This window comes from Rhineura floridana, chromosome 7 (assembly GCF_030035675.1).
Source record: "Rhineura floridana isolate rRhiFlo1 chromosome 7, rRhiFlo1.hap2, whole genome shotgun sequence".
NCBI classification, from domain to species: Eukaryota; Metazoa; Chordata; class Lepidosauria; order Squamata; family Rhineuridae; genus Rhineura; species Rhineura floridana.
In genome coordinates this window covers 146,650,955-146,704,194 of record NC_084486.1, presented here as the reverse complement: position 1 = coordinate 146,704,194, position 53,240 = coordinate 146,650,955, and the positions used below count along the sequence as shown (strand labels likewise).

Below are 53,240 nucleotides of genomic sequence, written 5' to 3'. Positions count from 1 at the left end.
TAATATGAGGTTTTAACTGTATGTTAGATGTTTTTACCTGTTGTAAACCGCCCAGAGAGCTTCAGCTATGGGGTGGTATATAAATTTAATTAATAAATAAAATAAATAAATAAATAAATTTTAATTGGGTCCTCTGATCAGGCCTCAAATTTACTCATGTGATGTTCCATACTTTTGTATTATATTTTTTCATGTTTTTAATATTCTTATATATATGGTAAGAGGTTAAAATTACTGTGATTAAGGTAAGTGGTGAGTGTTGGGAGAAGAGAATGAATGAGTATAATATTAGAGTGTGGTGGATGGTGATTGGCTGAGTGACTGAAAGTGAGAGGTTTGTATATGAGTGCATGACAGTTGTGTAGCTGGTGTGATTTGGACTGAGATTGTTGGGGTTGTGTCAAGAGTGGTAGACGGTGTAGGTTCAACATTGGTTTATTATTTTGGATTTAGATGATGTGAAAGGTAGAAATAGTGTAGGAACATTAGAGTGGGCAGGAGAGGTAGGATTTACAGTGTTGAAAGAACATATAGTAACTTGTGAAAGATCTAGAGATAATTAAGGAAAGAACATGCTTATGAACCCCCCAAAGTGAACTTGTGCTTTTAAATACATCTGTTCTTAAATACACATTGCTTTGTTTCACACACACACATGCCTCATAATTTGGCTACACCAAAGTTGGAATCAGATCAGAGCTTGGAAGTAACTCGTTATTTTTAACGAGTTACTTTTAATTCGTTACAATTTTAAATAATGAGTGGGTAATTCCATTACATTTGGCAAGTAACGGAACGAATAGTAATTTCCCTACTTTTCAGCTTCAACTTTAACGTTTCCACGTTAGGTTGGACGTTACTTGTGGGCGGGAACAAGGGGAAGTCAGCTCCTGGCTGTGATTGGTTAACACAAGACATGTGCCTCACACTGATTGGACCTCTGCGCAGACTGTCTCTTCCCTCGTGATCTATGTTAGGAGGCACGAGGGAAGAGATGAATAGGCAGGGGGAGCCTGCTAGCATCTGACTCTGAGAGGAAAAAATGGACGCCGGAGGAAAAAGCCAGGGCAAGGACAACAACGGAGGAGAAGGCTGCAGCAGAATGGCAAAGAGCTGTGGAGGTGAGTGACGATGATTTGTGTGTGTGTATGCCCTGGTGTGTGTGTTTTCGGCTGGAGTCTCTGGTTTTGGGGGGGGGCTCCGGCTCTCTGGCTACCACCCCTTACTTTCTGGACTCTCCGCTTCAATTTAAAAAAGATTAAGTTTCTAGGTGGTCTAATTCCCGAGATATACACCAAAACGTAAACCCCCCATGCACAACTTTTTTTTTAAACAGATCATGCTCTAGCTACAACTCCCATCAGCCCAATCCAGTGGCCATGCTGGCTGGGGCTGATGGGAGTTGTAGTTTAAAGTAACTTTTCAAAGCTCTGGCTGCAACCCCACCCTTTCATGATTGTGAGTAAAGTGCAGACTTGTGTTTGTGTTGTAAATCTCTCTCCCTCCAACCCTATTTTTAAAGAAATTAGGCAGGGTTTATCACAGTTTTTATTATGTAGGAAACTAATACTCATTTTTTGAAAAAATGAATGAAGTTTATTTATTTATTTTTATTATTTTATTTATATCCCACCCTTCCTCCCAGTAGGAGCCCAGGGCAGCAAACAAAAGCACTAAAAACACTTTAAAAATCATAAAAACAGACTTTAAAATATATTAAAACAAAACATCTTTAAAAACATTTTTAAAAGCTTTAAAAACATTTTTTTAAGGAAAAGTTTAAAAACATATTAAAAAGCAATTTCAACACAGACGCAGACTGGGATAAGCTCTCAACTTAAAGGACTTGTTAAAAGAACAAGTTCCTTATCACTTGAGGCTTCAGTTTTCCCTGGTTGAGTAAGCCCCATTGAATACATTGGGACTTGCTTCTGAGTAAACAAACATAGGATTGCACTATAAATATCTTTACAGGTTATATAAATAAACATATTTGATAGTCATGCTTATATAAATATTTTCATAGAATCATAGAATAGTAGAGTTGGAAGGGGCCTATAAGGCCATCAAGTCCAACCCCCTGCTCAATGCAGGAATCCAAATTAAAGCATTTCCGACAGATGGCTGTCCAGCTGCCTCTTGAATGCCTCCAGTGTCGGAGATCCCACTACCTCTCTAGTAATTATTTCCATTGTTGTATGGCTCTAACAGTTAGGAAGCTTTTCCTGATGTCCAGTCGAAATCTGGCTTCTTGCAACTTGAGCCCATTATTCTGTGTCCTGCACTCTGGGATCATCGAGAAGAGATCCCGGCCCTCCTCTGTGTGGCAACCTTTCAAATACTTGAAGAGTGCTATCATATCTCCCCTCAGTCTTCTCTTCTCCAGGTTAAATATGCCCAGTTCCTTCAGTCTCTCCTCACAGGGCGTTGTTTCCAGTCCCCTGATCATCCTTGTTGCCCTCTTTTGAACCTGTTCCAGTTTGTCTGCATCCTTCTTGAAGTGCAGAGACCAGAACTGGACACAGCACTCAAGATGAGGCCTAACCAGTGCTGAATAGAGGGGAACTAATACTTCACATGATTTGGAAACTATACTTCTGTTAATGCAGCCTGATATAGCATTTGCCTTTTTTGCAGCCACATCACACTGTTGGCTCATATTCAGCTTGTGATCAACAACAATTCCAATATCCTTCTTGCATGTTGTACTGCTGAGCCAAGTATCCCCCATCTTATAACTGTGCATTTGGTTTCTTTTTCCTAAGTGTAGAACTTTTACTTCCACACAGTTTTGTCATGCTGTGTCCCTATAAGTATCCAATTGCATACTATGGTTGTACAATACTTCCTTTACATTTTAAGTATGCCTTGGGGTAGTCATGGTTCTCCATTGTTTTCATCCTGAGGGGCAGATAGGCTGAGAAATGGTGAGTAGCCCATGGTCACCCACTACACTTTATAGCTTATTTTCATTTTGAAAAATTAATTAAAACAATTTACATGCAGGCAAAATTTATTAAGCAGATTCACACAATATGTGTAAAGCACATCCAACTCGCATTTAAAGCGCATGACTTCCCCTAAAGAATTCTGGGAAGTGTCATTTCCCCCTCACAGTTATAGTTCTCACCACTCTTAACAAACTGCAGTTCCCATGATTCTGTGGTGGGATTCATGTGCTTCAAATGGGTGTTGAATGTGCTTTAAAGGAATGGTGTGGATCTGCCCTAGGTATGATGTTCATTCAAGAGTGAATTGAAAAGAACAATTTTAAAAGATACTTCTTACTCTTACTCATTTTTCAGACCTCTTTCTGAAGTAAAGGGTCAAATCTGTAAAAACATTTGGAGCAGCCACATTAAAAGATAAGGGCAGGGTATTCCAGGCAGGGGGTTGCCAACCCTGCTTGGATATGGATGTCTTTGCAGAAGAACCCTAGTCAAGGTTTACCAACAGCACAGTCCAAACTATATCTACTTAGAAGTCAGTCCTGTTGAGTTCTATGGGGCTTAATCCCTTAGTAAGTGTGTTTAGAATTGCAGCCTTCAGGAGCCTCCATCTTTACTCCCCAAAGCTCCCATCTAACATCTCCACAACACTAGGCTCCTTTGTCTCTGCTGTGGCCTTCTGGTGACTGCCCTAGCCTGAAGGCACTTAACCCTTCTTGCTGAAAGCAAGTAGGCTAGATTAAATGTTTCCTACCCAGGCTCACATATATAAAATATAAATGGCATTTTGTCAGAAGTATTTTTGTCTACATTTTATACCTCATCCTTGGTTTTCCAAGCTTGGCATGGAATGCTTCTCATACAGAATTAATTTGAAATGCTGCATATTTATTATCATAATCATCATATTCAAAATAAAAAATATATGTACCACCTTCAAGTTGATTCCAACTTATGGTGACCCTATGAATAGGGTTTTCATGAGGCTGAGAGGCAGTGACTGGCCCAAGGTCACTCAGTGAGCTTCATGGCTATGTGGGGATTTGAACCCTAGTCTCATTTTGTTCTCACAACAACCCTGTGAGATAGTAGGTTAGACTGGCCCAGGCAGGGTTATTTAGTGAGCAAAAATGATGCAAATAGGATCTCTTTTAATTGTGCTATCGACCTGCTTACTTCCACTCTGACTGGGGCATCTTGCAGCATGGGGAAGAGATGGGGGCACATCACAGCTGAAGTTCACCCACATAGGAGCATTATCTCTTGTTTATTACAGAGATGCCTGTTGCAGGTTTTGCTGCTGAGAGCAGCAGTCAGTTAGTGCGGCCACTTGCGTCACAGCTTGTTGATCCTGAGGCAAAACTAGAAAGTGAGGTTCAGAAAGGAGGCCCTGTGCACGAGGAGGAGGAGGGCATGAAGCAGTGCCAGTTGCCCACAGCCACATCTGCAGAACAGCAAGTACCATGGTTTGGCTTTGAGAAAGCTTGTACATTTGTGAGCCAGAGTGGGAAAAATGTTGTTGTACGATGCAATTACTGCCTTCCAAGGATCAAAAATCTGAGATCAGCTGTTTCCTCCTCATCCAATGTGAAGAAACATTTTGAGGTAAGCCTTTGTCATGCTGGTCCTCAAAGAGTGTCCATTGTCTATTTATGTTTAAATTGTGAAGTTCCTCTTCCATTTTTTCTTGGATTCATGCTTTGTTCTTCTTCCTCAGAGGGCACACCCTGAGAAGCTGAGAGCAATTGAAGAAGCAATAAAGGCAAGGAGACGTGGCCTTCCTGAACCAATGCATGACACCCCTCCTCCCAAAATGCTGAAGCAGCAGCAGACAACCCTTGAGAGGTGGGGATCTGGCAGGGATCTGCTTCTTCTGGCAGCCTGCGTACACCCTCGCTTCAAACTAGATCGGCTGGAATCGTGTCAGGCCACCACCCATACCAACAAGTAAGAACATTAGGGAAGCCCTTTGGGTGGATTACTCCAAGGGAAATGTTGTCTCAAGGGAGGCATCAGAGGGCTTAAGGTGGTAGGCAGGGGCTGGGCCTTTTCTTCCTGGGGCTCCTCATCACAACCTTGGGTTGCTGCAGGTAATCCTTAAGGGTCTGCTGTGCTGCCCCATGAGTGTGGTGACTTGGTCACCTTCCTACCTTCCATGTCATCATCCACAGGCTCAGGCTGGACCCTGAACCAGGGGACATGACAAGCATCAGGAAAAGAAGAGCAGATGATGGTTTCCTAACATATATGTGTTAACATATCCTCTCTCTTTCTTAGATACACAATGGAAGCCTTGTTGAAAGCTGAAATAAAGATGGGTGTACTTAATGAGGACAGTGATCAGTCTTCAGATAAAGACCAGGAAGGAGATGACTTAGACGATGACTTCTTTAACTTTCTGCCCCAGGGCAAGAAGTCAGCAGCAGACACTGCTGAGGAGGAACTGGTGAGGTACCTGAGGTCTCCCAGCAGGGAAGTGTCATCACTCCATGGCTTTCCACGTGTGCTGCGGTGTTTTTTGCAGCACAACACAGGCATGCCTTCAAGCGCCGCAGTAGAACGCCTGTTCAGTACTGGTGGCAACGTAATGACTGTAAAAAGACATTCCTTGTCTGACATGCTCTTTGAGCATCTTGTTCTTTTGAGACATAACAGAAACATATTATAAAAGCATTTCAAGTGTAAAATTTGATTTCAAGAGTTGGGGTATCTTCATTGCTTGGGGGGATGTGAGATCCTGTTATGCCATTATGTTAATCTTAAAGATAATTTTTTTTTATTCTACTACCCCCTGTGTGTGTGTGTTTATTTTTAATATTGTTTTAGGCTTCTTAGATGTGCAGCAGCCAAGGCCAGCACCTTGTAGGAGTTTTTTTAAAAAAGTAACTGAAATGTAATTGTAGTGATTACTTTTGAGAAAAAGTAAAGTAATCAGTTACTTTCAGAGCAATTGTAATTGTAACGGCAATTACTACTTTTTGGGCCAAGTAATTGTAACTGTAATTTATTACTTTTTAAAAGTAATCTTCCAAGCTCTGAATCAGATACATGTTATCTGTGGTGGCAGCAGGTTACAGGGGCTGAATTCATAGCTGTGAGCTTTAAAGAGAGGAAGTGTCACAGGGGAGTTGAAGCTTGCCTGGATATTTGAGCCTTTATAGCAACAGGGCTGGAGGGTGGGGAAATATCTGAAGAAATCCTTATCACAGCATGGCTATAATTGGTGGTGTGTAAAAGCAGTAAACTTGTGTCTCCCTCTGCTAGCTAATAAAGTGGGTTAGCAAAGTGTGGGGCAAGCACAGTGGGATACGGAGCTAAAATGTGTGAGCTACGAAGCTTAAGTGAGTGAAGTACATAAATAAAGTGTGTGTGAGGGAAAATGGTGGAGTTTATGGCCATGAGAAAAGAGGCACTGATTGAGAAGTGTAAAATGTTGAACTTTGGGTTTGAGGGGAAAAGTGTAGAAGAGTTAAAAGTGATGTTAATTCAACATCCAAGTATAGTCCCTAGTGAGGTAGGGATACAGAAAAGTCCTGAATTAAAAACCACTGAGCCTTAATATTTAACAATTCTGAGAGAACAGAATAGGATTAGGGCTTTGGGATTTTTATTTATTTATTAGATTTATATCCCGCCCTTCCTCCCAGTAGGAGCCCAGGGCAGAACTGGAGGAGAAAGGGAAAAAATTGTAAAATGGAGGTCAAGGAGAAAGAGAAACAGCATCAGATAAGAACAGCTAGATGGAGGATGGAAATGGAGGACAGCGAAAGGAGAAGAGAGAAAGGCAATGTGAGATTAAAGCAGAAAAATTAAGATTACAGCATGATCTTGAAACAGAAAAATTGAGACTGGAAATGGACTGCCTTCAAGTCGATCCCAACTTATGGCTACCCTACGAATAGGGTTGTCATGGTAAGCGGTATTCAGAGGGGTTTACCTTTGCCTCCCTCTGAGGCTGAGAGGCAGTGACTGGCCCAAGGTCACCCAGCGAGCTTCATGGCCGTGTGGGAATTCGAACCCTCGTCTCCCAGGTCATAGTCCAGCACCTTAACCACTACACCACACTGGGTCTCATATAGAAGTCAGTGATATTATGATGTTTGAAGAAAATAAAGCAATTGACAGCAATGTAATATAGCAACACAGTGCCTTTAAAAATAACATAGATTAAGAATAGCATTTTAATTGTACTAACAAAGCAATCAATCATTTTCTAAACTAATTGAAGATTTGGCTCCTTCTACCTTCCTCCATCCCATCTAGTCGTGAAACAGAATTTCTAAGCTCCCTGGCATGTTTGCATTTTGGAATAAAACCTCCTGGTTTTTGTTACCAATGAAAATCTGTGGGCCAGGATTCTGTGGCCTTCAGCTGGGTGAATGCACATGAAGCAGAGCTGGATACACAACAAGCAAAGAATGAGAAAGGCAACAATTCTTTAAATGTCTTTTACATTGATCTGGAACTGGCCCAGAAGGATGGAATTTCCCATCTTTTACTTCAATTTTATTACACACTCAGACAAATCTATGTAAGAAATGGACTATGACAGCCTTCGCCAACCTGGTGCCCTTCAGCTGTTTTGGACCACAACTCCATCAGACCCAGTGATGGAAGTTATAGTCCAGAACAGGTGGAAGACACCAGGTTGGTCAAGATTGGACGATGGATTACAATAATCCAGGCGCGGGGAAGCTTTGGCCCTCCAGATGTTGCTGAACTACAGCTCCCTCAGGTGGCTTGTGGCTCCATGAAAGTGGGGCGGTGGAATCCGCTCTGGGTTTTAGACTGAACTTTTAACGAGCTGTACAAGGTGCTCAAACCTATTCCCTAAGTAGGGCTAGCACTTTGGAAAGGTCCTTGAAAGTTCAGACTAAAATCTGGAGTGGATACTACTACTCCACTGACAGGGCACCACCAGCTGCCGCTGATTCCCGCCATCCCTTGCCATTGACTATGCTTGCTGCTTGTGGAGGGCCAAAGTTTCCCCACACTTGCCATAATCCATCTGGGTGTGGAGGGGGAGGGGAGAGAATAGTATAACTAGGATATTGTATTTTACTGTGTTATGTATGTCGCCTAGAGTGGCCGTTCATTCGGCCAGATAGGCGACTCATAAATAACATTTTATTATTTTATTATTATTTAACTTTTCTTCTTCTTCAGTTCTTAATTCAAGTCACTGTGACACATTTGAGTGCTTGCTTTCCAAAACAGTTTAATAATGTTATGATTCCAAGGTGGTTTAGAGGTGATAGCTGTGCCTTCTTCATCTTCCTTAATATCTCATAACACTGACGGCATAACATTTCTTTCTAATCACAGATGCCAAAATCTCACATAGCAAATCAAATGGTATGGGAGCATAAAAGAGGCCAAATAAAATGGAAAAAAAAAACCCCAAACCCTCTACATATCCACATCAGTTTGCAAATTCTTTTTTAAAAACCCTCATGAAAATTCATCAGTATTTAGTATGAATTTTCTCCTAATGTACACATGTTTGTGTATATTAGGCAGTTTTGCCTAATATACACATTTTTGCAAAGAAACTTTTCTCCTAATACATTTTTGTATGTTATTTTCACTGATATATGCTTTTCTATGAACCCTTTACCTAGTGTATGCATTTTTTTTACACATAACTTGACTGGAGAGCTGAATTGCAAAATCTGGAGAATTTCAAAGGATGGTTGTGTTTCGATTTCCTTATGGTTTCAGAAAGTGCAAATTAGGTAGGTTCACCCTTAAATGCAAAAGGGATCAAATTTTCCCACACACACACTTCTGCTCCACTCCATTTGGCAAAATAGTAGGTTTACCATCCCTCTCTCTCACCGGATCACCTCAAAGGTTTTTCCCTATTTCCTCCAATCAGGGTGCTGTTGGTTTCCCCCTTACAAAAACTGTTTTGCACCTATCTTGGGAAATGAACATTTTGAAACAAAGAGGTATCAGTATGGGGAGAAATAAAAACCTACAGGGGCATCACATAAGTCAGGGTTTACTTATTACAGATGCAAAGACCCTTAGCAGGGCACAGCACAGAGCTTATAAGGGTGTGGATACAATAAAACAGCTCCCAGAACAGGCTGAGTATTGATCTGCTTCACTTCTTCCGGCAGCTGAAACGTAAATGCCCGCATCAGGGTGGCAAAGAGAATGAAGAGTTCAGCCTTTGCCAGCTTCTCCCCCAAACACACACAGTGCCCTAAAAAGGATTGTAGGAAAGAGGACAAAAATTGAAGCATGGAGGGAGGGGAAATTACATCCTAAAAACTAGGGTGTAAATATAAGGAAATAAAACAAAATAAATTGTGTGGAGAGAGGGGCTCACCTTTAGAGAGGGATGTCCAATCACAGAGGCCTTCCCTCATAAGAACATGGGAAGCTGCCTTATGCCAGGTCAGACCAATGGTCCATCTAGCTCAGTCTTTTTGACACTGACTGGAAGCAGCTCTCCAGGATTTCAGGCAGGGGTCTCTCTGAGTTCTAATTGAAGATGAGGATTGAACTTGGGTACTTCTGCATGCAAAGCAGTTGGTCTGCCACTGAGCTATGACCCTTCCCCCTCAGCAGCAGGGCAATAGGGTTGCCATCAGAGCACCACTGAATCCAGATCTTTCCTGTTCCCCTGACATGCCCACTGGGGAGAGTACACCAGCCCTGGGGCCAACATTAGGAAAGTCAGAAGGTATTGCTTTTCATTCTGCCCTGTATTTCTCACATGCAGCACTGTTTACATTCCACTGCAGCTCATCTTTCATCAAAAACTACATTATTTGTCTCAATGAGGTGTCAGCAGCATGCTGATGATACCCAGCTCTATTTCTCTGTGACATCTGAATCAGGAGAGTCCATGCAAACCCTGGACCGCTGCCTGGACTCAGTGGTGGGCTGAATGAGGACCAATAAACTGCATCTGAATCCTAGCAAAATGGAGGCAGTGTGGGTTGGTGGTTCCCAGGTTTGGATAATTGGTCAGTTGCCTGCTTTGGATGGGGTCATACACCCCTGAAAGAGCAGATTCATAGTCGGGGGGGGCTTGTGGATCCATCTTTGTCACTAGAGGCCCAGGTGACCTCCGTGGCTAGGAGTGCCTTTTACCAGCTTCATCTGGTAAAACAGCTGTGGCCATTTCTGGACCAGGATAGCCTGACCACTGTTGTCCATGCACTGGTAATCTCCAGGCTGGATTACTGTAATGTGCTGTATGTGGGGCTGCCCTTGAGGTTGGTCCGGAAGCTGCAGCTGGTGCAAAATGCAGCTGCATGACTGCTTACTGGGGCAGAGTATTGCCAACATGTTATCCCACTGCTGAAAGACTTGTGTTGGCTGCCCATTAGCTACCAGGCTAAGTTCAAGGTACTGGTGTACAAAGCCCTATACAGTGTGGGACCGAGATACCTGAAAGACCGTCTTACCCCTTATATACTCAGTAGATCACTATGTTGTGCAGGTGAGGGCCTCCTGCAGATACCATCTTATCAGGAGATCTTTTCTGCACAACATAGGAACCGGACCTTTAGTGTAGTGGCACCTACCCTTTGGAATTCCCTCCCCTTAAATATCAGATAGGTGCCATCTCTGTTATCTCTTCGGTGCCTACTGAAGACCTTCCTCTTTCAACAAGCCTTTTAAGTAGAGACCTTATCCCAGTCTGCATCTATGTTGGAATTACTTTTTAAGATGTTTTTAAAGCTTTTTTTAAAAGATGTTTTAAAAGATGTTTTGTTTTAATATATTTTAAACTCTGTTTTTATGATGTTTTAGAGTGCTTTTAGTGTGGGAGGAAGGACGGGATATAAATTTAATATCATCATCATCAACAACAACAAACAGTCCACTGTGGCAAAATCCTAATTTAGGTAATCTACATAATTAATTATGTAAATTATATAAATAACATTGTCATTGTATTATTCCACCCCCTTCATTTCAATGCAAAGAATCACAATCAATTACATAAGCAATTACTTTCTGTTTGCTGACTTGAAAGCACTAACAAAAATAGATACCAATTGTATTGGCTGGATTGATTTCCATTCTGGACATGGGACAAATAAGCAAACACTGGCAATTTCTGCTCCCTTTTAAAAATTATTATTTATTAGACTGATTTGTCTTTCTCAGAGGGGGGAACTTGAGAAGGGCCTTAGAAAAAGACCTCAGGGGTTGGGTAGGTTCATATTGGGGGAGGCATTCCAGAAGATATTGAGGTCCTGAGCCATAAAGAGTTTTATAGGTCAAAACTAGCAATTTGAATTGGGCTCAGAAGCATACAGACAGCCAGTGTCATTGGAACAGAACTGGTATTGTATGATCTGTTTATGTTGAACTCTTCTACAATTGAGTAGCTACATTCTGCACTAACTGATGCTTCCAAACCATTTTCAAAGGCAGCAAAACATACAGCACATTGCAATAGTACAACCTTGAGGTAACCAGAGCATTAGGTAGGCAGATGGGGATGCAGCTAGACCACCAGCCTAAGCTGATGGAAAGTACACCATGCCACTGAGGCCACCTGTGCCTCAAGCAGCAGCAATGGATCCAGGAGAACCCCCAAACTTTTCTGGTTTTGATGGAATTCTCCAACATCCCTTGATGACACACATCTTCCCTCTCATTGGAACCAATAGCAGGAGGCTTTTTTATTTAAAAAAATCTCCAAAAGAAGCGGAGAAAGAAAGATCAATGCTTCCTCTCCCCTTCCACCATGCTGGCATGAGCCTAGCTGTGCTTTGGATTTGGCAATTCATCTGCCACTATGCCTCCCTCACCTTCCCGGGAGGATTTCTCTGTGAATCACATGTGTAGGGGGAGTTAGCTATGAGCTCAATTTGCCAATTGGTGAGAAATATCCCTGACCCCACTGCAAGCAACCTCTCCGTCAGGTCCCATTTACCTGTTGAGAATGGCAAGAAGGCTTCTCGGTTCACAAAGTTTCCTAGGTTGTCTAGGAAATTATTTGGGTCAAACTGTTGTGGGTTCTTCCATTCTTTGGGATCATACAGGGCAGACCCTAAATTGACTAAAATGATTGTGTCCTGCAATGAAGAAGCAGAAAATATTGCTTCTTTATTTTCTCTGCATTAAAATCAATGATAACATAAAATATGGGGTAAATGATTTTCCAATAAACTGGAGGCTTCTCACTGCCTTTCCCACCTATTCCTCTTACTTATGGTAATAGAGAACTCAGGTGGCAACCCTAACCCCACTTACCTGGGTGTAAGCCCTATTGAATTCAGTAGGACTTAATTCTGAGTAGACATGATTAGGACTGCACTCTTAGCTACTTTCTGGATGTGTGTTCCAAAAAGTCACCAGGATCTCCCCTGCTAACATATGATTACTCAAACTAGCATCCACCACTTGTAGGAGAGAGCCAGAGTGAAAAATATATCTACCTTTTCAACAGAAAAACCATTCACTTTTGTATTCTTCATACATCTTCGGAAAAGAATCCATGTGACTTCACTAAAGCACTGGACCTCATGAATGACAGCATTAGTGTAGGGCAATTTCTCCCGATCCTCATAGGAGATGTCTTGGGAAGTACCCAGAACATCTTCCAGCTCCTTCCTGACTTTGTCTGCAAAGAAACATTCAGCTTCATAGAAGCACAGCAGCAAATACATATCCCAAATAAATAATATTCCTCCAGAGCAGTCATGTTTCACTGGACACTGGTTAGAGAGGTTTTTCCATTCAAAAACCTGCCCCACTGTGTTTCTTAGAAATTGGATAGGAAGAAGTGTACACCTCATAAGCAGCAATCCTCCTTTCAACCTTCTTTCAACTACCTGAAAAAAGTGCCATCTACATCTAGCTAAACATTTATTTCTCAGTTAACACAAACCATCTGAAAGGCTATGGGCAGGTAAGCAAGCAACATCTAACAAAACAGAAAATGATTTTGGCTAAATCAGTCAATGACATTTCTCCACCCTTTCCAAAAACTTCTCTCTCAGTCCCAAAAGACAGCCTGAACAGGGAGATTCTCAAACTGTGCTCAGACATGGACTGTGGCAATGTTGGAGGACCTCCAGAACTGAGAGGAGGGAAAGTCACTGGAAATGTTCCTATTTGTGCCCTTTTCAACAAAGTCTGGTCACATTCACACCACACATTTAAAGCATTCTTTTACCACTTAAGCAGTCATGGCTTTCCCCAAAGGATCCTGGGTGCTGTATGTTATGTTATGTTATGTCTCTAGGCTGCCTTTTGGCGCAAAAGGCCCCCAAGGCTGCTTACACACAAATAAAAAACACAAATACAAAATACAAATAAAAACAATACAATTTGCAAAAAATCAAACTAACAAAATTATAGCATTTCCAAAAAGCATCAGCAGCTATCCAAAAGCATTAATCTTCCTGGTAAGGGACAGTCCCCAGAAAAATGTCACTAAGAGCAGGGGTGGGAGGCAAAGCAGGTGAAAAACTTGCCCCTTGATGGTCCCAGCACAGTCTCACCCCAGCAGCAGCACCTCTCAGTACTTTTGTTAAAGGTGCTGAGACTTGTGAGGAGACCCCTGCTTCATGCCCAGGGATTTACCAGGCTATGGGGTGAGCTTTGCGGCCGCGGCTGAATCCCGGACCGCCATTTTGGAGGGGCGGGGTGTGTGCAGGTGCACTGATGTGGCACACCATGGGGGGCAGGGCGGTTGAGCTGATTTAAGCCCACACTGCCTCTCCCCCCATCCTTCTTTGATTCCCAGGTGAGGACAGCATAGGATTCACCAAGGACAGCGGATGGAGAAGGGAGCGTCGGAGCACCAACAGCACACAGGCCTGATGGTCGTCAGCCACGTTTTCTCTCCTGGGGTTTTGGTGCGGGTTATGGCGGGTTACGCGCACTGCTGGGGTGGTTTTTTGAGCAGTTGTAGGCCTTGGCGGTGGTTTTTCCCCACCCGGGTGGTAACAACAGGGGGAGTCACGCCATTGTGGGTGGTGGGCGGTTAGCAAGAGGCCCCCACATAACAGGCTTCCAGGCCACACCTACAACAACGATGGGAGGTGTATAGGGAGCAGGCTGCATTCCCCTCATTTTTGTTCCCATTTGGCCTCGTTGGCGGCAGGACGTAGGGGCAGCTAAGAAGTGCCCGCATGTCAGGCTGTCTAGACTGGGCCAGCACAAGGGCCTGGTCACCGATTAGGCACCAAGCTTCACCCCCTCCTTGTTTTAGGCCCATCCAGCTGTGGTGGCGATGGGGCCTAGGGGTTTGTAAGAAGTGCCTGCAGGTCATTGGGGCCACATTCGTGTGCCAGGGTGTGGGGCCCTGCAGGGCATACCAGAGCCTTAGGCCTAGGAGCTATAGAGCTTTGGGGGACCATTTAGGCTTCAAGAGGGCGCTAGGCCTTCAGGCTAGCCACAGTACCCCGTTGCCAAGCCTTTGGACTGATTAGGACTTTGAACCTATCTGACCACTCAGGGGCCTAGGACCAGCCTTATTGAGTTTTGAAGCACCAGGTTTTGGCTGGATAGGCAGCTAAATAGTGCAGCCAGCACTAGCCCCCATAGCCAACCTTGGAAACTAAAGATGCCATCTAAAAAAGGTAGGGTGGGTCAAAGGGAAAGAGCAAGGCCCTCAAGTCGGTGAGCAAGCACCCCCCTGTGGATGGGGAAAGGGAGAATGGGCCACCTTGGGCGGCCATCCTGGCCTGACTGGAAGCTTTGGAGGGCGCTTCACATCAGCCAGCTGTGCCTCCTGCATGGCTGGAGCCAACTGGTCAAAGGGGCCACCAGCTAAAGGATCCCGGAGGCAGATGAAGTGCATGGTGAGTGGGGTAACAAGGCCGCTATTGATTCCATTCTAGCTTGACTAGATGCACCCGAGGCTGGGTCCAGCAGGGCTGATTCAAGGATGCCCAGTGCAGAACCAGGGACAGTTTCCACTCTGCAGTTCTCACAGAAGCTGGCAATGGATGGTTCTTTGGGTGAGTCTCCTTTGACCACATAACAATGGGTCTGGCTACAATGGAGCTGGCCCCCATGGGGGTTCCCCTATGGGAGAATGGGACAGGTATGGCCATTTCCCCCCCAGCCAGGAGCAGAAGTAGACCAGCTATCAGGGTGCTCACCTGGAAGTGGGGGTAGCCTGCCCCACCAACAGCCTACCTTATTAGAGGCCTGTGACCAGGTATGGCAGTCATCTCCAGGAGCAATTGAGGAGGGGGAACTCTACCCCCCTGCCCGCCACTCTTCCTGCAGACACGGCTGACCCTCTAGGCACTGTCCAAGAGGGTGCTATACCTTTGCGGGAGACTTCAGTCCCCTTAGGTTTTCACTTACTTTCCACAACCCAGGAAAAATCTGGAAGGGGGAATATGTGGACCTTTTTTCCCTTTTATATAGGGAGCCTGTCAGAAAGGATAAGGACAAGGGGGAGGATAAGGACTCAGACAAACCAAAGAGGCGGCGAGTAGAGTGCACCTGGGCCAACTGGTTGCTCACCTATTTGACTTATATGGGTGCGGTGATGCAGAAGAAGCCACGTCCTGATTAAACGTTAGGACATCATCTATCACGATTATTCTGAGTTCGAAGGGGTGGCTTGGCTCGCCTATGATGAGGTATTTCGTATGAGGGCAGCTTTCGATACTTCCCTCCCATGAGATAAGAAGGAGGCTGACCTGTGGCTACAGTTCATGTCACACTCCAGACCGGTGGCTGGGGATAGGATGGACAGTGGCCACCTCCTGGCTAAACAGTCGTCAGCAACTCCTTCCCGTGGGCCTGCAGGGCAGGGGGTTCAACCCCGCCTGCTCTGTTGGGAGTTTAGCTCCTGTGGCTTCTGCGGCCAGAACTCTTGCAGATTCAGACATGACTGTACAATGTGTGGGGTCCCCCACGCTTGCATTAGTTGCCCCAGGGGCTAGCCTTACAGGAATGGTAGCTGGGACATAGCTGCTCAAGGAAAACAGCCCCAGCCCAGTTAAGCTTCCAGAGCTTCAACGCTTGCTCAGTTATTACCCCTTAGTTCATGATGCTCAGTTTTTGTTGGAAGGCTTCACGGTTGGTTTTCGGATCCCTTGTGAGGAGACCATGCAATTCTCAGCACCCTTAACAAACGACAGTTGCCAGGATTCTTACATTAAATGTATTGTGTGGATCTCACCTCTGACTTGCTGATGGTATGTTAAGTGGGTATCCTTGGAGGAACCCAGACATTTCCCCTGGCCTTTGAGGGGGAATATATTTGAGATATATTTATTTTAGGACTCACCCTGTATCTTGACTGTAATTTGTTTTAAACTAATTTAAGTATTGTGTTTTTGGTGTAACCTGCCCTGAGATCTTACAGTGAAGGCCAGGTAAGGAATCTATACAACCACAACAACTCCTTCAGCACTTTATAATACGGTAGCAGTTTTAAAGTACCAGTTTGTATTGTGCCCCTTCCTCATGGTGTTTTGTCTCCTACTCTGGTGACTGACAGGTGGGATATGAACGTTTTAAATTGACGTAACCAGCATGGTGCCCTCTGGATGTTCTTGAACCACAACTCCCATCATCCCTCACTATTGGCCATGCTACCTGGGGCTGATGGGAGTTGAAGTCCAACAACACCTGAAGGGCACCATGTTGGCTTAAATTTAAATAAATGAATAAATATTTATGATTTCTTTGCTTCCCTTTTTCCCCATGGGCTTGGGCTGTTGAGAGGATGGGGAAAATAGACATCCCCCACAGCAATTCACATTAGGGAGGAAATGAAGCTGCAGCTGCCACCCGCATGCTGCCTCTCACCTTGAATAGCTGGGTGGGTAACCATGTGTAGCAGTGCCCAATGCAAGGTGGTGGCCATTGTTTCCGATCCTGCTAGGAAGATGTCGGCTATAGACTGCACAAGGTTCTGTTCATTAAATGATGAACTGGGGTCCTCTCCAATCTGTAGGGAATCATTTTAAAAAACAATGGTCAGCACACAGGTCTGAATGATAATTAATGCACTCTTAATTTATGGCAACTCGAAGATATTTTTCATCGCTCATTAGGCAGTGCAGCAGGGACAACATTCCATGCCATTCAACACATGCTCATACTGTAAGGATGGATAAATCTATCAGTTTCAGTTTCTCTCACTGTTCCAATCAGTCCTCCCCATTTCAACATCAGTTTGCCATTTAAAAAAAAAAACCCACTGCATTTTGATATGAATTTCACTTGATATTTGCATTTTTCTAAGGAATTTTCCCTAATATAATTTCCCTTAATATATGCAGTATTTGTGTACAATTTTGCTTAATATCTGCAGTATTCAACTAACATGTCCCTTCAAATGTAGGGATTTCCACTTGCAGAACAGAACTTTTCCCTGGGGAGAGGAGAGGTAGAGAACATTCCATTGCACAAGCAGAAATCCTTGTAGTGATGGAACAGTCACATTGCACTGTGCTTGATACAAACTGTCACCCTGGGCTCCTACTGGGAGAAAGAGCAGGATATAAATCTAATTACCAACCAACCAACCAACGGATGGAAAGACCTGTCAGTTACAGTTCTCTCCGTTTCCCATTTTTCTGATCTTAAAGTCAGTTCTCCACATTTCTGCAGCCATTCGCAGATTTCTTTTCTTAAAAAAATCTTCATGAAAATTCTCCAGCATTTTATTGTGACTTTCTCCTCATAAACACATTTTTGTAGGCAGTTTTTGACTAATGCATTCATTTTTGCAAGCAATTTCTCACCATACTTTCCCCTATGCATTTTTGTAAACACTGGTTGGTTGGTGAAAATTCGAATAAGTGTGACTTTCCAAGGATGGCTATGTTTCCATTATATTGTTTTGGAAAGTGTGAATTTTTGGCTTGATCTGCGAATTTGAACTGAATTGAATTTCTCACCCATCCCTAGTACAACTCTGTGTGTGTGTGTGTGTGTGTGTGTGTGTGTGTGTGTGTGTATGATTAAATTGATAATCCACCTTCCTCTGAAGGAGCCCAGGTGGCAAACATGTCAATAATAAAACAGTACAATCAACACTTCTAATATCAGTTAAAAACAACCTTCTAAAAACAGTTCAAAACTCCTAAAAGCAATCACTCTCAAAACAAATTTACATATTTTCACAAGTAATTTTCCCTTATATAATGCATTTCTGATTATTATTTTCATTCCCATAATCATTTTTGTGTGCATATTTCCACAATATGCACTTTTTTAATATGCATGGGGGGGGGGAACTGCATCGCAAAATTCAGAGAAGCACAAACACTGAAGGATAGCTGGATTTTGGTTTCTGTTTTGGTTCTGGAAGTGTGAATTAGGCAGTTTTGCACTAAAATGCAAGTCAAACACATTTCTCCCCATTCCCAAGTCATACTAAGCAATGCACAAAATGGCTCAGTTGGTAGAGCATCTGCCTTGCACGCAGAAGGTCCCAGGTTCAATCCATGGTATCTCCAGGTTGGGCTAGGAGAGGCTCCCTGTATGAGTCTCCCTGGAGAGTCACTGCCAGTTATTCTAGAAGGTGATCTGGCTGCTGACATGGCTGATGTGGCTGGCTAGACAGGTGTCCCCTTCCTCCCTCACTGCCCCACGTATGTCCCTCCCAAAGCTGCACGCTTGATGGAAGAGGACAACCTTCCCAGATAGAAGGAACGTACAGTTCTTCAGTCAAGAGTATACAATAGCTATGCTCCCCAGCTAGAACCTCCAAATAAGCTCAAGGTCCATTTGTAGGAGAATGTTGGGTAGGGTAGTCAATACTGAGCTAAATGGACCAACGGTCTGACTCCATGTAAGGCAGCTTCCTCTGTTCACACATGTAGAATAGAGTGCCAAGGCTCCATGTGCCGAGGGTGGAGAGGAATGACAAAAGGTGAAGGGCTGGGGAGGAAAAGGATTGAGCAGCCCACTTCCCCCCTTTAGCCATGGATGCCTGATTGATTGTTTGGTTGATTGATTGGGTTTATCTATACGCTGCCTTTCCACTGCAAACTGTACCCAAAGCAGCATACAACAAACATTGCAAAGACAAATCATTAGAGTAGGGAAGTCAATGAATGAATGAGTTCAAATAGAAAAAAAAAAAACCCACAACAATTTAACAAACATAAAATAAATTCAATATTACAAAAGAAACAGACTGAATTTGAATACACAAGCACAAAGCAAAAAAAGGCACCTAACAAACAATAGAGATCCAGGTACTTCATTTGCTGCTCTCCAAGAAGCCCCAGTAGCCTGGCTTAGATACAACTCAGAGGGGAACAGTCCTCTCACCACGTGAGATGACTTACAGCTGGGTACCTCTTCTCTCCTCCAGAGGAGACCAATGGCAGCAGCAAAAAGAGGACATGCAGGGGAGGGCAATGGTGGACAGCCTCCTGGAGGTTCCAGCTGCTACTGCAGGTCTTACTGCTCTCCTGACAGCTCTGCTCGTTCTTCAGGTGCCTCCAACAACATACCTCAGAGGTGGGGAGCCCTCTTCAGGCCGAGAGCCACATTCCCTTCTGTGCAACCCTCTGAGGTTAAAAACTTGGCACCACAAGTTGAAAATGGAACAGAACAGGTTTTCAGTTGGTCACATGTGAAGTAGACACAGACCGAATTAAGACCATTCCTTCCATCCCTGGCTGTTGTACACCACAGCTATGGAAGGACTCGCTGGTAGAGCATCAAGGTCCCAGGTTCAATCCCTGGTGTCTTCGGGTAGACATCATAGAATCATAGAATAGTAGAGTTAGAAGGGGCCTACAAGACCATCAAGCCCAACCCCCTGCTCAATGCAGGAATCCAAATCAAAGCATTCCTGACAAGTGGCTGTCCAGCTGCCTCTGGCCTCCAGTGTCGGACAGCCCACTACCTCTCTAGGTCAGCGCTAGGCAACATGGCCACTGGATTAGGCTGATGGGAGCTGTAGTTCAAAAAAGTAACTTTTCCAAGCTCTGGTCATTGGTTCCATTGTCGTATGGCTCTAACAATTAGGAAGTTTTTCCTGATATCTGGTTGAAATCTGGCTTCCTGCAACTTGAGCCCATTATTCCATGTCCTGCACTCTGGGATGATCGAGAAGAGATCCTGGCTCTCCCCTGTGTTTGACAGGAAAGCATTGCTACAGACATATATTTGCCTAAGAATGTCATTACATAGCAGTTTGCTTAGCCACTGACTGGTGGCACTGTGAACTACAGTGTGACAACAGACTTATGAGAGCTGCTGGGCCAGCAGAGGAGGGAGACTGAGGCAGGCAGGCAGTTATAAAGGAAGGGGATGGCTTTGGTGGCCTGTACATGGAGGGGATGGGTGGCTTTGGAGAGGGGTAAAGGCTGGGAGTGGGTGGCTTTGGTAACCTGTAAAGGGAGGGGAGTTGCAAGGGGGGTTCTTAGGGGTGAGGGTAAACAGTATCTGCAAACAAAGTGAGCAGGGGCACAGCCCCATGTGTGTGCATGTGTGTGTGTGTGTGTATGTATATGTATATATATACACACACACCAAAAAGGGATAGACCAGGGATGAGGAATCTTTCAGCCCTTGGGCCAAAATTGACAGGTGAAGCCCTTTTCCCCAAACCATGCCCACCTGCCTCGCACCTGACACCATATGTGATGTGAGTTATGGAGCAGGTAGAGAGGCACCTGGTTCAGGAAGCAGCTTCGCTAGCCCTGTGCTTGGCACTTGAGAAGCATTGAGCACATGAAAAGCACTTGAAAAATGCTTTCCTCAGTGCTTGCCAAATGCTCCATAGCCAGCTTTCAAAGCTCTCTGCTCAGGGCTTCCCAAATGTCCAAGCACAGTACTAGCAAAGCCCCTTGCACTGCATTTCCCAAGTACCTGATAACCACCTGGCTTTCGGGTGCTTGGGAAGCGTGTGGCAAATGGACATGGCAACCCACCTGTCAATTATCTTACATCATAATGATGTCAGGTGATTTAAAGGGGTCTGTCCCACCCACCTGTCAAAGATAAAGATCTGACAGAAAAGGATCTGGTGTGCTGAGACAAAGAACTTCCCCACCCCTGGGACAGACTAAGGGATATTTATTTATTTATTTATTTTTAAAAATCTGTACTGCCTTTCATTTGTGAATCTCACAGCAGTGTACAGTAAAAACACAATAAAATTAAATAATGGCAATATAGCTGCTGACAAGTCAAGGCAGGTGCAAAACCGGCTGCTTTGAGCGACCAGCAAAGGCTGGGGAAAATACCAAGCACTAAAACAGCATAAAGATGAGGGCCTGCCTGAATTCAGGGCAGGTGGTTCTGCAGAGACTCTGCAGAGAGGGCCTCCCATGCTCTTCAACCACCGCAAAGCAGTGTTGCAATTTGTATCTCTGGTTTACTATGTGGGATAGCAAGGAGTCACTGAAGAATTATAGAGGCATGTTACTTCATGATGGTATTTCCCACCATTGGATCTTCAGATTTGTTGGGTGTTGCAGAGGAGAGGGGAAATCCAGGCCACAGAACACATAAACACTAGAGGCACTTTAGATGACAGGAAGGCATGGTGATGAAGTTTTCCTTCTACACTGTGGGTGGGGAAATATTGGCCCTCCAGGTGGCATGGTCAATGGCCGAGGAGGATGGAAGCTGGAGGGCCACAGGTTCCCCATCTTTGCCCTGCACCAATAAACATGGCAGGTGCATGCTGGGAGACTGGCCCTGGCAACAGCTCACCTAACAAAAATGCATCCTATCAAGGGCACAACCTGCCAAGGATCCCTTACAGATCAAAGTAACCAAATGGATAACTTTTTTGCTCACTTTGTATGGAGCTCCTTCAGTTTTGATCGCAAACGATGCTTCAAACAGTTGGTGAAAAGTTTCATCCTCGACAGAGAACCGGTGCCCATAAACCACAGCGCATATTACATTCATAACACAGTTGGAAAGTGATATTAAAGGGTCAAAGGGCTGTCCTGGAAAAGAGTTCAGCACACAGTGTGTTTGTGGAGGGGCTGGAGGCAGTTCGGTGAATACTTTCACTTTCTACAGCAAGGTCATTTAGAGAAATGTTTAATTAGCAGAATGCCGATTATTAAGATGAATGCAGCATAGACGGAGGAGGGCAGTGTAGCAGGCCAGCCCTTCTATTAGGCAAATTGAAGCATTTGCCTCAAGCAGTGGAGATGGGGGGCAGTGAATTTGCCTTCCCCCCCGCTTCCCACCCAGATCCCTTTCCTTAAAGTGATGCAGAGGTGGGGAAGGTGGCCGGGCTGCCACCATGTGAGCACTGCAGCAGCAAAACTCTTGAAAAGGAAGTAGGAGAGGAGGAGGAGGAGGGGTGGTGCCAAATCTGGCCCTGGCAGTGCACAGTTTGCCTCTGGGAAGCGTTTCCAAGTCAGAATGTTGAAATGAAATGAACAAGTCCCATCTTGCACACCCGCAACAGAAGCCAGCGGTTCATGGCCCTGAGAAGCCATGATGTCACCGAGAACTTTCACATGCCACCTGCACACACAAAATATCTGGAGTACTTCTGCATTTTGTACAAAATAAATATCCCTTTTGAAATGAATAGGGTAACCGATGAACAGATAAATCCAGGAATTTATGGCCCTTTCAATTTAAAAGGCAGAGAGACCGCCAGATGTTTGGAGAAAGTGGAAAGACTGAAACCCGAGCTAGTGTTCTTACTGCTATCTAACATTTCAGCTTGAAGCCAGAAAGAAAGCAGTTTTTGTGACCTTGCTTTTTTGACAGGATGAAAGGTTCTGTCAGTTTCAGTTTCTCTCAGTTTCCTATTTTTCAAACCTTAATTTGAGTTTGCCCCATTTCTACATCAGTTTGCATTTTTAATGGTCCACAAGGAAACTCCAACACATGTTGTGCACGTTTCTTAACACACACACATCAAAATTATCCTCATTTTCAAGCAAATTTCTCCTAATACATGCAATATTGTACATAATTTTGCCTAATACATTTATTGCTGCAAGCAATTTTGCCTGATATAATATATTTTTCTGCACACTTTACCATATGCATTTTTTTGGTTGGAGAACTACATTGCAAAATTCAGAGATATACAAATTTCCAAGGATAGCTGCTTTTCAGCTCATGCATGAATTAAGAAAGTTCTCATTAAAATGCAAACCAAACAAATTTCTCTCCCATCCCTACTTTTCATATCAGCCTTCCTCTACATGATGTCGTCCAGAAGTAGTGGACTATAACCCCCATCATTCTTGACTATGGACTGCACAGGCCATGGTTTATGGGAGCTGTAGTCCAAAACATCTGGATGGCATCAAATCGCACCATACACTTAAAGGACTATTATACCATTTTAGCAGCCATGGCTTCTCCCAAAGAATCCTGGGAAGTGTCGTTTGTGAAGCGTGCTGAGAGTTGTTAGGAGACCTCTGTTTCCCTCATAGAACTACAATTCCCTGGGAAGCGGGATTGAATTTTGAACCACTCTGCAAATTGTAGCTCTGTGAGGGGATTAGAGGTCCCCTCCCAGTACCCTTAACAGACTGCAGTTCCCAGGATTCTTTGGTGGGAAGTCATGACTGTTAAAGTGGTATCATATTGCTCTATGATGCAGATGGGGCCTATGTCTCTCTCCGCTAGAGATGGAAAGATCTGTCGATTTCGGTTCTCACAGTTTCTCACTTTTCTAATGTTAAATTCAGTCCTCAACATTTCTGCAGCAATCTGCGTTTTTTTTTAAAAAAAATCCTCATGAAAATTCTCCACAATTTTAGTGCAAATTTCCCCAAATAAATACATTTTAGTATGCAGTTTTGTCAAAGGTACACATTTTTGCAAGCCATTTCTCATCACATCATGCCTTATTGCATATTATTTTCACTCATATGCTCATTTTTATGCACACTTTCCCCTAATATATGCATTTTTGTAAATATTGTTTAGTTGGTAAACTGAATCCGAAATTTCTAATAAATGCGAATTTCAAAGGAGGGCTATGTTTCAGTTCTCATATTGTTTCAGAAAGTGTGAATTTGATAAATTCTCCGTGAAATGTGAACTGAATAGAAATTCTCACCCATCCCTACTCTTTACCCAAGCATACCTCTTTCATTTTTTATCATCTCCACCAGGTGGTGAGCTTCTGCTTGTATTCGTTCCTCAAGGCTTTTTTTCCCCATGCCCAGGTTCCTCAAGGCGATGATCCCAAAACGTCTCTGCTGCTTCCAAATGTGACCATTTGAGAAAACAATACCTGCAGCCATTGAAAACACAACTTTTGGAGTTGCTTGCTCTCCGGCAAGAAACAGTATCTAAAATACCTGGGACATCTGAAAAACTGCAGGTTCTCCAATTCTGGATGATACATAAACTTGAAACACCCTATCATCACTGCCATAACAAGCAAGGGGGGGGTGTCCAGAAAATGGTATGGCTTTCTGCTACCAATAACTTCCTTCATTTTTTTTAAAAAAAGCTAGGTCCTAACAAAGTTTTAAGTTTTAAAAACTAATATTTATGAATAAAATATGATGAAATCAGGGGCTGAATTTTCTCCATGGTGATCTCCCATCCATCTCCTAGATCAGGAGTGTGGAACCTGTGGCACTCCAGATGTTTTTGGACTCCAGCTCTCATCAGCCCCAGCTGGCATGGCCAAAGGTCAGGAATGATGGAAGTTGTAGTCCAACCAGATCTGAAGTGCCATGGTTCCCCACCCCTTCCTGGGTTTGTTCTAGTGGACGAGCTTGATTTTCCTGGAGCAGCAAGAAGGTTCAACTGGAGTGCCCAGCGCAGTGCATGAGCCAAAAATTAACTCATCAATTTATCTCAAAATCTTCTGCAACCTAGGGCTTCTCGGCAGACAAAGTGTTCCCTGAATGTAAAACATCTGAAAAACCCTACCATAATAACTTGTGTACTTTTGTGTCCCTTAACTTTCATCTCTTCCCCACTCAGTAATCTGAATAATTTTTTTTAAAAAATGTTGTTGTTTATTAATAACCTTCCAATATACAACAACAGTTACAAAACAACAGAAGGTGAGTTTAAAAACAGTACAAAATGGGCACCCATGGCAGAGACCTATTCATCTAGCTGGGAAAGCTTGACAGAGCAAACATGTCTCTGACTGTTTCCAGATTGGACGGACAGCAGGCGCCTGCCGGATCTCAACAGCGATTGCTGTTACATGGAGCAAGGGCAGCAACACTGGCAGGTCTTCTCTAGGTCCATCTGGAGTAGGCTTCTGATATCTTTGGGATTTGAAGATGAAACTCTCCTGCTGAATGTTGTGGCCCACTGGGCATATAAGGAGTAAGGCAATCTCTCAAGTAACTTGGTGCCAGGCTGCATCAGGCCTTATCCATTAGTACAAAACCTTGAACTTTGCCCAATAGCAAACTGGCAGCCAGTGCAAATCTCGCAAGCAAGTTGTTAGATGTTAACAAGTTGTGTTAAAACACACAAACATACCATACTCAGCAGTCTTCCCAAAGATATGCAATTATTCTAAATAGCATGCTGGATCTCTTTGTCAAAGAAAATGTGTGCATGCGTGTGTCTATGGGAAATGACCACAAGACATCTTGATGTACGAGGAGGCTTAGTGTGGCATGCTCCATTGCCCTGCTCTATACTCCTGTCTCAAGCCTCTGCATCCCAGCCAGGTGGGCTTGTTGTTTTCCTTCTCACCTGGCTTATATAAAATACAATAGTACATAAAGCTGAGAAGCTTTGTTGATGTAACACAGGTGAGGTAAGACAGGCTCTTCATTGGCAAAAATAGATAGTGGATGCCAACAGATCATTAGGAAGGATGTTTTCACACACATGGCCAAGCGCTGGAAGCATGGCCTTTAAAGGCAGCTGCAATGAATCAGGCTGCTACAAAGCAAGGACACTGACCAACCAAATGGACAAAGAAAGGCAGAAGTATGAGACCCACATTTTAAAAACCCATCCCCACAGGTATAGCTAGTTAGTCACAGGTGCAAACTTGCACCGAGGTCCAGGGGCTCTTTTGGGTACAAATAAGGGTCCCTAACTCCTCCTCAAGGAGACTCAGCACAGACCCAGAACAGTTGGGGGTGCTGTGTAGGGGCCAGCTGGGGATCCCTCCGCCGTTGCTTGTCCAGGACTCCCAACAGCTGAAAGGAGACGCAAGATTCATTAGCACTTTATCTGTCTATTGCCTGCCTGCCATACATCACTAGCGTAATCTTTCAAATAAAGCATTGTAACTCCCCCCCCCACTTGAGTGTTCATCACCTCTGGAATCTGTTAAATTTTCTCTCCTGTTGACTGTGTGTGTATGCGTAGCATGTAATTTTACATCAGTGATGGGTAAGCTGTGGTTCTCCCAATGTTGCTGGACTCCAGCTCCCATCAGACTCAGTCAATGGTCAGGGATGATGGATCTTTAGGCCAATAACTTCTGGAGGGCCACAGGTTCCTCCACCCTGTGCTAACATACATTGCTCTAAAAGTTCAGCACCCTGGACAGCTCCTGGGCTCTGCTTCAGGTAGCGGCAAGGAGCAAGTGGGTTGGCTAAGACACTGTTCTTCAACTTTGGGTCTACAGATGTTGTTGGACTCCAGTTCCCATCAATCTTGGCCATTGGCTAAGCTGGCTGGGGTTGATGGAATTTGGAGGCCAACAACCTGTGGGGACCCAAAGTTGAAGAACAGTAGGCTAAGAGGAAGACTCCAGGCCAGGAATTGGGAAATCCTGATGTTGCTGGACTCCCAGCAGCCCCAGCAGCCAGCAGGGCTAGTGGTCAGGGATGATGGGAGTGGGAGTCCAACCACATCTGGAGGGCCACAGGTTCCCTATCCCTGATAGATGTACTTTTGCAGCTGTGTTTCTTTATAATATTTTTACCCTGTTCTCCATTACAACACAATCCCAGAGCAGGGTAGTTTGAAAAAGAACCATAACCACAAATTAAAAAAAGGAAAAAATTGTAAAACCATCAATAACCAGAGAAAAAACAATAATAACAAAGGAGGTTGAGGAACAGGCCCGGGCAAACAAGCAGAGCTTCAGCTGATGGTGAAAACTTGTAAGAATCAATCCCACCTTTATCTCAGAGTGGAGCAAATTCCATAACAGGGGCCCACCACAGTGAAGTCCCTCCCTTGTATTTCCGCATAGTGAATTTCAGCAAGCTGCAGCTAGAGAAATGAAGATCCTGGAAAAAAACAGAGAAAAAACCCATGTTTTGTGGGGGAGATTCGTTTATTTGAATTTTCAGAAAAAAATATTTCCCCCCAATTTCTCTGGGTTTTTTTTACAGGCCTTCACATCTTAGCTATGACACAGCTGAGAGGGCCATGCATCTACACATGTTTCAAATATTTTTTTAAAATGACCAGCCTTACCCTTTCCATTTACCAAGCCTTTGAAAAAGGGAGTCACAGGTCGGTGAGAAACATCTTCAGGGTATGTGGTGAGACCCTCTTTCACTGTGAGGAATCCATTCCGTACGATCATAGGAGTTTGTTGCAGCCACAGGGTGAAGACATTCCCGTAAACCTTTGCCAGCTTCGTGTGTGAAAATAGTACAGGTTAGGTGAGGCTACTCTCACATCCGCCAAAGATACCTGTCCAGCTGTAATGAATGCTACTTCAGGCATCACACAAAGGGTGGTAAATGGATCCATGTGTACCCAAGGATCTGGCCCAAAGCAAAGCTATGTAGCGGTGCAGCCATGCCAGTGGAAGCTGGTGGCTCTGATGTCAACGTAGCAGTGAATCCACTCCAGGTTTTAGTGCTGAAAGCACCTTGGACAGCTGCTTGAAAGTTCAGACTAAAACCCGGAGTGGATTCACTGCCCCATGCATTCTGAGAATTTATTGAAAAGCAGGGGTTATAAGCCGTTTTGTTTTGTTTCAACCCCCCCCCCAGGCAAAGTATTATTCTGAAGAGGTGTCCAAAATAATGCTTGCTGTGGTTCTCTGCAGGAAAGACTTAGTGGGCAGGGAAAGGGTTAAGCATCACCCCCTTTTTTGACTGCCAGTTCTCCCTTACAAAATCCCACACTGCACCTCCCCCCCCAAACTCACATCATATTCACGTTATGAAGCAAACATGGGGTTTGGAATCAATTCACTAACAGGCAAAAAAGCTGGCGGTTTCAGAATGTACCTATAGCCACAGATATTTTCTATCAAACTTTTAAAAGCAGGGAAATTGAGTAGCAATAGTGAATGTCCCAGGGGAGCAGGAGACCTGACCTCCTCTCTGAGATATTGTACTGCCCTACAAAGTTGTAAAAATACAAACACAATTTGGGTTGGTCTTTCACAGTCCAATCCACTTCCTGTGTAGCTTAGAAGAATTTGGTAACATGTGCCTCAGAGAGGAGGACAGGTTTCCTGCTCCCCTGGTGAAATCACTGTAGCTGCCCGAGGCTTCCGGTTGGGCAGCAGCCATGGTAAGACGTGTTCCAGCTTTCTCCTGTCTTTTTTCTTTTTGACCTAGTTTTACTACCGCTGACCTTTTGTTTTATTTTCTGCATTTTATCGCTCTTCGGCTGTCTTGCCAGAATATATTACAGCCTCCTACACTTCTTGGAGGTTTAACATTCTTTATTCAGATAAGACGCCGGAGTTTCTGCCAACTGTCTGTGTCCGAACTGCCCTGAGGAATGGCAGTAGCAGCGTTTGTTTATGCATTTGTCTTCGAACTGTACCTTACCAGAATAGCAGCGTGCAAGCACGTTAATAGTGCTTTATCTACCCGTTTTGGCTGGGCTGTTTGTTTCTTTTCTACATCCTGTTCCAGCTCCCTGCTTGGCAACTGAGTTTCGGGGGCTCAAAATGGTTTTCACGTGGCAGAAATGCAGAGAACTGGGCTTGTGTGTGGGGGAGAAGAATCTTCCAAGCTGTCAACAATCTATGATTACACAGTACTTTCCCCCCAAGCCAAACTCTTTGGGAGGAGAGACGTGTGACGCCCTTCCCTGGCTCTCCCTGTCAGGTTCCTACCTGCGTGTGGCTACTGCCTGTCACTAGGCACCACCAGGGACTCCACCAGTCCGGACTGTCCTTTTTTATTGTTTCTCTCCCCGCTCTAGCACAGATCTCAACAGATCCCCCTGCTAGGCAACCACCAGTCACGTCCTAATACTAGTATTCCTAGAGACTCTGAATACTGGTATTGTTATTCTCTTCACCGCTGCCACCATTTGTTACAGTTTCCCTTCAGCCTTGGTCATTACCTTACCCTTCCTTCTGGTCTGTGAAACCCCAGCCAAGGATCAGGCCTTTGGTAAACCAAATTAAGTATTCATTAAAGATAACAAAGCTAACAAGATTAACAAGATTTCTTCTTAAGGCACATAAGCATATGGTTTTACTCAATACTAATCCAAACTCCACCCCCCTCCTTCTCCACTCTCTCCTGGCAAACCACTCTCTCAAACCCACCAAACAACCCACTCTTTCTCTTCTCCCCCCAGATTCCACTCTCACTCTTCCTTTTATACGTTCAGCCATTTTAAACACTCAGCCAATCATCTAGCATTCTACTGCCCATTCACTCCCCCTTCTCTTTCACTCCACTTACCATGTATCTTCTAAACAACAACACTTACCATATATACATTAATATAGGAACATCACAAGACGCTCGAATGGTCCTTAGACTGCCAACTCCCAAAACGGCTGGTGAGTGAACCCTCATATTCTAAAAACCTGGCAGAGGAACTTTTGGATGCTGGTTTCAATTGCTCTTCTATTCCGCCAGGGGGTGACATCCCCACTGAACTGTTAACTCTAGACTCTCTGCATGAGTCGCAGGAACTTTCAGCTCCATCTTTGATAACACAATCAATCAATCAATAATTTTTATTACGGTCATAGACCAGCCGAGCAATTTCCACAAAATATACACATAATACACTTACACAACATAAAAGAACAAATATTTAAATGAACATATATGGTTCATAGTCTCTGGAGCATCAGTTTTCTGTGGGTTTCAATCGCTACAGCAAAAAAGTTAGCAGCCTTACTTGTAAGGCCCTGCAGGAGAAAGAAAGCATCGCCCCAAGGGAAGGAGAGGCTGCTGCTGCTGTGCTGCTGCTGCTGCGGGACCACCACCTCCACCACCCTTCCCAGAGGGACTTCTGCCTGGCAGGACCAGGCCCCAGGTACCCAGCCAGCCAGGACTGATTCTTACCACCTGTCCCTCTTTGGAGGGATACATAAGCCGGCTGGCTGAGGTGGCCTGGGAGACCCAGGCCCTGCAGGAGAAAGAAAGCATCGCCCCAAGGGAAGGAGAGGCTGCTGCTGTGCTGCTGCTGCTGCTGCTGCGGGACCACCACCTCCACCACCCTTCCCAGAGGGACTTCTGCCTGGCAGGACCAGGCCCCAGGTACCCAGCCAGCCAGGACTGATTCTTACCACCTGTTCCTCTTTGGAGGGATACATAAGCCGGCTGGCTGAGGTGGCCTGGGAGACCCAGGCCCTGCAGGAGAAAGAAAGCATCGCCCCAAGGGAAGGAGAGGCTGCTGCTGCTGTGCTGCTGCTGCTGCGGGACCACCACCTCCACCACCCTTCCCAGAGGGACTTCTGCCTGGCAGGACCAGGCCCCAGGTACCCAGCCAGCCAGGACTGATTCTTACCACCTGTCCCTCTTTGGAGGGATACATAAGCCGGCTGGCTGAGGTGGCCTGGGAGACCCAGGCCCTGCAGGAGAAAGCATCGCCCCAAGGGAAGGAGAGGCTGCTGCTGCTGTGCTGCTGCTGCTGCTGCTGCGGGACCACCACCTCCACCACCCTTCCCAGAGGGACTTCTGCCTGGCAGGACCAGGCCCCAGGTACCCAGCCAGCCAGGACTGATTCTTACCACCTGTTCCTCTTTGGAGGGATACATAAGCCGGCTGGCTGAGGTGGCCTGGGAGACCCAGGCCCTGCAGGAGAAAGAAAGCATCGCCCCAAGGGAAGGAGAGGCTGCTGCTGCTGTGCTGCTGCTGCTGTGGGACCACCACCTCCACCACCCTTCCCAGAGGGACTTCTGCCTGGCAGGACCAGGCCCCAGGTACCCAGCCAGCCAGGACTGATTCTTACCACCTGTTCCTCTTTGGAGGGATACATAAGCCGGCTGGCTGAGGTGGCCTGGGAGACCCAGGCCCTGCAGGAGAAAGCATCGCCCCAAGGGAAGGAGAGGCTGCTGCTGCTGTGCTGCTGCTGCTGCGGGACCACCACCTCCACCACCCTTCCCAGAGGGACTTCTGCCTGGCAGGACCAGGCCCCAGGTACCCAGCCAGCCAGGACTGATTCTTACCACCTGTTCCTCTTTGGAGGGATACATAAGCCGGCTGGCTGAGGTGGCCTGGGAGACCCAGGCCCTGCAGGAGAAAGCATCGCCCCAAGGGAAGGAGAGGCTGCTGCTGCTGTGCTGCTGCTGCTACTGCTACTGTGGGACCTCCACCTCCACCACCCTTCCCAGAGGGACTTCTGCCTGGCAGGACCAGGCCCCAGGTACCCAGCCAGCCAGGACTGATTCTTACCACCTGTCCCTCTTTGGAGGGATACATAAGCCGGCTGGCTGAGGTGGCCTGGGAGACCCAGGCCCTGCAGGAGAAAGAAAGCATCGCCCCAAGGGAAGGAGAGGCTGCTGCTGCTGTGCTGCTGCTGCTGCGGGACCACCACCTCCACCACCCTTCCCAGAGGGACTTCTGCCTGGCAGGACCAGGCCCCAGGTACCCAGCCAGCCAGGACTGATTCTTACCACCTGTTCCTCTTTGGAGGGATACATAAGCCGGCTGGCTGAGGTGGCCTGGGAGACCCAGGCCCTGCAGGAGAAAGCATCGCCCCAAGGGAAGGAGAGGCTGCTGCTGCTGTGCTGCTCCTTTCTTTTTCTTTTTTTTTACTTTTTGTTGGTGTGTTGATGCAATTTGAGATGAATGGGTGCCTGATTATATGAATGTATGTTTGTTTATATGCTGTATATATGGCTGTATATATAGCTGTTTTTATACGTTTAATTGTTGTATATTTTAGTTGTATTATGTGCTTCAGAGAGAGTTTTATCCATCAGGCGGGGAGACTTGAGGGGGCCCCAATTGCCGTAGTGACGGGCAAAGGAAGGTATGGCGCTGTGAGAAGGACGTGCCAGGTAAGGAGAACGCGGTCCAGACATGTTGTGGCTGTGCCTTGTTCCGGTCCTTCCCACACCCGCAAGGTCGTTGGTAGTCCTATCAGCCAACTCTCAGATCTCCAGTTGCTGTTATTAAATGCCAGATCGGTATATAATAAAACCTCCCTCGTCCACGATTTGATTGTGGATGAGGCAGCCGATCTGGCATGTATAACCAAGACCTGGGTGGGTGAGCAGGGAGGAGTTGGTCTCTCTCAGCTCTGCCCACCGGGGTACCTGGTCCAGCATCATGGTAGATCTGAGGGTCGGGGAGGTGGGGTTGCTGTTGTCTATAAGAGTTCCATCTCACTCACCAAGCACCATGTTCATTCAGTTACTGGCCTGGAGTGTTTACACCTTGTGTTGGGCCAGAGGGACAGGCTGGGAATCCTTTTGGTGTACCGCCCACCTTGCTGCCCAATGGCTTCCCTAACTGAGCTGGCGGAAGTGGTCTCGGATATATTGTTGAGGTCCCCCAGACTAATAGTACTGGGGGATTTCAACATTCATGCCGAGACCACTTTGTCTGGCGCGGCTCAGGACTTCATGGCTTCCATGACAGCCATGGGGCTGTCTCAATATGTTAGTGGTCCAACACATGTATCGGGGCACACTCTAGACCTTGTTTTTGCTACTGAGCATGAGGAAAGTGATCTGGATGTGGGGAGTTTTACAACACTCCCTTTGTCATGGACAGACCACTGCTTGCTGAAGTTTAGACTTTCAGTAACCTCTTCCCTCTGCAAGGGTGGGGGACTTATTAAAATGGTCCGCCCCCGGAGACTAATGGATCCTGAAGGTTTTCAAAGGGCTCTGGGGGATTTTCCGGCTGATAGGACTGGCGCTCCTGCTGAAGCCCTGGTCGCTCTGTGGAATACGGAGATGACCCGGGCTGTAAACACGATCGCTCCTGCACGCCCTCTCCTGTGTACAGCTCATACAGCTCCATGGTATACTCCGGAGCTGAGAGCGATGAAGCAAGATAGGAGGAGGCTTGAGCGGAAATGGAGACGAACTCCCGACGGATACAATTATGCGCTGGTTAGTGCTTCGACTAAGCTCTATGTAGGAGCAGTGAAGGCAGCTAAAAAACATCATTTTGCTGCCACTATTAAATCATCTCTTTGCCGCCCAGCGGAGCTCTTTCGAGTTGTCCGGGGGCTTCTCCATTCAAATCCTCCGGACAGGGTGGAATCATCGGAGGCCCGCTGTAATCAGTTTGCCGATCACTTCCAGAATAAGATCTCATGTATCCGCCGGGACCTAGACTCTCAAGTTATAGCAGTAGATCCTAGTGAGGTGTCCGGAGCACAGTCTTGTCCTGTTTTGTTGGATGAGCTTCAGTTGGTTCAACTCGAGGACGTGGACAAGGTGCTTGGACAGGTACGTGCAACCACTTCGGTACTGGATCCTTGCCCCTCCTGGCTGATAAAAACTAGCAGGAATGGAACAGGTAGCTGGGCCAAGGAAGTGATAAATGCCTCTTTACGAGAGAGAGTGGTCCCGGGCTGTCTGAAAGAGGCAGTGGTGAGACCACTCCTGAAAAAGCCTTCTTTGGACCCAGACAATTTTAACAGCTACAGGCCAGTGGCGAATGTTCCATTCCTGGGCAAGGTCTTGGAACGGGTGGTTGCTGGCCAGCTCCAGGCGCTATTGGATGAAACTGATTATCTAGATCCATTTCAATCGGGTTTTAGGCCCGGTTTTGGCACTGAGACAGCCTTGGTCGTCCTGTACGATGACCTATGTCGGGAAAGAGACAGAGGGAGTGTAACTCTGTTGATTCTCCTTGATCTCTCAGCGGCTTTTGATACCATCGACCATGGTATCCTTCTGGAGAGGCTCGCGGAGTTGGGAGTTGGAGGTACTGCTTGGCAGTGGTTCCGCTCCTACTTGGCAGGTCGTCTCCAGAAGGTAGTGCTTGGGGAACATTGCTCGACACCGCGGGCTCTCCAATATGGGGTCCCGCAGGGGTCAGTTTTGTCCCCCCTGCTTTTTAATATCTACATGAAGCCGTTGGGAGAGGTCATCAGGAGTTTTGGAGTGCGTTGTCATCAGTATGCTGATGACACGCAGCTCTACTTCTCCTTTTCATCTTCTTCAGGTGAGGCTGTCGATTTGCTGAACCGTTGCCTGGCCTCGACAATGGACTGGATGAGAGTTAACAAACTGAAGCTCAATCCAGACAAGACTGAGATGCTGTTGGTGGACGGGTTCTCTGATCGGATGGTGGATATATACCCTGTCCTGGACGGGGTTACACTCCCCCTAAAGGACCGGGTTCGTAGTCTGGGAGTCTTTTTAGACTCTTCCCTCTCACTTGAGGCTCAAGTAGCCTCGGTGGTTAGGAATGCGTTTTACCAACTTCGGTTGGTAGCCCAGCTACGTCCCTATTTGAGTAAAGAGGACCTTACATCAGTGGTACATGCTCTGGTAACCTCACGTTTGGATAACCTCACGTTTGGATTACTGTAATGCGCTTTACGTAGGGCTACCTTTGAAGACAGTTCGGAAGCTACAACTAGTGCAAAATGCGGCGGCCAGATTGCTGACAAGGACCAAGCAGTCCGAGCATATAACACCTGTTCTGGCCAGCTTGCACTGGTTGCCAATATGTTTCCGGGCTAGATTCAAAGTGTTGGTATTAACCTATAAAGCCTTATACGGTGCGGGACCACGATACCTTGCGGAACGCCTCTTCCGATATGAACCGGCCCGTGCACTACGTTCTGCTACGAAGGCCCTCCTCCGGGTTCCAACTCACAGGGAGGCCCGGAGGGTGATGACAAGATCTAGGGCCTTCTCAGTGGTGGCCCCCGAACTATGGAACAGTCTCCCTGAGGAAGTATGCCTGGCGCCGACTCTGCTCTCCTTCCGGCGCCAGGTCAAAACCTTCCTATTCTCTGAAGCATTTTAAGTTACATTGATCTAATTTTAATAATGTTTATTGTATTGTTGATTGTATTTTAATATTATTTTGTTATTCATTGTATTTTTATACTATTTTATGTTCACCGCCCAGAGAGCTATCGCTAGTCGGGCGGTATATAAATTTAATAAATAATAATAATAATAATAATAATAATAATATATGGATCTTTATCTGCAAGTAAATATTGAACATAAAAAGTTGGATCTCTACCTTGAAATTTCTGTATAAGTGGCAAAATAAAATGGGATCGGGGAGCCTCATAGAATCTACAGTCTAAAAGAACATGATCAACAGTCTCAATAGATCCGATATTGCATGGACAGAATTGTTTGGAAAAAGGGATTTTTCTATACCTACCCTCGAGGAGACCAGATGGGAGAGCATTAAATTTAGCCAATGTAAATGCCCTTCTGAGCCTGGGAATATATAGATCGGATAGATATTGGGCCATAGTAAACGGTTTTATGGACGGATTAGGTACAAAGCTATGTCGGGATAGAGACATAAGAATTTGAAAATCTACATCTAAAATTCTCTGCCTGATGGTATCCAGAGCTTCCGAAGGACCCAGTGCCAAAACACTTAGAGGGGAAAAACCCAATGTCATAAGATAAGTGACAAGGGATTTCTTCCATTTCGATTGAAAGTTATCTATTAATACTAGGGGAGATAGACCAACAGGTTCAAAATTTAGTTTCAACCAATACCGGATTTTAAGAGTCCAAATACAGGACTTGATGGTAGGCATACCAGTAACTAAGCGGAGCTTAGCATTTGAGACACAAGGAGGGGTACCTAGTAGGCTTCTAAGAAATTTGGTCTGGATTATCTCAAATAGAGTGGAAGATCTATATATACTTACTTGGGCCCCATAGAGTAATTTTGAAATGACCTTCGCAGAAAAGACCTTAAGCGCCGATGGAACATATTGACCACCATTTATATGAAAAAAAAGATAGGAGGGCCTTAGAGGTTCTTGCTGCAGTTGACCTGGCACTTGCCGCCTGCAAATGTCAACGGCCAGAGGAATGTAAAGAAATTCCTAGGTATCTATAGGATGCAACTTGCTCAATAGGGGAGTCATTTATTTGCCATCGATATTTTGTCTTCCTTCTAGAAAACACTACTACCTTAGATTTATCATAATTAATCCCTAGTTGGTCTTCCAAACAATGGGACGAGAGGGCTCTTAACATGCAGCGGAGACCCACGCAAGTGAGGGACAGGGGAACTGCATCATCCGCATATAATAATATTGACACCGGTCTATTGGCTAAGGAAGGATAGTGAGAAGAAGTATATTTCAACTTCATAATTAGGGAATTTATGTACAAGTTAAAAAGGGTGGGGGCCAAAAGGCAACCTTGTTTGACTCCCTTGAATGTAGGGATGGAACTGGAAAGTATGCCAACACGATTACATCTAATCTGAATGTAGGTATTTTTATGAAGGCCACGAATCAAGGCCAGTAAGCGTCTGTCTATAGAAGTTAATTCAAGTTTGGACCAGAGGATCTCTCTGGAAATGGAATCAAATGCCGCCTTAAAATCTATAAAGGCGGCAAAGAGAGAGCCTCCAGTTCGAGCAGTATATTTTTCTATTAGGTGTTGTAATACTAGGACATGATCCAGTGGGGAGCGCGATGACCTAAAATCAGCCTGTTCCTCTTCGAGAATATTCTCTTGGTCCATCCAGGAGTGCAGCTTAAAGAGTAAATGACCTGCATACAGCTTACTTATTATATTGAGGAGAGAGATGGGTCTGTAATTAGCTGGATTTTCCCGAGATCCCTTTTTAAAAATTGGAATAATAATTGCACATCCCCAATCTTCAGGAATACAAAGGGACTGATCTATACTAGTGAAGAGGGCTGCTAAAATCGGGGCCCACCATTCCGTATTAGCCTTAATTACCTCAGGAATAATGTTGTCAGGCCCCGGAGCTTTGTGTGGCTTCAACTTTTCAATAAGAGAGATTATCTCTCTAGTGGAGACTGGAGGCCAAATAGGCAAGTTATCTATGGGAGGGTGCATCTGTTTTAAATTAACTAATCCAAAATCAAAAATATTTCGGAAATATGTTTCCCAGGAAGTTACAGGGATATGGTAATTCACTAAATTTACATTAGAGTTGGACGACCAACTCCTTGCCACAAGTTTCCAAAAAGTAGCTGAATCATTGGTCTTGGATGCAACAATCAAGGCTTGCCAGAGTTGGAATTGGGCTGCTCTTTTTTTTTATGAATTAGATTTTTATATTCCTTTTTTAAGGCCAAACATTCAGCCAATAAAGTGGGGAGACCTTGCTCTCTGTATTCCCTATATCGCTGTACTAATAAATTCTTTAAATTAACACAGTCATTATCAAATCATGGTTTGGAAACTCTTTGCCGTATGGTGGACTTTACAGAGGGGTTAGGAAGAAGATTTACTTGAACTTCCAGCAGTAGCTCCTGATAGGCAACCAGCATAGGTGCACCAAAATCAGCCGCTAGAAGTTGCTCTCGATGGCTAAGGAGATTAGCTGAGTGAAGAAAAGCTTTCAAGTCCTTTTCTCATTTCAGCGACCATCTAACTCGGGAAGCTCTCATTTCCGGGGCTATTTCCAAAGTCACTAGTTGATCTAAATTTATCAGACAATCACAATTCAACAATAGATACAAAGGGAGGTGGTCGCTGTCTGGGCGAGATTCAACTGAGCAGGATGAAATCATGCCATACAATTCAATAGATGTTATAAAAAAAGTCTATTGTAGAGGCGCCCTTCCCGGATAAATAAGTAAATTCGCCAATGGTGTCACCTTGTACTGGGCCATTTAGTAGGACAAGGTTCAACCTGAAGATTAACTGGGTAAGGCAAAAGCCAGCATAATTGATTCCATGATCTTTAAAACACCGGGGAGGAAAGTGAGAAGGCTCTCCAAGGAAAGGAGGAATTTCGTGAAAATGAGCAAATAACATTTCATCGTTTGAACCTAGTCTCGCATTAAAATCACCTGCAAGGACAACTTTCGCCAAAGGATTTAGCGATGTCTGGTTATCTATATAGATCTCTAAGTCATAAAAAGATTTACTAATTTGTTGTTTTCGTCGAAGCGGTGGGATATAGACATTTATTAATAACAAGGAAAACCTGGCAAATTTAAGGGTGAGAGACATAGCGAGATTAGGTAGGGTGTCTAAAATGATGGCATTAGTATTAAGTTTTAGAGCAATCAGCACCAACAGGCTGCCTTTAGGGCGGCCGCCTTTTTCACTAGATAAAGCAGCCATTGAATAAGCTGAGTAGCCATCAAATACCAGTGGCTCAGTACTCCAGGTTTCTTGAAAAAGAATAATATCGTATTTATTTACATATTCTTTAAAGGAAGGATCCACTTCTTTAGATCTCCAACCAGCAATATTCCAGGATAAGATCTTTAAATGGGATGTCAAGATAGAGGGTTCTAGTCAAGGCTTGGTGTTAGTTGGACAAAGGGGTATAGTGTCCTGAATTTTGGGAACATCATCAATTAATAAGGAATCAATCGCTAGAGATTCAATTTGATCAAAGCTAGAATTCATTTGACTAACGTTAGAGATAATTATTCCAGGAAGAGGTAAGGAGTTCTGCTGAAAAGGGAGGGCTTTTTGAGGTGAACCTTCTTCTGTAGGATACAGCATTCTCCTGTCAGTCCAAGAGAGAGATGACGGAGGGGAAGGATTATTCTGATTTGCCTTTAAGGTGGAGTTTTCTACATCCGTCCTCGATATATTTATTGTAGTTAAGATTTTGCGTAATCCGTAAGCTTCCCTAGAAGGCTCCGCATTACAGAGTTGTTTTAAGTGAAGAATTAATTTTTGTAAGCTTAAAATTATATCAGATTATTCTAGAGTTGACAGTGAAGTATAAACTTCAAAAAGTTCTCTTTCTTCCTCACTGGGTTCATCGTTGTCAACAGTGCATCGTAGACTATAGCTTAAATCTAAATCTTCTATAATTTATTGGGGTCTTAAAGGCTTATCCGGCAACTCGTCCAAAAGTTGAGGGGGAGAAGACTTCACTAAATTCTCATCCAATATAATTAAATTCCCCGTTGGTACTTGATGTGAAGTTTTCCGTGAATTCACGGTAGGTGAAATATTTCTACAAAGAGGTTGAGGTGGGGCAGTATTCTCAAAAAATCTAGATACAGTAATGCCCATAGAAAAAAGAGCATTTCTATTTTTGAGAATCTGGCTGGTATGAACAATCGATCTAAATGTAACTACAGTGTGAGTAGGAGAAGAAGTGAAGTCTAAATACTCCACTTGAATAATATCAGCAATTACAAAAAGACCCGGAATGGATTTTTCTAAAATACTTAAAAAATGTAACTTACGCTCAAAAGGGGAGATGTAACCCCGAGGTCTATAATAATTAAAAAAAGAAAGTTTTTGACGATTAAGGACTAACGACCACTCTGCAGTTAGAGGACCTTTGTTAAGAGTGTTAGATTCCTGCAGCATGTCCATTTTTTGATCCTGTAGAACAGGAATCACATTCTGATCTAGCTTTTTATCAACAGTAGATAATGGGGATAAAGGGGACACAGACATACAGGCCCTGTTATCAGCTAGATTATCCACTCTCCGGATAGTTTTAGAGGGAGAAGGCTTCTGTCTCCTAGCCTTCCTAGAAATAGGGGCTACGTCCAATAATTCAAAAAGTTTGGAAAAGTTCATCTTGCTGAGAGGTTTTGATTTTGGTTGCTTAATGTTTTCAGGTTTCTTTACAGCAGAGATCTTCTTAGCTTGAGGTTGTTGATGGAAACATTTTTTCAATTTCTTATGAGGCTTAGTTCCGTTCCTAGATCTCACTGGAGCAGTTTGTGAACCACTGGTATAAGACTGTGGACGCTGAATAAATTTACTGGCTACTTCCACTAGAGTAGCATTCCACTAGCCAGCATAAATAGCCAGCACTCAATCAGATTGATGTTAAGAGGGGAAGTTTCTGAGCCATTTTTAAAGGAGCTAACAGGGGTACAAACTGCAGAATGAGATGATAGTCCATTAGATGGCTGAGAACTGGAGGGGTTAAGGAATTCCTGGTATCTCTCCTCAGCTTCCTGGTGAGCAGGGGTTAACAACGGTGATTCTTGATGAAGCCAGTTTTCAGCCTCCTCAATCTCTAGAGCCAAATTTGGCTGGGACGGTTTTTGAGACCTGGGTTGCAACATTCCATTTAAGTCCAGGGGCCAGTCCAAAGGAGCATTTGTGTGGGCAGAGATTATTCGTGGTTGTATTGATTGGGGGGGTGAACTTGATAGTTGCGGAGGCAGTGCAAGCGTTCCATCTCCAGCCAGGTATGTACGCCCCTGCAAACAATCCTCTCCGGATACTATCCTTTCTGGGCGTGTGGTTGTCCCCAGCTTGTTCAATTTCGCTGCCTCAGATTTAGAGCCAAAGAAGGAGACTATCTTTGTTTGTTTTAGTTTCCTGGAAGGGGAATCAGGGTCCGTAGGCAACAGGCCCAAAGATTTATAATCCTTTCTTGTAAGCACCATGCTTGCTCACAGAGACACAATAAAACATAAAAGGCGAATTCCAAATCGCAAAGCTAAAAAGAAAATATGCTTGAAAGCTTTAAGCATTGAACAAGGTCAGAAGTAAAACAGGAGCAGAAAAAGAGCTTCTTTCCTTGTTAAAAAAGGCCTTAATGGAGAGCTTATCCAGACTGAACAGAAAAAATAATAATAAAAAGATAAGAGCTCCCACAGGGAGTAACAGCATAAGTCAAAACTATTATCAAACTAAACTTGTTCCAGTTAAAATGAAAGGCTTTCAAAATTTAAGAACAGCAATGGGATTAAAAAGTCGTAAAAATATTAAAAAGGAAAAGACGCTGCCGGGTAACTCAAGGTGCTTACCGACTGCGTCGCCATGTTTTCCTCTCCATCGATAACACAACCCATGTGTGGGACGCCTTCTCCTCAGAATGCTTCAGACCTACGGCCCCCCCTGCTGGCTAGAGACGACTTAATGCTGGAGGAATTGACCCTGATTAAAGCGTATATTGCTGAAACCAACAGCTTATTGACCACATTGGTCCAGGCTACAGGTCTGCTTTTACGTAATAAGCCCAGCGAGTCAGGTCTGCCAGCCAGTTCAATCATTTGCTCACGCTCCACCAAGCCGGCTCCCAGGAGGATCCCCAGAGCTTCCAGACCTCACAAGCAGGCCTCCACAGCAGTCAAAAAATCTAAGAATATCAAGAATGTCAAATTTAACCCAGGCAGGAAAATGAATTTCAAGCCTTTATTTAACTTTTTGGACTCCCTTTCTAACTCCTCTTCGACAACCTTGCATCGTCATGGTACAGCTCGTAAAAAAACCTCTTCTCAGAAGGACTCTTCCATGGAAAACAGCAGGTCTGACTACCAATCTATAAGCCCCCGGGCTGCTTCTGTGGAGAAGGACTCCGTTACGGCATCTACCTCCACAAGACATCCCTCCAAGTCTGAACCGACTAGGACGAGCTCCTCCCAGCCTACCAAGAACCCCCCATTCTTACATCACAGCTATGCCAGGCAGGCGGAAACTCTTTCCATTCTCCCACCAAGGCTAAAACCCATCCCCTCCACACCCTCTCCAGTAACTCTCCAGGGTGCTTCTCCCTGGAATTTAAGAACATAAGAACATAAGAAGAGCCTGCTGGATCAGGCCAGTGGCCCATCTAGTCCAGCATCCTGCTCTCACAGTGGCCAACCAGGTGCCTGGGGGAAGCCCACAAGCAGGACCCGAGTGCAAGAACACTCTCCCCTCCTGAGGCTTCCGGCAACTGGTTTTCAGAAGCATGCTGCCTCTGACTAGGGTGGCAGAGCACAGCCATCATGGCTAGTAGCCATTGATAGCCCTGTCCTCCATGAATTTGTCTAATCTTCTTTTAAAGCCATCCAAGCTGGTGGCTATTACTGCATCTTGTGGGAGCAAATTCCATAGTTTAACTATGCGCTGAGTAAAGAAGTACTTCCTTTTGTCTGTCCTGAATCTTCCAACATTCAGCTTCTTTGAATGTCCACGAGTTCTAGTATTATGAGAGAGGGAGAAGAACTTTTCTCTATCCACTTTCTCAATGCCATGCATAATTTTATACACTTCTATCATGTCTCCTCTGACCCGCCTTTTCTCTAAACTAAAAAGCCCCAAATGCTGCAACCTTTCCTCGTAAGGGAGTCGCTCCATCCCCTTGATCATTCTGCTTGCCCTCTTCTGAATCTTTTCCAACTCTATAATATCCTTTTTGAGATGAGGCGACCAGAACTGTACACAGTATTCCAAATGCGGCTGCACCATAGATTTATACAACAGCATTATGACATCAGCTGTTTTATTTTCAACACCTTTCCTAATTATCGCTAGCATGGAATTTGCCTTTTTCACAGCTGCCGCACACTGGGTCGACATTTTCATCGTGCTGTCCACTACAACCCCGAGGTCTCTCTCCTGGTCGGTCACCACCAGTTCAGACCCCATGAGCGTATATGTGAAATTAAGATTTTTTGCTCCAATATGCATAATTTTACACTTGTTTATATTGAATTGCATTTGCCATTTTTCCGCCCATTCACTCAGTTTGGAGAGGTCTTTTTGGAGCTCTTCGCAATCCCTTTTTGTTTTAACAACCCTGAACGATTTAGTGTCGTCAGCAAACTTGGCCACCTCACTGCTCACTCCTAATTCTAGGTCATTAATGAACAAGTTGAAAAGTACAGGTCCCAATACCGATCCTTGAGGGACTCCACTTTCTACAGCCCTCCATTGGGAGAACTGTCTGTTTATTCCTACTCTCTGCTTTCTGCTTCTTAACCAATTCCTTATCCACAAGAGGACATCTCCTCTTATTCCATGATTGCTAAGCTTCCTCAGAAGCCTTTGGTGAGGTACCTTGTCAAACGCTTTTTGAAAGTCTAAGTACACTATGTCCACTGGATCACCTCTATCTATATGCTTGTTGACACTCTCAAAGAATTCTAATAGGTTACTGAGACAGGACTTTCCCTTGCAGAAGCCATGCTGGCTCTGCTTCAGCAAGGCTTGTTCTTCTATGTGCTTAGTTAATCTAGCTTTAATAATGCTTTCTACCAGTTTTCCAGGGACAGAAGTTAAGCTAACTGGCCTGTAATTTCCGGGATCCCCTCTGGATCCCTTTTTGAAGATTGGCGTTACATTTGCCACTTTCCAGTCCTCAGGCACGGAGGAGGACCCGAGGGACAAGTTACATATTTTAGTTAGCACATCAGCAATTTCACATTTGAGTTCTTTGAGAACTCTCGGGTGGATGCCATCTGGGCCTGGTGATTTGTCAGTTTTTATATTGTCCATTAAGCTTAGAACTTCCTCTCTCGTTACCACTATTTGTCTTAGTTCCTCAGAATCCCTTCCTGCAAGTGTTAGTTCAGGTTCAGGGATCTGCCCTATATCTTCCACTGTGAAGACAGATGCAAAGAATTCATTTAGCTTCTCTGCAATCTCCTTATCGTTCTTTAGTACACCTTTGACTCCCTTATCATCCAAGGGTCCAATCGCCTCCCTAGATGGTCTCCTGCTTTGAATGTATTTATAGAATTTTTTGTTGTTGGTTTTTATGTTCTTAGCAATGTGCTCCTCAAACTCTTTTTAGTACTGCAACCTCTAAAACTCGTTGTCATATGCCAACAGAGGGATTCTGGCAATCGGTCCTCCTACCCGAGTATTCCCTTCTTGGACTCCTGTTTCAGCCAGGCCCTTTCCGCCAAACAACGTATGAGTTATATTAATCATCTGGTTAAACTGACTTCTTATTCACGCACTTGGAGATTAATCGCTACTTTCCATTCAGCGACTATTGCCAATTGGATTTACAATGCGAGGGAGAAGTTACAAAAGTTCGGCATTTCGCTGCACCACTATTTTTTAAACGTATCTCCCCCCAGGTCGTTAATAGTCACTCTGGCTGACACTCCGAGAGCAATCAGAACCACGCCCCCCAGTCCTAAGCCATCCTGCCCCCGTCATGATCGATTTCTTTCTGGCATGTGGCAGGACAGGAGGGCCTGTAATCAGTCAATCGCAAATGATCGAGTATTGACAGGGCCCTCATCTGCATCTGGCCCTTCCTCCTCACCTCCTCTACAGGTAAGTCCCGCGGACAGGACCTTAGATGTCAACCACTCTACTAGTACTCTCGAGAGCTCCCTCAATGGTGATGAGATTGTGGTGTCCCGCTCCTTTGCCACATTACCCCCCCAGGACCAATTAGACATCTTGCTGAGACTTGAACGCCTTAAGGACCACTTATTAAGTATTTTCAGAGAGGGAAAACCAACGGTGGATCCATGTACATCTGAGACTGACTCTAACTCTAATTACTTCCCTGAGGTTGGAGTGGCAGATCGGGTTCCGAACCTCCAGCCACCTCTCCAAACCCTCCCTGGTCTCTTGAACACCTTATGGACTTCAGGGGCGCCTTTTGCCACGCCCGCCTTACCTTTTTCCGATAATTTGGGCAATTTGAATTCCCTTCCCCCACATGATCCCCATACCATTCCTGCCTCACTCCCCGCCCCCCCTGAGGTGATCCACTGACAACCTATAGCTTGCTCTCCCGACCTACCTCCTCTCCGCCCTCCTCCCAAGCCCCCCCCTGCCCAACCTTGAAAGTTGTAATGCTCTGCTTAACCTTCTATCATGGAATATTGCTGGCTGGGCCTCCAAGCACAACTTGCCGGATATGTTATCCTTCCTGGCTAATTTTGATGTGATTTTCTTACAGAAAACCTGGGCAATCGATACAATTATCCTTGATGGCTTCTCTTCTATTGATCTCCCAGCCGCCTCCCCCAGGGGCCAAGGCAGACCTAGGGCTGACCTTGCTATCCTTTTCGCAACTTCCCTGGCCGTTTCACTATCCAAGCTTCCCTCTTGCGGCAATATGGCTATAGCCGCCTTGCTAGAATCCAGTGGCCTATCCCTCCTTTTGATTAATGTTTATATCCCCCCCTTTTCAGCCAGGAGGGATGTCTCTTCGGCCTGGGAGACCTTGGAGAGCTATATTCTTGATATTGAGTCCCGCCATCCCCACATACCTCTTATCATTATGGGCGATTTCAACGCTAGGATAGGCCCCAACAACTCCAGCCTTTTTTCTTCCAATCTTTGGGAAGCCATAGATCTTACTAACATAATGTCCCCCCACGATTGGTCATCTAAAGACCAAAAGGTGAATTATGGTGGCACTCGCCTGCTGCTCTTGGCAGGCTGTTTTAACTTGACGATTTTGAATGGATACCACAGGTTTGACAGCCGCGCTGAATTCACCTTCATCTCGGGGCGGGGCAGTAGTGTGGTCGATTACGTTTTGGTTTCTTCCTTTTTACTCAACTTTATTGCCTATTTTGCAATGGGTAATAGATTGGACAGCGACCGTCTCCCATTAATGTTGTCACTCTCACCTCCGGAGTCTGTTCATCTAAAACCCAACATCATCTATACCCATAATTCCTTCTCCCCTAGACATAGGAGGATTAAATGGTCTTCGGACATTTCAGCTAGGATAGCTGCCTTCTTAGAATCCCCTTCTGCCCTTGCTCATAAAGAACGTATTATGAATGCTACTGATTCCCAATCCAAATTAGCTGCCTAATCCAACTTGGCCCTTGCCCTGGACCCCTTCCTAAAATTTAACTCTCGCCATTCAAAGCCTCGCGGCTCCTTCCGCCCCACCCGCTGGTTTGACAATGAGTGCGTCGCTGCCAAGAAAAATTTGAGGAGGATCTATCTCACCTACATAAGCAATAATTCCAACTATCTGCCAACGGAATATTACGCTGCCAAGCGCTTTTACAAATCCCTTTTGGTCTCTAAAAAGAGACAAGCTACTCTCGCCGGGTGGAAGGTGCTAATTAACGCCTCTAAACTCAATGATTCTAAGCTCTTCTGGGCTCTGGTCACGGACGCCCTGTTCTCTTCGAATCCGGTTGCGTGCCATATTCCTTCCCACATTTGGGAAAAACACTTTTCCAATTTGTTTAAGGAGCCCACATCCTTTTCTTCCAATAGGTTAGACAGCTTTGACTTCCCGGACCTTCCTCTTTGGCCCCCTGTCTCGCAGAATGAGATTATTTCTCTTATTAAAGGCCTGAAGGCTGGTAAAGCCCCCGGCCCTGATGCCATCCCTCCTGACCTTTTGAAGTCACAATCAGCATGGTGGGCACCCCTCCTCTCCAATGTTTTTATGTGGATAAACAATTCTGGTTTTATCCCCGCTTCCTGGCTCGATGCTATTGTGATTCCCATCCATAAAAAGGGACCTCAGGATAACCCTCAGAATTTTAGACCTATTAGTCTGCTCTCTACCGTTGGGAAACTATATGCTAGGTACCTTAACAGTAGACTCACCACCTGGATTGAGGAGGAGAATATCTTAGGCCCCGAACAGGCTGGTTTTAGAAAGTCCAGATCCACTCTCAACCATTGTGCCCTGTTAAACCACCTTGCGGAAAAGTATACCGGCCCCCTAGGGAATGGTCTTTATGTGGCCTTTATCGATCTTAAATCGGCCTTTGACTCAATTCCTAGAGACAGGCTCTGGGCAAAGCTTCTGCAAACCACCATTGACAAAAGACTCCTTTTCCTTATTTTTCAACTTTATCAACCTTCCACTCTACGGGTTCGGTGTGGAACAGATGGCTCCCTTACCAACCCTATTCCAGTTACCAGAGGGGTGAGGCAGGGCTGCATATTGGCCCCTACCCTCTTTAATCTTTATCTAAATGACCTTAGTTCATTCTGTCACTCTGCCATTTTTCATCCCCCCAAAATAGCAGACCATGCCTGTCCTCTGCTACTTTATGCTGATGACACGGCTCTTCTGTCCCTATCTAGAATAGGCCTTAGACGGCTCTTTCACACTTACATGGCCTATTGTGATGAAAACTTCTTGACCATTAATTTTTCAAAAACTAAAATCTTGGTTTTTTCTTCTCGGCCTTCTATTTCAGATTGGCGAATTAATGGTCAGAGGATTTCCCAAGACAGGGAGTATAAGTATTTGGGGATAATGTTCCACTCTTCACTCTCCTGGACCCCCCACCTACGGTCCTCTGTACCCACGGCCAAGTTCTTGGCTAAAGCACTACTCCGCTATTTCTTTTCTAAAGGCGGGCAATTCATACCTGATGCCACCAGAGTCTTCTTTGCTAAAATTGCCCCCCAGCTCCTCTATGGAAGCCCAATTTGGATCGCGAATTTCTGCCCCAAAATTGAGGCTGTTCTTTCCAATTTCCTCCGCTCCATTTTTGGAGTGCCCCGTTGTGTCCCTAATGCAGTCTTAAGACTCGAGGCTGGGCTCTCCTCTTTAGAATGCCTTTCTTGGTCCCGAACATTGTGTTTCTGGTCCAAGATAGCATTCACTGATCCTGCACCGGGATATCTCAATGCCATGCAGATTGACCGCTTCAGCAGTTCCTGGGCCAAAGTGGTTCAGCACAAACTTTCTTCTCTTGGCCTCTCTACGGAGTTTTTAGCCACACTCGATTTTGGCACTGCCAAAATGACCATTAACAGGCGCCTAAAGGACATAGATCTTCAGTGTGACATAGCCAACGCCGCTAAAACCTGTTCCCCCCTCCACTCTGGATTGAGGTTCTTTTCCCCCCTTCCTGCCCCATATCTTGAATTTTTAGATCTGCCGCGCTATAGATTAGTTTTTACCAGGGCTAGATTTAACTGTTTAACATCAGCCCTTCTTGAAGGTTGCTTTCGGGGCATCCCACATGCTAATCGCCTTTGCCCCTGCCGACTTAATGAAATTGAATCTCTGTTTCATGTTCTTTTTATTTGTCCTCTTTACTCCACTGAACGCATCAAGTTCCTAAATCCCTTGATCATGAATTCTCTTGGAGGTACAACCTTGGACAAACTGAAGTTCCTTTTATCCGGCACAGATAAATCAATATCGCTTGGGGTTGCCAAATTTCTCCATGCGGCCCAATTTTTACGCAGTAAATACATTTCTAGTATTTCGTGTTGATTTTCTTGTGCTAGATGTATCTACTTGTTTATCCTTTTTTATCTTGCATGTTTTAATTTTCTTATTTGTATAACGGGTCTATGACCGTACAATAAACTATACTGTACTATAGCTGCCCAATATTCCTGCTTTTTAAAGTTTGATAGAAATATCTGTTGGCTATTGGTTTATTCTGAAAATGCAAGGGGTTTTTTTTGCCTACTAGTTAATTATTATTATCATTATTACCATGATCATCATTACTTAAGATAATAAGAACTGGCTTTGACTTGCAGGATATTCTCTAGGCTAAATGAGTTTGTGAAGCACCATTTGGCAGACATACATCCATTCAGGGAAACCTGCACTTGCTAGCATCACCTTAGCTATACCTAGCTCTGAGAGTTACCCAGCAAAGATCTTGAGGCATGCACACTCACACACCAGCCACCTTCCTCTCCAGTTACTTGGCTTGCTCAGCTAGCATTTCAAAGATTGCTATTCCTTAGCAAACCAAACCTAACAATATTTCTTTCCTTCCTTGATTTCAACAGAACTTAATTCCAAGGGAATGTCTTTAGGCTTGAGGTGCAAAAGGAAACAAAGTCTTTACTGCTTTTTGGTCATATTGATAGAGACACCATTATTCTCCCCCCACCCCCCAAAAAACCCAATCCTTGGTCACCTCTTGCACACACGTGTTCAGTCGCTATATTAAAAGACAGCACAATACAAAACCAACTGAGCATTTTGCACAAAACCATTTACTTGTGTTGTACTTACTCTTGATTAAATGACCATTAACCAGGTCTTTGAAGGGCAGGAGGAGACTGCTTTCGGCTGCAATTCAATAAATGTCTACTCAGAATTAAGCTCCACTGGGTTCAATGGGACTTTTTCCCAGGTAAGTGTGTACTGGACTGCAGCCGTAGACAGTGCTTGATTGGATCGCTCTGTCCTCCCTTCCCCTTGGCTGCTGTGAAGAGAGTGATCAAAGCAAGTGGTGTTTGAAGCAGGGAGAGCAGAGATCTAGCCATAGATAAGCACTTTTAAGACTCATTTGTATCAGTGGAAAAGAGTTGCAGTGCAATCCTGTCCATGTCTACTGAGAAGCAAGCCCCATTGAGCTTAATGGGACTCTCCCCCCTTTTTTGCTTCTGCATTCAAAGCACCTCTGCGCCTCTCCTGGGTTATTTGTCTATACACATGAATGCTGTTATTGCTGGAACAAAAAACTGAAGAGGGGCATTTTGAAACCTAGCTAATGTAGATATTAAGTTCTAATTGGGAATGTATGGAATTTAAAAAAAATACCACAAACTCAGCACAGCACTTACTGGCATGTGGATAACAGTAATACAGCTGCAGCAGGGGGGAAATAAGACATGTCTACTCAAAAATAGGCCCTGAGGCTTATGAGAAGAGGGGGCTGGCCTTTACGCACCCAGGGTGAGAGGAAAGTGGGAGCTGGCCAAAAGGAGCTTCACCCAATCCAATGGGGGACGAAGAACAGCACGGAAGAGGCTCCTTTCCAACCCCCTTGCTTGGCAAGTTATTGGCAAGGGACTGGATCGCACCCTTTCCTCCCCTCTCTGAGGGTTTGGGGAGTGGTTTGGTCCACTTTGAAGTCACTGATAAAGATACTACTAAGCTCCTACTGGGAGGAATGGTGGGATATAAATCTAAATCATCATCATCATCATCTGAACCCTTCCTTCCTTGCTCGCTCAGCAATATGACATGTGAGAAGGATCTTGGAATTGTCGTTGATCACAAGCTGAATAAGAGCCAATGGTGTGATGTGGCTGCAAAAAAAGGCAAATGCTATTTTAGGCTGCATTAACAGAAGTATTGTTTCCAAATCGCATAAAGTATTCTGGTCTCTGCACTTCAAGAAGGATGCAGACAAACTGGAAGAGGTTCAGAGGAGGGCAAAAACGATGACCAGGGGACTGGAAACAAAGCCCTATGAGGAGAGACTGAAAGAACTGGGCATGTTTAGCCTGGAGAAGACAAGACTGAGGAGAGATATGATAGCACTCTTCAAGTACATGAAAGGTTGTCATACAGAGGAGGGCCGGGATCTCTTCTCAATTGTCCCAGAGTCCAGGACACGGAGTAATGGGCTCAAGTTGCAGGAAGCCAGATTTCGACTGGACATCAGAAAAAACTTCCTGTTAGAGCCATATGACAATGAAACAATTACCTAGAGAGGTAGTGGGGTCTCTGACACTGGAGGCATTCAAGAGGCAGCTGGACAGCCATCTGTCGGGAATGCTTTGATTTGGATTCCTGCATTAAGCAGGGGGTTGGACTCGATGGCCTTAGAGGCCCCTTCCAACTCTACTATTCTATGATTCCAAGTAGCCTCCTGTACAAGGTCATTATCTGAATTTGAGTTGCAGGTCTGTGGAGCAATCAGAACTTGAAAGACTTGGCACGGGGCAGCGTCAGTTTGTTTTGCAGCGTCGGTTGAAGCAGTTTAGCCAGACTCTTTAAATATTGCTCCAGAAATCTTTAAAGGGGGGGAGACACTGCTTGGAAAAGTGCTTGCTTTGATCTCTTTCTCTTCTCATCAACTGATGTGGGGAGGGGGTATCCTAGTTGGCGCTCAGTTCAGGTCTGCAATAAAGAAGAGCTGCCAAGAAGGCAGGCTGGCAGAGGCCAAGCCTCATCACCTGCCCCCCCATTTCCTTCAGACCTCTGTGGTCGGAAGAAGTGTGGAGAGGAGATTTAAGGGGTGGTGTGATCAGCTGGTGGGTGAATGGGAGTGTGCCTTCCCTTCCTCCTTAGTGTTTTCCCTTCAGATATTGCGGGGGAGGCCATGGGACGTGGCCTCTTGCCACCTCCCTTCTTGGCAGCTCTTCTAAGTCAGGAAAATGTGCAAATGCCAGGGAGCATAGCACAGGCTCCCTCTATAGGGTGCCTTCCCCCCCCTCAGCACAAACAGGATTGCCAACAGCAGCCCCTATAAAAAAAAAAACACCCTGAGCTCAGAGCTTCTTCCTCCAGCTCCTTCCTCCTTCAGCCCTTCCACAGCTCAGTGCCATGACGCTAGAGGCAAGAACTGCCACTCTTCCCACCAGGGACTCCAATCATGCATTCATGGAGCTAGGGAGATGCCATTGGCTTTTAGGTGCTCATGCGGGGCGCTATCATTTACTCCCATGTTAATTTTCTTATATTTAAATAAAATAAACAAAAGCGAGGTTTTTTTCACTTTTAAATTATAGAAGATGAAGCTCTGACAATGGGGCAAGGTCCCTCATAAGATTACAGGTACTTCTCAAGCTTGTAAATTTTTTAATGATGTTTAACTGATTATGAGACCTCTGCTGGAAAAAAAGCCCATTAGGGTTCAGAATTTTTTTACTCCAATTTTCAACCGCAGCTGGGATTCTCCCTGGGTGTTTTGTGTATTACCAGGAAAACTTTCACGGTTGTAGAGCAAGGAATTCTTACTGCTGCAGTATAAGGCTTGTCAGGTTTCTTGAATTGTGACTGTAAGAAGGACCAGAATGAGGAATGGGGGGTATTTCACATGGTGAACACAAAAAATCCGTGCTGGTGATAGTATACAGCCACTCGCATAGCTGTATAATACTCAACACCTTCACCAGACTAAAAGTCCCAGGTTTCTGTAAGCAGGTTGAGGGACTTTTGGTCCTCCAGATGTTGCTGAACTACAACTCTCATCATCCCTAGCCATTGGCCAGGCTTGCTGGGGATGATGGGAGTTGTAGTTCTGCAAACACCTGGAGGGTCACAATTCCCCCATTACTGCTATAAAGAAAGCCATGGAGTTCTGCTTGCATATAGCCCCATTTATAGCACAGATAAATTAAATACACCTTGCAGCAAATGCCCCAATTCCCCCCCCCCATTTATTACTATTCAAACCGGATCTCATAGCTTATTTCTGAATTAGGTTTGCCAGGCTAAGGGCCTGAGAGTGATCCTGTATCTTTAGGAGAAGAGAAAGTCAGCCAAGTGCAGGTGTTCCTGCAACACTGTAATGGGAAAAACCACAAGGTGGAATTCTCCCTTCCCCCTGCACAACTTCTAAAGATACAGAAGACCTCTTGGAGGCTGAGCCTGGGAGATAGATAGATAGATAGATATAAATACAAGACAGACAGATACCTTGTCAAGGGTGTCTTTCTCAAGTTTAAAATTCAGTGCCCAGAGGTTGCCAAGAAGAGGGAGTGGGGCTGGTCCAGGAGGGAGCCGTCCACCAGCCCACTGCATCTTCTGATATTGCACCATTAGGTAAAATGCAACAACCAAGGCAGAGACAGCTGCAATCAGGCCCAGCATCACTTGGCTCTTCTGTGCCCCCAAAAGTGGTTCTCAGCTCCTGGTCAAGAAATGGGCATTGCATGTTTCTTTGTTTAAAAGAGAGGTCCCTCCACCATTCCACCATGAAGCCCTCAAGGTGGAACAGAACTTTATAAAAAACCCACCCAAAACCAAGTTAACAAAAACAAAGAAAAAAAATCTAGACAAAATCAGCCAAAGAGCATCGGGCAGTGCTCATGCACACACCCACACATTTTGGGGAGAGATTTGTTCATACCCCAACTCAATGAGAACATACCTAATTTGCACTTCCTGAATCCATATATGAACCAAAATGAAGCTATTCTTTGAAATTCACACTTTCTGAATTTCTGAGTGCAGTTTCTCCGACCAAAAGATATGATCAAAAAAGGCATATATAAAAGTGCATATGTTAGTGAAGTCATGTGCAAAAAATGCATTACATCAGTCTTTCCCGACATTTGGATCTCCAGATGTTGCTGGACTACAGTCCCCATAATTCCTGACCATTGGCCATGCTGGCTGGGACTGATGGGAGATGTAGTCCAGCAACATCTGGGAACCTAAAGGTTGTGAAAGGCTGCATTATATTAAGATATTTACATAAATGCATATATTAAGAGAAATCCATACAAAAGTACGGACCTGAAAAATATCATACCAATTTTTTTCAATTATGTATATTAGGAGATATAAAATGTATTCAAAAATGTGTACTCTTTATATGGACTTTTTTAAAGAAAAAGCTTGCAAACTGATGCAGAATGGGTTGAACTGAACTTCACAGAGAGAAATTGACAGATTTGTACAGACAAACAGGTGGACAGAGAGAGGGGGGGAGAGAGCATATTATTCATTAAATAGTTGGGGAAATGAAACAGTTTTGAACTGGTGTCTAAAATAGAAAAACTTTGTTGCCATATGAATGCTTCCATGCCAGGTAGTGCAGAGAAAGCTTCACCACCTGTGAAAAGGGTTGGACAGTTGG

General features: G+C 45.0%; 1 protein-coding gene across 1 annotated transcript; it reads right to left on the bottom strand.

Annotated features, from left to right (window-relative positions):
* Window positions 1-8,815: 8,815 nt before the first annotated feature.
* On the bottom strand, window positions 8,816-52,249 carry LOC133389578 (cytochrome P450 2J6-like). The gene is made up of 8 exons (XM_061637516.1): window positions 52,076-52,249; window positions 27,225-27,387; window positions 23,947-24,096; window positions 21,672-21,826; window positions 16,707-16,848; window positions 12,362-12,546; window positions 11,857-11,998; window positions 8,816-9,159 (listed from the first exon to the last, which is right to left on the bottom strand). Exons 1-8 carry the CDS (start codon window positions 52,247-52,249, stop codon window positions 8,978-8,980), a joined length of 1,293 nt encoding a protein of 430 aa, XP_061493500.1. The 3' UTR covers window positions 8,816-8,977.
* Window positions 52,250-53,240: the final 991 nt, after the last annotated feature.

Excerpts from the sequence above, each read along its gene's own strand:
- LOC133389578 (XM_061637516.1), bottom strand. The coding sequence starts at position 52,249 with ATGCTGGGCCTGATTGCAGCTGTCTCTGCCTTGGTTGTTGCATTTTAC. Across the intron at positions 12,547-16,706 it reads TACCCACCCAGCTATTCAAG|ACAAAGTCAGGAAGGAGCTG; the intron begins GTGAGAGGCAGC and ends GTTTCTTTGCAG. Across the intron at positions 9,160-11,856 it reads CTTCTTGCCATTCTCAACAG|GGCACTGTGTGTGTTTGGGG; the intron begins GTAAATGGGACC and ends AATCCTTTTTAG.